Source organism: Rutidosis leptorrhynchoides, chromosome 10 (genome assembly GCF_046630445.1).
Source record: "Rutidosis leptorrhynchoides isolate AG116_Rl617_1_P2 chromosome 10, CSIRO_AGI_Rlap_v1, whole genome shotgun sequence".
In the NCBI taxonomy this organism is placed as follows: domain Eukaryota; kingdom Viridiplantae; phylum Streptophyta; class Magnoliopsida; order Asterales; family Asteraceae; genus Rutidosis; species Rutidosis leptorrhynchoides.
Window position 1 is genome coordinate 65434893 of NC_092342.1, and position 65254 is coordinate 65500146.

At 35.6% G+C, this 65254-nt stretch overlaps 1 pseudogene; it reads right to left on the reverse strand.

The window, feature by feature from the left end:
- Positions 1–11383: 11383 nt before the first annotated feature.
- Positions 11384–59899, reverse strand: LOC139873450 (uncharacterized oxidoreductase At4g09670-like; annotated as a pseudogene).
- Positions 59900–65254: the final 5355 nt, after the last annotated feature.

Genomic DNA, 65254 nt, shown 5'->3' on the forward strand with positions numbered 1-65254 from the left:
GTGTTATCCTTCTAAAAAAATCACTACATTCATGAATTATATTCATTCGTATTCTATGATGAATTATCACATCAAACCACCGAAATTATCGTTCATTTCTTTTGAAATCAACAACGCCTATTCATCAACCATTAGATCCGTTGACGATTACAATCAGCGTTTAATCATCTAAAAACGAAATTTCTTGAAACCATCTCGGATTGATAACCAATGATTCAAATATGGCTGCATTAAATGCAAAGGAAACAGCAAAATTGTAGATGGTCTCAATGGCCAAAAGTTTTATAATAAAGAATGGTACGTTGGAAAAGCTCAAAAGAAAATTTGAAACTGAAAAACGGATTGAGCTAACCATGGAGGAGACCAAGGACAAATACAGGGACCAAACCCTATATTCAAAGAATCTAGGTAATTCTGGATCCGATGAATTCTTTAGAGAATATCTTGCTCCGAAGTCATGTTAAAAGCTTGCGGAAAATTTTTCTTCATCAACTTTCGAACTTAGAAATTCCAAAATATCATCATAAATATCCTTTATATTTCTGATGATATCATCATAACGATTCTTGTCTGCAATTAATTATCTCTTTACGATATCTTTATCACATCATAAAGGAAAATGTATTAGTTTCTATATTCTGTAAAATTCAAGTTTAAATTATGAATGATTTGAAGAAGTGTTGGGAATTGAAGCATGAGTTAGTATAATATAATGACGTCAGGCCAACGTGATTATATTACAGTAAGTCATGCTAAATTTTTAATGGAAGATGATGATTCATAGACTGTATAAATCACCATTCGCCATGTTACATGACTTTTACATTCTATTTAACCTCTAAACATATCAAGAAAATATTTTTCTTGATGATTCGGTCTTTTCCGAATATTCTGGTAATTTGACAAATCAAATCGTGCTATTACCTTTCCTTTCTACTTTATAAATTATGATCATTCGAAACTTCATACCTACGAGTTCTGGACCATTATTCGCTTGACTTGAAGTCGGGAAGAAGAAACAAAAGCATAAAGCTCCAACATATAAGGAAAAATATAAAGCCCGATAACAACACAGAAATTACAAACCGTGTATATCAATGCGTATAGCAACATAAAGACACGGGAGAATTAAAAATACTATAACCCCAAGGTAATTGTAGAAGTAAACAGATTTCTCTGGGGGTAAATGAAAAAGAAGAATGACAGAAATGATAGTCAGAAAAATATTCAGGATAAGAACTGGATGGAGCATTTTCACAATCTTTGGAAGTATGAATCGAGAAAGAAAGTATAGAAGTGGTGAAGATAATGAAACAGAAGAAGCTAATTTATAGCAAAATTCTAGACACAACAATCAAGGCAATTTTAATTTCCTTAATTACCGGAGAATCAAATCTTATACAGATTATAAAGATTTCCTTTAAATCCCTTGAATTCTGGAAATCACCTTTAATTATGTCAAAAGTTAAGGCAAACTGATATTTCCTTATTTCAAACTTTTAAGATAACTTCATTTATACTCTTCCTATAATCGAATCGTTTTATCCATATTACCCAATGTTGATAAAACAATATTTTCAACTCATATTCATCATTCTTGTTGTAAAGAATGACAATCTCTATCAAATTTCACAACTATGATTTTCATGAACTCCTCTCTATTTTGTCTACCCTAGCGTGGTGGCATAAACGCTCAAGGTTTAAATGAGCTCGATATTATTCATAACACATTTTATATATCCAATTTACTGAAATGACTTGTATAACATCATCATTTTGAATGATCTTCGCATTAATAATAAAATGCACTTCGTAGAAGAACTTGTAGAAATTATGATTTGTATGATTTTAATTCTTGAAACAGAACAATATTCTATCCGTTGGAATTCACACAAGGCCCCGAGCATACCTGGGAACGTGAAAACCAAATAAAACGTAAATATCCTCGTCTATGTACGAACAACACCGATTAATGGCAATAACTAAATTTCGGGACGAAATTTCTTTTAACGGGTAGGTACTGTAACAACCCTTATATTTCCATACCTGAATTGACTAATTTGACTATAGGGTTGTTATCCATACGTAATATATAATTAAATTTTACATTGATCAAATATTTATTTTTAGTCGACACTTTTTGTTAACTAAAGTTTACACTAATTATATAAAATAACTTTAGTTAATTTTAATATTAATGCGTATTATATTTAAAACTATATGAAACATAATTATTAATTAAATGATAAGTTATTTTAATCATTATATATATATATATATATATATATATATATATATATATATATATATATATATATATATTTATCTTATAAAAAAGAGATTTTTTTTATAAATTAAATAATGAGCCCATAAATTTTGACTAAATATTTTCAAAAACAAAAACTTATTAAAAACATTTTTAACATGTTTTTATTTTTTGTCAAAATTGGCACCTTTATTTTATTTATATTTTTTCTTTTCACCAACCATTTTTTTTCCTATAAATACCCACTTCCATTTCATAAAAACTTGTATCAAATCTTTGGAAAAACTCTCTCACAAACTTGGGAAAGTACTTGAGGTATTTTCTATATTTTTTATCGAATTGCTTTTATTTTTTGTATATTCTTTAAAAATTTGAATTTAATATATATAAATTATTTTTACATGTTATAATTAGTATTATAAGCATTATGATGTATAAAAATAATTTTGATAATTTATGAAATATTATTTATAATTAAATACGAATTATGTAGTATTTAAACATAAAAACAATATAAAATTCGTAATAAAATATTAAACAGTAATAAAAATAATTATAAATTTTTTTTTAGATTATTATACTTTTATAAACAATCAAAAATTATAAAAATTAAATAAATGGGACGATTAGTATTTAAAAAGAATTTACTATTGCATTATTCTAAACCGAGAGAAATAATAAATAAAATACAAAATAAATACAAACATGTATTAAATATTTTCATAAAATTTTAATATAATTAGTAGCATCACTAGATACTTTAAAAAAATATAAAAATTAATTTTAAATTATGTTTTCTATTTATTTAATTATAGGCCGATTACAATGGTTAAATAATTAGAAAACATTAAATAAATAATATTTTGATATAAAATTTCATTTAATAATTTTTATAACATTTTTACATAATATAGAACCTGTAAAAAATATAAAATTATTTATTTAGGTCAATTTAATATTTATTACCTAATTATATTGATTAATATAAACCGAGTATATATATAAAGAAAAGTGGGAAATAAATACAAAAACTTGATAAAATTATTTTTATAAAATATCCTACTGAATTGTATAATTAACTAAGTTTATAAAAATTATAAATATAATATTTAATGAATTAATATTCGAATTAACATATATTAGTATGATTTTCGATTAACATAAGTATATTACATATACTAAATTAATATTATTATTATAACTTACGGTTAATAACTAAGTATACTATATAATAAAGTATAATGCTTATAATGTAAGTTAATAACAATACATTATTAATAAACACTTATTTTATAACTATACTAATTTAATAATAATAACTTATAGTATATAATATAAGATAATCAAATTGTTAATACATTAATAAATATAATATAACATATATAATAACATATAAACCTAAAGTGAAGGTTAATCAAAGATAATGTATAATTCATGTGAACTTCATCGCTACTCACGGTCGTAAGTGAATGATGTCTAGGTTGCCATTTATGGGTAAGCTTGTGGATCTCGAATGCCATGACTTAGATTCTGGTCAAGAGTCCTGAGCCCCCGGTTACATCTGGTCATTCCTGACTTATTTGATAGCAACGAAGTTTTAGTAAAGTTATACAACGTCTTGCTAAAGATTAACCCGAACTTTCTAAAATTGGAAAATTACTATAAGTTGAAACTTTCCATAAATAGTAACCTTCCGAAAATGGAAATTCTTTAGTGAACCATTACTATCAATATAGTACTATATACTATTATCTGTTAGGCAATGTCTGATCATACGTTCTATCTCTAGGTTGAGATCTCGGTCACGTCCTTCCGTTCAATTCTTTCGTGGAATACTCTTTTGTGCTACTAAGGTGATTTTCATAGCCCCACTTTTACTGTTTACTTAACTATTTATAACTTTTGGGGTGAGACACATGCTTGCTTTATAATTGTTTTACACTTAGACACAAGTACTAAATTGTTAACTATGCTGTCATGCTTTGATTCATGCTAAATCTCTACCGTAATATCGTCAATTGCTACGTTTAAATGCAAACTTAATTATTGTGAGTAGGCCTATTGAGAGTAACGTCTCTAACCATTCAACCGTTGGTCTTTGGTTACATAATAATGATTCCACGACACTGACAGTACAAGGTGTCATAGGGTAAACTTGTTTAGTAGCGATATTACAAAATGCAGCAACACTTTTAGATTGATATTTCTATATCAATCAACTTTAAACTAAATCTTGTGGTCTAAAACTTTGGATATTATTTATAAACCTGTGAATTTCACTCAACCTTTTTGGTTGACACTTTAAGCATGTTTTGTCTCAGGTGATGATTGAGCTAGCTGTTTACAACTTTGTGATGATAGATTTGATGCTTGCATGGAGTCTACATCGCATATTATATTTTAGTTCATAAACATTTATTTTACGTTTTAATAATAATGTAAACATGTATTACTGCTTCCGCTGTTTTATTAACAAAGGTTTTATTTAAAAAGTCTCATATAGAGTCGTTCTCGTTTATACAACTGTGTTATGATATGATTGGTCACAATTACTCCTGGTCCATTTTGGCGGGTGTGACAAAAGCGTTTAGCCTAAAAGTGTCGGGAAGTGTGAGATCTTTTAACGAAAATCGGATATTTTGGACAGCGGGCTGCCAGACCCTGTGCGCGCCGCGCACACAAGGGGCTGTGCGCCGCGCACCCTACCTGTAATAAAAAAAAATTATTTCGCGTATTTCGGTAGGATAATGGGTTGGGTTGTTACAAGTGGTATCAGAGCATGGTCTAAGGGATTTAGGTGACTTGAGATAGGTGCCTAGACTTAGACTTTGGTGTGTGCTATTATGCGGGACTTGTAGGATTACGGGTCGACTCGGGTTTTAGCTAGTGCCTTAGGTTGTAGGCGAACTAGCTATGTATTGATTATTTTGTTATAAATCATGTTGTTTGTGTTGAATATCTAGCGAGGTGGTTGTTGTATTCATGAGCTCGGCATGGCGTGTGAGCGTAATAATGCTTCGCGACCATTATTACGGTTGCAAGCCAAGTCATGCAAGTGATGTACAACAAGTATTGGACTAGATGGGATGTACGAACATTGGCATATGTATATGATTGTGAATATTGTTCGTGGCGGTGTATGTAAATTATTCGTGTTGCGTTCCTAACCGAGTTCATTTCTTAGAAAAAAGACAAGGAACAAACAAGGTAACGAAGATCAAGGCGAAGACTTCGAGTTCACGGCTAAGGTTGAGGCCATCATTAAACGTTAAAGAGCGGAGTTTCTCGAGGATGTTAGAAAGGTTTTCCAAGAATCAGTGGATGGGCAAGTAACCGAGTTAATCAACGAGCGAATGGATGTCGCGATCGAAAAGGCATTCGAAGCTAGAAACATTTATCCTCGTGGTGAAGGGTTGATGGTAACGGTGGACATGGAAGGTGGGACTTCCTTTACAAGAACTTCAAGGATGCTCAACCTCCTATGTTTAATGGGGTGAGGGATCCGTTGAAGAGTACATGTTGGGTTTCCGATATCGAGGGGGCTTTCCGTACTAGTGAATGTCCTCTCGAGAAGAAAATGAGATACGGTTCTAGTATGTTATGTGAAGAAGCCAAGATGTGGTGGAATGACAAGATTCAATTGTATGGTGAAGAATAATGTATGAGCTTATCATGGGAAGAGTTTAAAAAGGAGTTCTTTGATGAATACCGAACTCAATCCGACCTTAATAAAATTCGGGACGAGTTGCGCGATTTGCGACAAGGTTCGATGGACTTGGTTACTCTCAAGTCTACTTTCTTGTCAAAAACTCGTTTTTGTCCGGAGTATGTCGGTGATGACCGAATGTTGATGCAAGATTTTTATCATACTTTAAGCGATGAGTTGAAGAGTAAGATTAGTCGGGGAATGGCTAAGTCTTTTGAAGAATTATTTGAGTTGGCTCGGGGTTTCGAACCGGAAGCCCCTAAGACAAGTGTTTCCGATGTTAGTACGCGGAAGTTCGAAGCGACGATATTTTCGATCAAGAAAAGTAAAATTGCTACCGAAGGTGTCGGAAGGTGAAGGTGAGTGGCGTGGGTGGTTCTAAATTCGCGAGTTATAATTGTGGACAAACGGGACATAAGTCTCGTGAATGTCCGTCGGGTAAGGTCACATGTTTTAAGTGTCGAAAAGAGGGACACCGGAAGTCGGAGTGTCCTGAGTGGAATAATGACGGAGTGCGAAAGTCTAACGACGCTTGATTCAGGTACTATTCGATTTTAGTACTATCTTTATGCGGGTGACTTTTGGGTAACATTTGAGTTTATCCATGTGATGTAGTGACTAGCTAGGTTGAGTTAGTCCATTGCGGTTTGATTAGCCATGTCGGGTTAATCAACAAGTTGTTAGGAGTGTTGACCAAGTCGGTTTGACCGACTGCGTTTGACTAACTAAGTTGGGTTAATCATTTGTAGGGGTTTGACCGAGTCGGGTTGACCAAGTGAGTTTGACTAACTAAGTCGGGTTAATCAATTGTTGTTAGGTGTTGACCGAGGCGGGTTGACATAGTGTATTTGACTTAACCGAGTCGGGTTAATCAATTAGATGTTAGGTGTTGACCGAGTCGGGTTGACCAAGGGTGTTTGACTTAACCGAGTCGGGTTAATTATTTGCTGTTAGGGTCGTTTGACTAACTGGGATGGGTTAATCAATTAGACGTCAGGTGTTGACCAGGTCGGGTTGACCAAGAGAGTTTGACTAACCAAGTCGGGTTAATCAATTGTTGTTAGGGGTTGGACCAAGTAGGGTTGACCTAGTGTATTTGACTTAACCGAGTTAGGTTAATCAATTTTCGTTAGGAGTAGACCGAGGTAGGTTGACCGGGCGTGTTTGACTAACCAGGTCGGGTTAATCGTTTTGGTGTTGGAGGCTTAACCAAGTCGGGTGTAACCGTGATATGATTAGAGGGTTACTTGTATTGCTCTCCTTTAATTGTTAGCGTAGAAAGGTTATGCCGATCGAGAAGGCGTTCTATGTTGACCATGTACGTTTGAGAGTAGAGTCACGGTTGTTGACTATCTTTGATTGTGTGTGAGTAACCGTGTTAACGGTTGAGACGGTGTAAGTCTTGGTGTTCCAAGCGTCTCCTTAGCGATGGGTAATAGGAAAATAGGCCAATTATGCGGCCTAAGTGGATAGTGACTAGCGGGTGTCACTAGAAAGTTGTGGGCGTTGAGCCGTAATGATCGTTGGAATTGTGTGACTTCGAATAGTCAAATGACATATGACTCCGAGGATGGACCCAGTAAGGGTCGAGTTATTGAGACTCAGTGGTAGTAATGGGAGTTGCATAACACCGCGTCAGGTGCCTCCGTATACCTGCTAGTGGGATGCTTCACTCCGGTGGTGTGATTACTTTGTACTTGGGTACCGATGAGAAAACCCAAAGGTATGATAATGGTTTATTGTGACGATTAGCGGGCATTGACGTTTAATCGATTCGAAAGGACGGAGTTCGAGTACCTTGTAGTAAGTCCGCTTAAGATTTTTGGGTATGACCAACGTTGATACCGGTCATGTGTGTTGTGGAGTGTTGAAATTCCGCAGGATATTATCATCTTGACGGTGACAGTGTGGGGTTAAAACCCCAAGTGGGGGAGTGAGTACCCGGAGGGTACAATAGTGCCTCGTTTTGGTAAGTGTGTTTGAGCAATTTGTCGGAAGTCGTCCCGTTTTGTGAACAAACTAGGGACGTAGAGTGTTGATTTCGACTATCTCTTGTAGATGTATGTCAGTATAGAGCACGTTCGAGGGTGAGGTCCTTAGAGTACTAAGAACTTGTACTTGCAAAAGGTGTTAAGATCATCGTTGATGGGCGATCGAATTGATGTTCACCTTGTAATGGTGGACGAGTTTTGGAAATTATGAGGTTACGTGTCGGTTGGAGTTACCGAAAAGTTGCGAGAAATTCCATCACCGTGTGCGTGGTGCGGATGACCCAAACTAGTTACGGTTGCAAGGATACTCTGAGTTGTAAATTAGAGTGTGCCAAGGGATCATGGAGGATTATTGTGTGGATAGGACGTTACGTTCTAAAGAACTAGGACTTATAGGATGCAATGGCGGCATCAAAGGATCCGAAATTGTGTGAGAACTCGAAAACTTGAGGAAGTGGGTGGTCCTTGCTCGTGATGAGGGTTAGATCGCGAGGACGCGATCCAATTTAAGTGGGGGAGAGTTGTAAGACCCAAATATTTATTGCACATGATGTAGATATGGTGTACATAAAGTGTATGAAGCTTTGTATAATTGAAAAGTGGACAGAACCTGCTCAGACCATAGTGCGCGCCGCGCATGGTTAGGAGTGCACGCCGCGCACAGCTCTTGCGACAGAATTCTGCTTTTTCTAATTAAGTTAAATGAAGAGCATATTGGTCTTTTCAATTGGGGGACGGTTTTAGCCCACAAAAGGCAGATTGGTGGACTCAATCAAGTCCACAATCTTATCCCCATTCTTTCATCTTCAACCTCAAACCCTAGAGTGAGAAAAAGAGTTTAGAGAGAGAGAGAGCGAGCTTCATTTGGAGAAGAAGAAGCTTGAACCGATCGAAGTCGCAAGTGTTAAAGTTGTTCATCTCTTTCACGGCTACATTGTGGTAGTATTCATAAGTTCTAACTCTGAGTTTTCATAGTATGATTAGTGTTCATAATTGGGGTTTTGATTTGGGTGTTCTTGAGTAAACCCACTAGTTGATAGTTGGGTGTTTGAGCTAGTAAATGGTGTAAATGGCCATTGTTGGTTGGTTTGGGTTGGTTAGTGAAATTGATTGGTTGATAATCATGTTTGATTATTGAAATCACTAGTTAATTAAGGTTATAAGTGATTAAAGGTATGAGCTTGCAAAATTGGTGTTTTGACTTGAGATTAGGTCAAAAGGGGTTTTGTGTCAAAATGATGCAAGTAAGTGTTTTGATGTTGAAACCATGAGTATAATGGGGTATTTGAACATAATCATTAGTTAATGGTGATTATGGTTGTTTTGGGCGAGATTTGACTTAGTCAAAGTGGAAGTAAGTGCAAAAGGGTCGAAATTGCACTTATGGTGTTTTGGGGCATAAGCTAGAGTGTTTAGCTTATTTGTCTGTGAATTATCTAGGTGATTCACATTTGGACGATTAGGAGCTCAAGCGGGAGTTTCCTTTCTTGCAATCGAGGTGAGTGGGTTATTTATACATGTATATATGTAGTTTATTTACTCGTACGCGATGTGGGCCTTAGGTGCCACATCGTGAATGTTGGGCGTTATGTCACAAGATGATGACTTATTAAGGTTATGGGTGAAGAGAACTACGGGCCGGTAGTGTCTCGTTAGGTGCGTCACATGTCAGTGACACCTCATGGTGGTTCACGAGGCGGTGACCCCTTAGTAGTTGGTTGGTGAATCACAAGTCGGTGATACCATAAGTCGGGGAAGTGCTTCACAAGTCGGTGCCACTTCATAGTGTTCACGAGTCGGTGACGCTAGATGGTAATTCACAAGTCAATGATACCATAAGTCGGGAAAGTGATTCACAAGTCAGTGACACTTCATAGTGTTCACAAGTCGGTGACACTAGGTGGTGCTTCACGAGTCGGTGATGCCACATGGCGTTCAGAAGTCGGTGACCCATAACTCCATAAGTATAGAGGGTGATTCGCAAGTCGGTGACACCCTTTGGTGATTCACAAGTCGGTGACACCTTATGATGAGTCACGAGTCGGTGACATCATACGAGTGAGACTCGACGTTATTGGTCATCTACAAGTCGATAGTGCCATAGCGGGTATTGAATTGTTATGTTTATGCATTGTTATGATGTAGTATATTATTGTGGCAGTTTATATACTAACGTTGTTGCTAGTTGTATGTTTGGTGATGCTAGCTCATTTATACGTTTGTTTGCATGGTATTTATAAGTGGATGCGTGTAGGTAAATTACATATGTATATGTATAAGTATTGCATTCACTAAGCATTAGCTTACCCTCTCGTTGTTTACATTTTTAGGTACGGAAGCGGATTTGGCAAGGGTATGCTTGGGATTTAGATGATTTCCCCTTTTGATGCTTGCATGGATTATTTTTGGCTTCGACTTAGGATTGGGTAGTTTATCCCCAAACATCATGCTCGTAGTTGTGTTTGGAACTTAAACTCATGTAGTCGAAAACTTGTATTTTGTACGAAAGTCGTAAAACGGCCGATGTGGGCCCGGTTTCGTAAAACTTGTTTTATTATTGAAACGTGTTAGTTTTACATATTATAAAATGTTGGGAAAAGCGTTTAGCCTAAAAGTGTCTGGAAGTGTGAGATCTTTTAACGAAAATCGGATATTTTGGACAGCGAGCTGCCAGACCCTGTGTACGCCGCGCACACAAGGGGCTGCGCGCCGCGCACCCTACCTATAATACAAAAAAAAAATATTTCGCGTATTTCGGTTGGATAACGGGTTGGGTTGTTACAAAGTTGTACACGAAATTTGTGCCTACACATCTCCAGCTTGCTGATATCTTCACAAAGAGTTTGCTGAGACCTTTGTTTGAGTCTTTTCGTTCCAAGCTTCAAGTTGGCCCGCCACCTATTCGCTTGAGGGGGGTATTAAAGGTGATCTTGGTCACCAAGTCACACCGAGACTTAGGCAACAAGAATGTGTATTTATGTATTAAATTTATTTCCTTTTGTATTTATTTGTATCCATATTTCATTCCTTGTAATATCAATAAATAGTGGAATACAAAACTCTAAAGGGTGTGGGATTTTAACCCTAATAATAGGTATTGTTTGATTATGAATTAGTGATAGGTGTGGTGCTGATGTGACGCTATTGTACTGTTTAAAAACATATTCGTGCTAAATAAGACATAAAACATGGGATTCTTAGACTTGATACAGCTTGATTCCAAAATTAACGATGGTTCGGTCCGTAATCCACTCTTTAACAACTCTCTAAAGTAGACCACATGTACACCATTGCATTTGCATATACTATATGTATATTAGGATAGTTTCATTGCACCATTATTCCACACAATCCACTTAATCATATTATTACATATTACCATGGAATTGTAAGGTTAACTACCCACTTATTTTAAACAAATCAGCCCAAACTCACAGGCTCACAACTTTTGTCAATCGACGTCTTAACAGCATCCAACACAAACTGTGTCATTCGACTCAGAGACGGCCACTTTTTCTCAGTCAAAGAACCATCATTCTTGATACTTATAACCAACCTTGAGAATTCAGTAACCATAAGAGCTTCCTGTGGAAGATCATTCACAACAGTATGCTGACTAGGCAAAGGGCCCCATCCGGTTACCAAATCATTGGACCCAGTTTTTGTTGCAGTAGTAAACGAACCTTGCTTCTCTTCGATAGGGATAACAAAGCCATTTATATGCAAACTACCTTTTGTCCCGGAAGCTGTTGTAGTCATGCTCAAGTTTTCAAGAAACGAGCAACGAAAAGTTGCCGTTATCCCGCCTTCTCATTGTAAAGCGGCCCCACAGGATACAATAACTCCGGCCTTGTTAAAAATGGTTCCTAGTAGAGCAGTAACCAATTTGGGGAGATGGAAATCGTTTGCCATAAAATTGCCCTAACGCATTACCATCCTACGTTTCCAAGTGCACCAAGAGCATCAAGGTCGGGCTTTATACGGATATTATTTTCGAGGAAGTCGGTATCATCAGTAAAGGTAAAGACGGCATGAACCTGCAACATATTCAAAGTTTCACATTAGTTTATCTGATGATGTGTCATTTTAACAAAAACGTTGTGTTACCCCGAAGGGCTGATGCCAAGCTTTTATCTCAACCAGAAACCCAACCATGTGTCAGGCTCGAGATTCGAACCTGTGACCATCTTTACAAAATCTTCCACATGGTGCGGCCACAAGTATTAAAGGCACGGGTACATGTACGATAGAGCTACAAGCTCGTCGGTTCCCATTTATTTAAGAATGGGTCAAACTAGAACACGTTTCATTTCAAACATGTAAAACAAAAGGCTTAACAGGAACATGTCAAACCATTACAAGATAGCCTAGTGGTTGGGTCTTGATATCTTCACAAGCGGTCGCGGAATCAAATTCAATAGTAGCATATTTAGGGGTGGCCAGCATGGGATAACCCGTTTTAGGCCGCGTACATCTTAACAAGGAAAACTTTATCCGTTCACATGTTTACCCATTTTCCTTGACAACAAGTCAAAGAAATTAAACTAGTTAAGCTACGAATAAAAAATGGATAAAAAAAAAAATTGTTGTACAACCCATCCCGAACGACCCATTTTGATCCAATCAGCAATGTAACCCTTTTTATCATCACTTTTTTGGCCCGTTAGGCAACTTGGCCATTTTGCTATCTTTAAGTTTAATATAGCAATTGCGATATAAAAACTGAGAAGTAAGTTCTTTTGCGATATAAGCACGGACTCATAAAACTAGTTTTAAATAAAATAAAACATCACACGCAATTAATTTTTAATCACCCAGAAAATTGTTAGAAATCGGGCATGAATTGACTGCCGGATTCGTTCTTGAATCGTGTAATCACTATCTCTATAAATTATTTCGACCCTACGATTGCCACGGTTGCACGAAATCTTTACAGGGATCAAACAAGAATGCAATCGGTGTTTTGGGCAACGAAATCACTGATCAAATTGTTAGAGAATATGTGTGTGTTTCTGTTGGTTTGATGAATGTAGAATGAATAAACAAAAAACGTCCATAAACTGATATAGGATAATAGTTAAACCGAAAGGGTGTAACCCTTCAATTTTGGCGGGAAAGTCGGTTATACCAAAAGGCATACCTGTTCGCTGACACTTATTCGAGCCCCGCGAGGGGCGCTGCCCCCTCGACCCCTTCCCTCTCACCTGGGAGCGGGACCCCAGCCAGGGGCGCTGCCCCTTGGACCCCGCCAGGGGCGCTGCCTCTTGGACGCCGGAAGGGGGCGCAGCCCCCTTGACCCTCGCATTTTGCGCGACAGTTAGCAGCCAACTCTTATGGGCGTGTACTCCACACTCTCCGAACCCATTGGTAAGTATAGCTAGCTAACACCTGCATTCAAGTAAATCATAAAAAACTAAAATGTACGTTGGATGACACTAAAATCACCAACAAATCCCCCCCATTTTAGTGTAATCCTTGATTTACTAAAATAACTAAACAAACAGAACAAACTAATGCATAAATGGAAATGTTCGTGAAGAATTGAATTTCCATTTAGTATAATATTTACGAGAATTCGAAAATCAGGGTGTTCACGAGGAATTGAACCCTTCAATTCATATGAAAACTATAAAATAATATACACATCAGTTTCTTACGAATCCCTAAGACAATCTTGACACTACTATAAGCCATGTGTCCCAATCCTTTAGTGAACATATTGGCAGCTAAGTCCAAAGCTCCATTGAAGCGGCAAAACTTCATGCTCACATAGATAGTCCTTTTACATCTTGCACCTGCATATGCAATTTTTCAAAAGAACTATTAAGAAGAATAACTTCAACCTAACTCAACTTGCAGGTCTAAACACATATTTTGGGATCAGAATTTTATGTGTTTCAATCTTCAGAAAGTAAGCTTACCTCATTGAATTCAGCTTCTAGCATTGTACTAGAAGGGAATTGGGCGTCTCACTTTGGAAGATCTATGTGGACTTCAATCCCACTCCAATAGCCGACTTGTGCACTAAGTCTCGGGCTAACGCTTTTTTCAAGTGATCCGCTAAGTTTTGTTGTGATCTAACGAAACTTACGGATATCACTCCATGTGAAATAAGCTCGCGAACCATACTGTGTCTAACACCTAAGTGTCTAGACTTTCCATTGTACATTTGGCTATAAGCCTTAGCCAAAGTAGCTTCACTATCACAACGAATGGAAATAGGAGATATTGGCTTTGGCTACAAAGGAATTTCATGAATCAGATTCCTCAACCAATCAGCTTCCTTACCAGCTGCAGCTAAAGCTACAAATTCAGACTCCATGGTTGAATTTGTAATGCATGTTTGCTTCTTAGAAGCACATGATATAACACCTCCTCCAAGTAGGAATATCCAACCAGTCGTAGATGAATGATCTTCAACGTTGGTTATCCAACTTGCATCTGAATATCCTTCTAATACTGAAGGGAACCCATTATAAGTGATACCATAATCCATAGTACCCTTTAAATACTTCAATACTCTAACCACAGCACGCCAATGAGTAGCATTCGGATTACTAGTAAACCTACTCAGTTTTCCCACTATGAAAGCAATATCGGGGCGTGTGCTTGTCATAACATACATCAAACATCCAATTGCTCGAGAGTATTCAAACTGTGATACACCTTTACCCGAATGGGGCATAAGCTTCAAAGTTGTATCAACGGGAGTATTCAAGGGAGAACATTGATCACACTTGAAACGTTTCAGAATCTTCTCAATATAATGAGATTGTGTGATCGTGATACCTCTATTATCCCTTTTAATCCTTATGCCTAGGATTACATCCGCCACTCCCATGTCCTTCATGAAGAACTTCGAAGATAAAAACTCCTTTGTTCTATCAACTTGATCTTGGTCAGTACCAAAGATCAACATGTCATCCACGTATAAGCAAATGATCACACCTTTTCCGGAGTGATCGAATTTGCTATATACACATTTTTCAGATTGATTTAGTACAAAACCATTAGACAACACCACATCATCAAACTTTTGATGCCACTGCTTGGGAGCTTGTTTCAGCCCGTACAATGATTTAACCAACTTGCACACCTTATGCTCTTGTCCTGGCATAACAAACCCTTCTGGTTGTCTCATATACACTTCCTCTTCCAAATCACCATTCAGAATGCTGTTTTGACATCCATTTGATGGATCACTAGATCATACATAGCTGCAAGTGCTATTAACAATCTAATAGTAGTGATACGAGCAACAGGAGCATATGTATCGAAATAATCAATACCCTCCTTTTGTTTAAAGCCTTGGATGACCAATCTAGCTTTAAACTTATCAATTGTGCCATCAACTTTCATCTTCTTCTTAAAGATCCACTTGTTTCCTAAAGGTTTGCATCCCGGTGGTAAATCTGTTAATACCCAAGTATTATTCTCCAAAATAGAACTCATCTCGTCGTCAATTGATTCTTTCCAAAAAGCAATGTCACGAGATTTCATAGCCTCATCAAAGGTTCTAGGATCATCATCTATACTATAACAGTAAGACAATTGTGATTTAACACAATCTCTCGATCCTTCAACTAAGTAAAGTTGAAAATCAGTGTAGTGACCCGAACTTTTCCATGTTTATATATATATTAAATGAAATTGTTATTTACATGATTAAGTGTTTCCAACATGTTAAGCAATCAAACTTGTTAAGACTTGATTAATTGAAATAGGTTTCATATAGACAATTGACCACCCATGTTGACCGGTGATTCACGAACGTTAAAACTTGTAAAAACTATACGATGACATATATATGGTTATATATATAGTTAACATGATTTTATTATAAGTATGTATCTCATTAGGTATTTTAACAATGAGTTATATACATAAAAATGAGACTATTAATTTAAGAAACTCGAAAACGATATATATAACGATTATCGTTATAACAACGTCTTACTAGGTACATATGAATCATAATAAGATATTGATACACTTGGTTAATTATGTTAAATGATAAGTAAATATATTATTAAGTGTATTAACAATGAAATATATATGTAAAAATAAGACTACTAACTTAATGATTTCGAAACGAGACATATATGTAACGATTATCGTTGTAACGACATTTAACTGTATATATATCATACTAAGATATATTATATATCATAATATAATGATAATATAACAATTTAACATCTCATTTGTTATAATAAACAACGGGTTAACAACATTCAACAAGATCGTTAACCTAAAGGTTTCAAAACAACATTTACATGTAACGACTAACGATGACTTAACGACTCAGTTAAAATGTATATACATGTAGTGTTTTAATATGTATTCATACACTTTTGAAAGACTTCAAGACACTTATCAAAATACTTCTACTTAACAAAAATGCTTACAATTACATCCTCGTTCAGTTTCATCAACAATTCTACTCGTATGCACCCGTATTCGTACTCGTACAATACACAGCTTTTAGATGTATGTACTATTGGTATATACACTCCAATGATCAGCTCTTAGCAGCCCATGTGAGTCACCTAACACATGTGGGAACCATCATTTGGCAACTAGCATGAAATATCTCATAAAATTACAAAAATATGAGTAATCATTCATGACTTATTTACATGAAAACAAAATTACATATCCTTTATATCTAATCCATACACCAACAACCAAAAACACCTACAAACACTTTCATTCTTCAATTTTCTTCATCTAATTGATCTCTTTCAAGTTCTATCTTCAAGTTCTAAGTGTTCTTCATAAATTCCAAAAGTTCTAGTTTCATAAAATCAAGAATACTTCCATGATTGCAAGTTTACTTCCAAGTTTTCTAAATTCATTCCAAGTAATCATCCAAGATCAAGAAACCTTTGTTACTTACAGTAGGTTATCTTTCTAATACAAGGTAATAATCATATTCAAACTTTAATTCAATTTCTATAACTATAACAATCTTATTTCGAGTGAAAATCTTACTTGAAATTGTTTTCGTGTCATGATTCTGCTTCAAGAACTTTCAAGCCATCCAAGGATCCTTTGAAGCTAGATCTATTTTTCTCATTTCCAGTAGGTTTATCCAAGGAACTTGAGGTAGTAATGATGTTCATAACATCATTCGATTCATACATATAAAGCTATCTTATTCGAAGGTTTAAACTTGTAATCACTAGAACATAGTTTAGTTAATTCTAAACTTGTTCGCAAATAAAAGTTAATCCTTCTAAATTGACTTTTAAAATCAACTAAACACATGTTATATATCTATATGATATGCTAACTTAATGATTTAAAACCTGGAAACACAAAAAACACCGTAAAACCGGATTTACGCCGTCGTAGTAACACCGCGGGCTGTTTTGGGTTAGTTAATTAAAAACTATGATAAACTTTGATTTAAAAGTTGTTATTCTGGGAAAATGATTTTTATTATGAACATGAAACTATATCCAAAAATTATGGTTAAACTCAAAGTGGAAGTATGTTTTCTAAAATGGTCATCTAGACGTCGTTCTTTCGACTGAAATGACTACCTTTACAAAAACGACTTGTAACTTATTTTTCCGACTATAAACCTATACTTTTTCTATTTAGATTCATAAAATAGAGTTCAATATGAAACCATAGCAATTTGATTCACTCAAAACGGATTTAAAATGAAGAAGTTATGGGTAAAACAAGATTGGATAATTTTTCTCATTTTAGCTACGTGAAAATTGGTAACAAATCTATTCCAACCATAACTTAATCAACTTGTATTGTATATTATGTAATCTTTGAAATGTCCCGTTCTTATTGATTAAAAACGTTCCATATTAATTGATTTCGTTGCGAGGTTTTGACCTCTATATGAGACGTTTTTCAAAGACTGCATTCATTTTAAAACAAACCATAACCTTTATTTCATCAATAAAGGTTTAAAAACCTTTACGTAGATTATCAAATAATGATAATCTAAAATATCCTGTTTACACACGACCATTACATAATGGTTTACAATACAAATATGTTACAACAAAATAAGTTTCTTGAATGCAGTTTTTACACAATATCATACAAGCATGGACTCCAAATCTCGTCCTTATTTAAGTATGCGACAGCGGAAGCTCTTAATAATCACCTGAGAATAAACATGCTTAAAACGTCAACAAAAATGTTGGTGAGTTATAGGTTTAACCTATATATATTAAATCATAATAATAGACCACAAGATTTCATATTTCAATACACATCCCATACATAGAGATAAAAATCATTCATATGGTGAACACCTGGTAACCAACATTAAAAAGATGCATATATAAGAATATCCCCATCATTCCGGGACACCCTTCGGATATGATATAAATTTCGAAGTACTAAAGCATCCGGTACTTTGGATGGGGCTTGTTGGGCCCGATAGATCTATCTTTAGGATTCGCGTCAATTAGGGTGTCTGTTCCCTAATTCTTAGATTACCAGACTTAATAAAAAGGGGCATATTCGATTTCGATAATTCAACCATAGAATGTAGTTTCACGTACTTGTGTCTATTTTGTAAATCATTTATAAAACCTGCATGTATTCTCATCCCAAAAATATTAGATTTTAAAAGTGGGACTATAACTCACTTTCACAGATTTTTACTTCGTCGGGAAGTAAGACTTGGCCACTGGTTGATTCACGAACCTATAACAATATATACATATATATCAAAGTATGTTCAAAATATATTTACAACACTTTTAATATATTTTGATGTTTTAAGTTTATTAAGTCAGCTGTCCTCGTTAGTAACCTACAACTAGTTGTCCACAGTTAGATGTACAGAAATAAATCGATAAATATTATCTTGAATCAATCCACGACCCAGTGTATACGTATCTCAGTATTGATCACAACTCAAACTATATATATTTTGGAATCAACCTCAACCCTGTATAGCTAACTCCAACATTCACATATAGAGTGTCTATGGTTGTTCTGAAATATATATAGATGTGTCGACATGATAGGTCGAAACATTGTATACGTGTCTATGGTATCTCAAGATTACATAATATACAATACAAGTTGATTAAGTTATGGTTGGAATAGATTTGTTACCAATTTTCACGTAGCTAAAATGAGAAAAATTATCCAATCTTGTTTTACCCATAACTTCTTCATTTTAAATCCGTTTTGAGTGAATCAAATTGCTATGGTTTCATATTGAACCCTATTTTATGAATCTAAACAGAAAAAGTATAGGTTTATAGTCGGAAAAATAAGTTACAAGTCGTTTTTGTAAAGGTAGTCATTTCAGTCGAAAGAACGACGTCTAGATGACCATTTTAGAAAACATACTTCCACTTTGAGTTTAACCATAATTTTTGGATATAGTTTCATGTTCATAATAAAAATCATTTTCTCAGAATAACAACTTTTAAATCAAAGTTTATCATAGTTTTTAATTAACTAACCCAAAACAGCCCGCGGTGTTACTACGACGGCGTAAATCCGGTTTTACGGTGTTTTTCGTGTTTCCAGGTTTTAAATCATTAAGTTAGCATATCATATAGATATAGAACATGTGTTTAGTTTATTTTAAAAGTCAAGTTAGAAGGATTAACTTTTGTTTGCGAACAAGTTTAGAATTAACTAAACTATGTTCTAGTGATTACAAGTTTAAACCTTCGAATAAGATAGCTTTATATGTATGAATCGAATGATGTTATGAACATCATTACTACCTTAAGTTCCTTGGATAAACCTACTGGAAAAGAGAAAAATGGATCTAGCTTCAATGGATCCTTGGATGGCTCGAAGTTCTTGAAGCAGAATCATGACACGAAAACAAGTTCAAGTAAGATCATCACTTGAAATAAGATTGTTATAGTTATAGAAATTGAACCAAAGTTTGAATATGATTATTACCTTGTATTAGAATGATAACCTACTGTAAGAAACAAAGATTTCTTGAGGTTGGATGATCACCTTACAAGATTGGAAGTGAGCTAGCAAACTTGAAAGTATTCTTGATTTTATGAAACTAGAACTTTTGGAATTTATGAAGAACACTTAGAACTTGAAGATAGAACTTGAGAGAGATCAATTAGATGAAGAAAATTGAAGAATGAAAGTGTTTGTAGGTGTTTTTGGTCGTTGGTGTATGGATTAGATATAAAGGATATGTTATTTTGTTTTCATGTAAATAAGTCATGAATGATTACTCATATTTTTGTAATTTTATGAGATATTTCATGCTAGTTGCCAAATGATGGTTCGCACATGTGTTAGGTGACTCACATGGGCTGCTAAGAGCTGATCATTGGAGTGTATATACCAATAGTACATACATCTAAAAGCTGTGTATTGTACGAGTACAAATACGGGTGCATACGAGTAGAATTGTTGATGAAACTGAACGAGGATGTAATTGTAAGCATTTTTGTTAAGTAGAAGTATTTTGATAAGTGTCTTGAAGTCTTTCAAAAGTGTATGAATACATATTAAAACACTACATGTATATACATTTTAACTGAGTCGTTAAGTCATCGTTAGTCGTTACATGTAAATGTTGTTTTGAAACCTTTAGGTTAACGATCTTGTTAAATGTTGTTAACCCAATGTTTATAATATCAAAAGAGATTTTAAATTATTATATTATCATGATATTATGATGTACGAATATCTCTTAATATGATATATATACATTAAATGTCGTTACAACGATAATCGTTACATATATGTCTCGTTTCAAAATCATTAAGTTAGTAGTCTTGTTTTTACATATGTAGTTCATTGTTAATATAATTAATGATATGTTTACTTATCATAATATCATGTTAACATCATATATAACGATATATATTTGTCATCATATAGTTTTTACAAGTTTTAACGTTCGTGAATCACCGGTCAACTTGGGTGGTCAATTGTCTATATGAAACCTATTTCAATTAATCAAGTCTTAACAAGTTTGATTGCTTAACATGTTGGAAACATTTAATCATGTAAATATCAATCTCAATTAATATATATAAACATAGAAAATTTCGGGTCACTACAGTACCTACCCGTTAAATAAATTTCGTCCTGAAATTTTAAGCTGTTGAAGGTGTTGACGAATCTTCTAGAAATAGATGCGGGTATTTCTTCTTCATCTGATCTTCACGCTCCCAGGTGAACTCGGGTCCTCTACGAGCATTCCATCGAACCTTAACAATTGGTATCTTGTTTTGCTTAAGTCTTTTAACCTCACGATCCATTATTTCGACGGGTTCTTCGATGAATTGAAGTTTTTCGTTGATTTGGATTTCATCTAACGAAATAGTGAGATCTTCTTTAGTAAAACATTTCTTCAAATTCGAGACGTGGAAAGTGTTATGTACAGCCACGAGTTGTTGAGGTAACTCAAGTCGGTAAGCTACTGGTCCGACACGATCAATAATCTTGAATGGTCCAATATACCTTGGATTTAATTTCCCTCGTTTACCAAATCGAACAACGCCTTTCCAAGGTGCAACTTTAAGCATGACCATCTCTCCAATTTCAAATTCTATATCTTTTCTTTTAATGTCAGCGTAGCTCTTTTGTCGACTTTGGGCGGTTTTCAACCGTTGTTGAATTTGGATGATCTTCTCGGTAGTTTCTTGTATAATCTCCGGACCCGTAATCTGTCTATCCCCCACTTCACTCCAACAAATCGGAGACCTGCACTTTCTACCATAAAGTGCTTCAAACGGCGCCATCTCAATGCTTGAATGGTAGCTGTTGTTGTAGGAAAATTCTACTAACGGTAGATGTCGATCCCAACTGTTTCCGAAATCAATAACACATGCTCGTAGCATGTCTTCAAGCGTTTGTATCGTCCTTTCGCTCTGCCCATCAGTTTGTGGATGATAGGCAGTACTCATGTCTAGACGAGTTCCTAATGCTTGCTGTAATGTCTGCCAGAATCTTGAAATAAATCTGCCATCCCTATCAGAGATAATAGAGATTGGTATTCCATGTCTGGAGATGACTTCCTTCAAATACATTCGTGCTAACTTCTCCATCTTGTCATCTTCTCTTATTGGCAGGAAGTGTGCTGATTTGGTGAGACGATCAACTATTACCCAAATAGTATCAAAACCACTTGCAGTCCTTGGCAATTTAGTGATGAAATCCATGGTAATGTTTTCCCATTTCCATTCCGGGATTTTGGGTTGTTGAAGTAGACCTGATGGTTTCTGATACTCAGCTTTGACCTTAGAACACGTCAAACATTCTCCTACGTATTTAGCAACATCGGCTTTCATACCGGCCACCAAAAATGTTTCTTGAGATCCTTGTACATCTTCCCCGTTCTATGATGTATTGAGTATCTGGTTTTATGAGCTTCTCTAAGTACCATTTCTCTCATATCTCCAAATTTTGGTACCCAAATCCTTTCAGCCCTATACCGGGTTCCGTCTTCCCGAATATTAAGATGCTTCTCCGATCCTTTGGGTATTTCATCCTTTAAATTTCCCTCTTTTAAAACTCCTTGTTGCGCCTCCTTTATTTGAGTAGTAAGGTTATTATGAATCATTATATTCATAGATTTTACTCGAATGGGTTCTCTGTCCTTCCTGCTCAAGGCATCGGCTACCACATTTGCCTTCCCCGGGTGGTAACGAATCTCAAAGTCGTAATCATTCAATAATTCAATCCACCTACGCTGCCTCATATTCAGTTGTTTCTGATTAAATATGTGTTGAAGACTTTTGTGGTCGGTATATATAATACTTTTAACCCCATATAAGTAGTGCCTCCAAGTCTTTAATGCAAAAACAACTGCGCCTAATTCCAAATCATGCGTCGTATAATTTTGTTCATGAATCTTCAATTGTCTAGACGCATAAGCAATCACCTTCGTTCATTGCATTAATACACAACCGAGACCTTGCTTTGATGCGTCACAATAAATCACAAAATCATCATTCCCTTTAGGCAATGACAATATAGGTGCCGTAGTTAGCTTTTTCTTCAATAACTGAAACGCTTTCTCTTGTTCATCATTCCATTCAAATTTCTTCCCTTTATGCATTAATGCAGTCAAGGGTTTTGCTATTCTGGAAAAGTCTTGGATGAACCTTCTGTAGTAACCAGCTAGTCCTAAAAACTGGCGTATGTGTTTCGGAGTTTTCGGGGTTTCCCACTTTTCAACAGTTTCTATCTTTGCCGGATCCACCTTAATACCTTCTTTGTTCACTATGTGACCGAGGAATTGAACTTCTTCCAACCAAAATGCACACTTTAAAAACTTAGCGTACAATTCTTCCTTCCTCAATACTTCTAACACCTTTCTCAAATGTTCACCGTGTTCTTGGTCATTCTTTGAGTAAATAAGTATGTCATCAATGAAAACAATGACAAACTTGTCAAGGTATGGTCCACACACTCGGTTCATAAGGTCCATGAACACAGCTGGTGCATTAGTTAAACCAAATGGCATGACCATAAACTCGTAATGACCGTAACGTGTTCTGAAAGCAGTCTTTGGAATATCATCTTCTTTCACCCGCATTTGATGATACCCGGAACGTAAGTCAATCTTTGAATAAACAGACGAGCCTTGTAGTTGATCAAATAAGTCGTCAATTCTCGGTAGTGGGTAGCGGTTCTTGATGGTAAGTTTGTTCAACTCTCGGTAGTTGATACACAACCTGAATGTACCATCTTTCTTCTTGACAAACAAAAAGGAGCTCCCCACGGTGATGTGCTTGGTCGAATGAAACCACGCTCTAAAAGTTCTTGTAATTGGCTTTGCAGTTCTTTCATCTCGCTGGGTGCGAGTCTGTAAGGAGCACGAGCTATTGGTGCAGCTCCTGGTACAAGATCTATTTGAAATTCAACGGATCGATGTGGGGGTAATCCCGGTAATTCTTTCGGAAATACATCGGGAAATTCTTTTGCAATGGGAACATCATTGATGCTCTTTTCTTCAGTTTGTACTTTCTCGACGTGTGCTAGAACAGCATAGCAACCTTTTCTTATTAGTTTTTGTGCCTTCAAATTACTAATAAGATGTAGCTTCGTGTTGCCCATTTCTCCGAACACCATTAAGGGTTTTCCTTTTTCTCGTATAATGCGAATTGCATTTTTGTAACAAACGATCTCTGCTTTCACTTCTTTCAACCAGTCCATACCGATTATCACATCAAAACTCCCTAACTCTACTGGTATCAAATCAATCTTAAATGTTTCGCTAACCAGTTTAATTTCTCGATTCCGACATATATTATCTGCTGAAATTAATTTACCATTTGCTAATTCGAGTAAAAATTTACTATCCAAAGGCGTCAATGGACAACTTAATTTAGCACAAAAATCTCTACTCATATAGCTTCTATCCGCACCCGAATCAAATAAAACGTAAGCAGATTTATTGTCAATAAGAAACGTACCCGTAACAAGCACCGGGTCTTCTTGTGCCTCTGCCGCATTAATATTGAAAACTCTTCCGCGGCCTTGTCCATTCGTGTTCTCCTGGTTCGGGCAATTTCTAATAATGTGGCCCGGTTTTCCACATTTATAACAAACTACATTGGCATAACTTGCTCCGACACTACTTGCTCCACCATTACTCGTTCCGACACCATTTGTTCCTTTCGTTCTATTAACCCCTGGTCCGTAGACCTCACACTTCACCGCGCTATGACCATTTCTTTTACACTTGTTGCAAAATTTGGTGCAGAACCCCGAGTGATACTTTTCACACCTTTGGCATAGCTGCTTCTGATTGTTGTTGTTATTGCGGTTATTATTGTTGTTGGGATGATTGTTGTAGTTGATGTTGTTGTTGTTGTTGTTGTTGTTGGGCCGTTTGTTGTAGTTGCGATTGATGTTGTGATTGTTGGGATAATTGTTGCGATTATTGTTGTAATTGCTGTTGTTGTTGTTTTGGTGATTCTTATCACCGTTTTCCTCCCACTTTCTTTTGACTTGCTTTACATTGGCCTCTTCAGCAGTCTGTTCTTTAATTCTTTCTTCAATCTGGTTCACTAGTTTATGAGCCATTCTACATGCCTGTTGTATGGAGGCGGGCTCGTGTGAACTTATATCTTCTTGGATTCTTTCCGGTAATCCTTTCACAAACGCGTCGATCTTCTCTTCCTCATCTTCGAATGCTCCCGGACACAATAGGCACAATTCTGTGAATCGTCTTTCGTACGTGGTAATATCAAATCCTTGGGTTCGTAACCCTCTAAGTTCTGTCTTGAGCTTATTGACCTCGGTTCTAGGACGGTACTTCTCGTTCATCAAGTGCTTGAATGCTGACCACGGTAGTGCGTACGCATCGTCTTGTCCCACTTGCTCTAGATAGGTATTCCACCATGTTAACGCAGAACCTGTGAAGGTATGCGTAGCGTACTTCACTTTGTCCTCTTCAGTACACTTACTTATGGCAAACACCGATTCGACCTTCTCGGTCCACCGTTTCAATCCGATCGGTCCTTCGGTTCCATCAAATTCCAAAGGTTTGTAGGCAGTAAATTCTTTGTAGGTGCATCCTACACGATTTCCTGTACTACTAGATCCAAGGTTATTGTTGGTATGTAGCGCTGCCTGTACTGCGGCTATGTTTGAAGCTAGAAAAGTACGGAATTCCTCTTCATTCATATTCACGGTGTGTCGAGTAGTCGGTGCCATTTCCTTCAAAATAGTCAAATGGAACAAGTTAATCATACAGAATATTAAGAGTAGTTAATAGTATTTCGTAGCATAATATGAACTCATTTATAAAAGCTTTTTCTTCATATTAGCGTTTTATAAGTTTAAATTCGGGTAGTACCTACCCGTTAAGTTCATACTTAGTAGCTAATATACAATTCAACTACTACAATTCTATATGAAAAACTGATTATAATAATATTTCGCGTTCAAACTTTTACACAATATTTTACAAACTTACAATACAGCTTATTTTACATATAGCATGAAATATAGCACACAATAAATTTGATACAAGATGGTTATGAAGATAATTCTAGCTAGTACACAAGTCGTTCAGCAAAGGCAATAAAGACACGTAATTCATACGTCCAGAAACAAGTCATGCATTCTGGTTTTACTAGGATTACTTCCCATCCTTGGTCTTGTGGAACATAACCGTTATGGCTGTTGATAAGACAGCGTGTTGTAACGTCGTCAAAGGGGCGAGGGTTACGTAATGTCCAACAGTCCCGTAACAATCTAAAAACCTCATTTCTTACCCCAATTACCGACTCCGTCACTTGTGGGAACGTTTTGTTTAATAGTTGTAGCTCGATGTTCTTGTTCTCACTTTGGTGAGAAGCGAACATTACTAATCCGTAAGCATAACATGTTTCTTTATATTGCATGTTAGCCGCTTTTTCTAAATCACGAAGTCCAATATTCGGATATATTGAGTCAAAATAATTTCTTAACCCATTGCGTAAAATAGCATTTGGGTTCCCCGCAATATATGCGTCAAAGTAAACACATCGTAACTTATGGATTTCCCAATGTGATATCCCCCATCTTTCGAACGAAAGCCTTTTATAAACCAAGGCATTCTTGGAACGTTCTTCGAATGTCTTACAAACTGATCTCGCCTTAAATAGTTGTGCCGAAGAATTCTGACCGACTCTAGACAAGATTTCGTCAATCATGTCTCCGGGTAGGTCTCTTAAAATATTGGGTTGTCTATCCATTTTGTGTTTTTATACTGTAAAATAGACAAGAGTTAGATTCATAAAAAAAATACTTATTAATACAAGCAATTTTTACATATATCATAAAGCATAAGCACACTATATTACGTATATTACACCACACGAATACAACTATCTTATTCCGACTCGCTTGTTTCTTCTTCTTCGGTTTTGGTTCGTTTTGCCAAGTTTCTAGGGATATATGATGTTCCCCTAATACGAGCCATCGTAATCCACATTGGTTTAGAAAAACCTGGTGGTTTAGAGGTTCCCGGGTCATTGTTACAACTTAAGGACTTCGGGGGTTGACGATACATATAAAGTTCATCGGGGTTGGAATTAGATTTCTCTATTTTTATGCCCTTTCCCTTATTATTTTCTTTTGCCTTTTTAAATTCAGTTGGGGTAATTTCTATAACATCATCGGAATTCTCGTCGGAATCCGATTCATCGGAGAATTGGTAATCCTCCCAATATTTTGCTTTCTTGGCGGAAACACCATTGACCATAATTAACCTTGGTCGGTTGGTTTAGGATTTTCTTTTACTTAACCGTTTTATTATTTCCCCCACCGGTTCTATTTCTTCATCCGGTTCCGATTCTTCTTCTGGTTCCGATTCTTCTTCCGGTTCCGATTCTTCTTCCGGTTCCTCTTCGGGAACTTGTGAATCAGTCCACGAATCATTCAAATTACATTTGACTCTTCATTATTATTAGGTGAGTCAATGGGACTTGTTCTAGAGGTAGACATCTATCACATAATATCAAACGCGTTAAGAGATTAATATATCACATAATATTCACATGTTAAAAATATATAGTTTCCAACAAAATTTGTTAAGCAATCATTTTTCAAGTAAACACGGTCGAAGTCCAGACTCACTAATGCATCCTAACAAACTCGATAAGACACACTAATGCAAAATTCTGGTTCTCTAAGACCAACGCTCGGATACCAACTGAAATGTCCCGTTCTTATTGATTAAAAACGTTCCATATTAATTGATTTCGTTGCGAGGTTTTGACCTCTATATGAGACGTTTTTCAAAGACTGCATTCATTTTAAAACAAACCATAACCTTTATTTCATCAATAAAGGTTTAAAAAGCTTTGCGTAGATTATCAAATAATGATAATCTAAAATATCCTGTTTACACACGACCATTACATAATGGTTTACAATACAAATATGTTACAACAAAATAAGTTTCTTGAATGCAGTTTTTACACAATATCATACAAGCATGGACTCCAAATCTCGTCCTTATTTAAGTATGTGACAGCGGAAGCTCTTAATAATCACCTGAGAATAAACATGCTTAAAACGTCAACAAAAATGTTGGTGAGTTATAGGTTTAACCTATATATATCAAATCATAATAATAGACCACAAGATTTCATATTTCAATACACATCCCATACATAGAGATAAAAATCATTCATATGGTGAACACCTGGTAACCGACATTAACAAGATGCATATATAAGAATATCCCCATCATTCCGGGACACCCTTCGGATATGATATAAATTTCGAAGTACTAAAGCATCTGGTACTTTGGATGGGGCTTGTTGGGCCCGATAGATCTATCTTTAGGATTCGCGTCAATTAGGGTGTCTGTTCCCTAATTCTTAGATTACCAGACTTAATAAAAAGGGGCATATTCGATTTCGATAATTCAATCATAGAATGTAGTTTCACGTACTTGTGTCTATTTTGTAAATCATTTATAAAACCTGCATGTATTCTCATCCCAAAAATATTAGATTTTAAAAGTGGGACTATAACTCACTTTCACAGATTTTTACTTCGTCGGGAAGTAAGACTTGGCCACTGGTTGATTCACGAACCTATAACAATATATACATATATATCAAAGTATGTTCAAAATATATTTACAACACTTTTAATATATTTTGATGTTTTAAGTTTATTAAGTCAGCTGTCCTCGTTAGTAACCTACAACTAGTTGTCCACAGTTAGATGTACAGAAATAAATCGATAAATATTATCTTGAATCAATCCACGACCCAGTGTATACGTATCTCAGTATTGATCACAACTCAAACTATATATATTTTGGAATCAACCTCAACCCTGTATAGCTAACTCCAACATTCACATATAGAGTGTCTATGGTTGTTCCGAAATATATATAGATGTGTCGACATGATAGGTCGAAACATTGTATACGTGTCTATGGTATCTCAAGATTACATAATATACAATACAAGTTGATTAAGTTATGGTTGGAATAGATTTGTTACCAATTTTCACGTAGCTAAAATGAGAAAAATTATCCAATCTTGTTTTACCCATAACTTCTTCATTTTAAATACGTTTTGAGTGAATCAAATTGCTATGGTTTCATATTGAACCCTATTTTATGAATCTAAACAGAAAAAGTATAGGTTTATTGTCGGAAAAATAAGTTACAAGTCATTTTTGTAAAGGTAGTCATTTCAGTCGAAAGAACGACGTCTAGATGACCATTTTAGAAAACATACTTCCACTTTGAGTTTAACCATAATTTTTGGATATAGTTTCATGTTCATAATAAAAATCATTTTCTCAGAATAACAACTTTTAAATCAAAGTTTATCATAGTTTTTAATTAACTAACCCAAAACAGCCCGCGGTGTTACTACGACGGCGTAAATCCGGTTTTACGGTGTTTTTCGTGTTTCCAGGTTTTAAATCATTAAGTTAGCATATCATATATATATAGAACATGTGTTTAGTTTATTTTAAAAGTCAAGTTAGAAGGATTAACTTTTGTTTGCGAACAAGTTTAGAATTAACTAAACTATGTTCTAGTGATTACAAGTTTAAACCTTCGAATAAGATAGCTTTATATGTATGAATCGAATGATGTTATGAACATCATTACTACCTTAAGTTCCTTGGATAAACCTACTGGAAAAGAGAAAAATGGATCTAGCTTCAATGGATCCTTGGATGGCTCGAAGTTCTTGAAGCAGAATCATGACACGAAAACAAGTTCAAGTAAGATCATCACTTGAAATAAGATTGTTATAGTTATAGAAATTGAACCAAAGTTTAAATATGATTATTAACTTGTATTAGAATGATAACCTACTATAAGAAACAAAGATTTCTTAAGGTTGGATGATCACCTTACAAGATTGGAAGTGAGCTAGCAAACTTGAAAGTATTCTTGATTTTATGAAACTAGAACTTTTGGAATTTATGAAGAACACTTAGAACTTGAAGATGGAACTTGAGAGAGATCAATTAGATGAAGAAAATTGAAGAATGAAAGTTTTTGTAGGTGTTTTTGGTCGTTGGTGTATGGATTAGATATAAAGGATATGTTATTTTGTTTTCATGTAAATAAGTCATGAATGATTACTCATATTTTTGTAATTTTATGAGATATTTCATGCTAGTTGCCAAATGATGGTTCCCACATGTGTTAGGTGACTCACATGGGCTGCTAAGAGCTGATCATTGGAGTGTATATACCAATAGTACATACATCTAAAAGCTGTGTATTGTACGAGTACGAATACGGGTGCATACGAGTAGAATTGTTGATGAAACTGAACGAGGATGTAATTGTAAGCATTTTTGTTAAGTAGAAGTATTTTGATAAGTGTCCTGAAGTCTTTCAAAAGTGTATGAATACATATTAAAACACTACATGTATATACATTTTAACTGAGTCGTTAAGTCATCGTTAGTCGTTACATGTAAATGTTGTTTTGAAACCTTTAGGTTAACGATCTTGTTAAATGTTGTTAACCCAATGTTTATAATATCAAAAGAGATTTTAAATTATTATATTATCATGATATTATGATGTACGAATATCTCTTAATATGATATATATACATTAAATGTCGTTACAACGATAATCGTTACATATATGTCTCGTTTCAAAATCATTAAGTTAGTAGTCTTGTTTTTACATATGTAGTTCATTGTTAATATAATTAATGATATGTTTACTTATCATAATATCATGTTAACTATATATATAACCATATATATGTCATCATATAGTTTTTACAAGTTTTAACGTTCGTGAATCACCGGTCAACTTGGGTGGTCAATTGTCTATATGAAACCTATTTCAATTAATCAAGTCTTAACAAGTTTGATTGCTTAACATGTTGGAAACATTTAATCATGTAAATATCAATCTCAATTAATATATATAAATATGGAAAAGTTCGGGTCACTACAATCTTGAGATACCATAGACACGTATACAATGTTTCGACCTATCATGTCGACACATCTATATATATTTCGGAACAACCATAGACACTCTATATGTGAATGTTGGAGTTAGCTATACAGGGTTGAGGTTGATTCCAAAATATATATAGTTTGAGTTGTGATCAATACTGAGATACGTATACACTGGGTCGTGGATAGATTCAAGATAATATTTATCGATTTATTTCTGTACATCTAACTGTGGACAACTAGTTGTAGGTTACTAACGATGACAGCTGACTTAATAAACTTAAAACATCAAAATATATTAAAAGTGTTGTAAATATATTTTGAACATACTTTGATATATATGTATATATTGTTATAGGTTCGTGAATCAACCAGTGGCCAAGTCTTACTTCCCGACGAAGTAAAAATCTGTGAAAGTGAGTTATAGTCCCACTTTTAAAATCTAATATTTTTGGGATGAGAATACATGCAGGTTTTATAAACGATTTACAAAATAGACACAAGTACGTGAAACTACATTCTATGGTTGAATTATCGAAATCGAATATGCCCCTTTTTATTAAGTCTGGTAATCTAAGAATTAGGGAACAGACACCTTAATTGACGCGAATCCTAAAGATAGATCTATTGGTCCTAACAAACCCCATCCAAAGTACCGGATGCTTTAGTACTTCGAAATTTATATCATAACCGAAGGGTGTCCCGGAATGATGGGGATATTCTTATATATGCATCTTCTTAATGTCGGTTACCAGGTGTTCACCATATGAATGATTTTTATCTCTATGTATGGGATGTGTATTGAAATATGAAATCTTGTGGTCTATTGTTACGATTTGATATATATATAGGTTAAACCTATAACTCACCAACATTTTTGTTGACGTTTAAAGCATGTTTATTCTCAGGTGAATACTAAGAGCTTCCGCTGTTGCATACTAAAATAAGGACAAGATTTGGAGTCCATGTTTGTATGATATTGTGTAAAAACTGCATTCAAGAAACTGATTTCGATGTAACATATTTGTATTGTAAACCATTATGTAATGGTCTTGTGTAAACAGGATATTTTAGATTATCATTATTTGATAATCTACGTAAAGCTTTTTAAACCTTTATTTATGAAATAAAGGTTATGGTTTGTTTTAAAAATGAATGCAGTCTTTGAAAAACGTCTCATATAGAGGTCAAAACCTCGCAACGAAATCAATTAATATGAAACGTTTTTAATCAATAAGAACGGGACATTTCAGTTGGTATCCGAGCGTTGGTCTTAGAGAACCAGAAAATTTGCATTAGTGTGTCTTATCGAGATTGTTAGGATGCATTAGTGAGTCTGGACTTCGACCGTGTTTTCTTTAAAAATGATTGCTTAACATTTTTGTTGGAAACTATATATTATTAACATGTATATATTATGTGATATATTAATCTCTTAACATGTTTGATATTGTGTGATAGATGTCTACCTCTAGCACAAATCCTATTGACTCACCTAATAATAACGAAGAGTCGAATATATATTGGACTGATTCACAAGTTCCCGAAGAGGAACCGGAAGAAGAATCAGAACCGGAAGAAGAATCAGAACCGGAAGAAGAGGAACCGGAGGAGGAAATAGAACCGGTGGGGGAAATAATAAAACGGTTAAGTAAAAGAAAATCCTCAACCAACCGACCAAGGTTAATTATGGTCAATGGTGTTTCCGCCAAGGAATCAAAATATTGGGAGGATTACCAATTCTCCGATGAATCGGATTCCGACGAGAATTTCGATGATGTTATAGAAATTACCCCAACTGAATTTAAAAAGGCAAAAGAAAATAATAAGGGAAAGGGCATAAAAATAGAGAAATCTAATTCCAACCCCGATGAACTTTATATGTATCGTCAACCCCCGAAGTCCTTAAGTTGTAACAATGACCCGGGAACCTCTAAACCACCAGGTTTTTCTAAACCAATGTGGAAAACGACGGCTCGTATTAGGGGAACATCATATATCCCTAGAAACTTGGCAAAATGAACTAAAACCGAAGAAGAAGAAACGAGCGAGTGGGAATAAGATAGTTGTATTCGTGTGGTGTAATATATGTAATATAGTGTGCTTATGCTTTATGATATATGTAAAAATTGTTTGTATTAATAAGTATTTTTTATGAATCTAACTCTTGTCTATTTTACAGTTTAAAAACACAAAATGGATAGACAACCCAATATTTTAAGAGACCTACCCGGAGACATGATTGATGAAATCTTGTCTAGAGTCGGTCAGAATTCCTCGGCACAACTATTTAAGGCGAGATCAGTTTGTAAGACATTCGAAGAACGTTCCAAGAATGTCTTGGTTTATAAGAGACTTTCGTTTGAAAGATGGGGGATATCACATTGGGAAACCCATAAGTTACGATGTGTTTACTTTGACGCATATATTGTGGGGAACCCAAATGCTATTTTACGCAACGGGTTAAGAAATTATTTTGACTCAATGTATCCGAATATAGGACTTCATGATTTAGAAAAAGCGGCTAACATACAACATAAAGAAGCATGCTATGCTTACGGGTTAGTAATGTTCGCTTCTCACCAAAGTGAGAAAAAGAACATCGGGCTACAACTATTAAACAAAACATTCCCACAAGTGACGGAGTCGGTAATTGGGGTAAGAAATGAGGTTTTTAAGTTATTACGAGACTGTTGGTCATTACGTAACCCTCGTCCCTTTGACGACGTTACAACAGCTGTCTTATCAACGACCATAATGGTTATGTTCCACAAGACCAAGGATGGGAAGTAGTCCTAGTAAAACCAGAATGCATGACTTGTTTCTGGACGTATGAATTACGTGTCTTTATTGCCTTTGCTGAACGACTTGTGTACTAGCTAGAATTATCTTCACAGCTATCTTGTATCAAAGTTATTGTGTGTTATATTTCATGCTTTATGTAAAATAAGCGGTATTGTAAGTTTGTAAAATATTGTATAAAAGTTTGAACGCGAAATATTATTATAATCAGTTTTTCATATAGAATTGTAGTAGTTGAATTGTATATTAGGTACTAAGTATGAACTTAACGGGTAGGTACTACCCGAATTTAAACTTATAAAACGCTAATATGAAGAAAAAGCTTTTATAAATGAGTTCATATTATGCTACGAAATACTATTAACTACTCTTAATATTCTGTATGATTAACTTGTTCCATTTGACTATTTTGAAGGAAATGGCACCGACTACTCGACACACTGTGAATATGAATGAAGAGGAATTCCGTACTTTTCTAGTTTCAAACATAGCCGCAGTACAGGCTGCGCTACATACCAACAATAACCTTGGATCTAGCAGTACAGGAAATCGTGTAGGATGCACCTACAAAGAATTCACCGCCTGCAAACCTTTGGAATTTGATGGAACCGAAGGACCGATCGGATTGAAATGGTGGACCGAGAAGGTCGAATCGGTGTTTGCCATAAGTAAGTGTACTAAAGAGGACAAAGTGAAGTACGCTACGCATACCTTCACAAGTTCTGTGTTAACATGGTGGAATACCTATCTAGAGCAAGTGGGACAAGATGATGCGTACGCACTACCGTGGTCAGCATTCAAGCACTTGATGACGAGAAGTACCGTCCCAGAACCGAGGTCAATAAGCTCAAGACAGAACTTAGAAGGTTACGAACCCAAGGATTTGATATTACCACGTACGAAAGACGATTCACAGAATTGTGCCTATTATGTCCGGGAGCGTTCGAAGATGAGGAAGAGAAGATCGACGCATTTGTGAAAGGATTACCGGAAAGAATCCAAGAAGATATATGTTCACACGAGCCCGCCTCCATACAACAGGCATGTAGAATGGCTCACAAACTAGTGAACCAGATTGAGGAAAGAATTAAAGAACAAACGGCTGAAGAGGCCAATGTGAAGCAAGTCAAAAGAAAGTGGGAGGAAAACGGTGATAAGAATCACCAATACAACAACAACAGCAATTACAATAATAATCGCAACAATTATCCCAACAATCGCAACATCAATCGCAACTACAACAAACGGCCCAACAACAACAACAACAACAACAACAACAACAACTACAACAATCGTCCCAACAACAATAACAACCGCAATAACAACAACAATCAGAAGCAGCTATGCCAAAGGTGTGAAAAGTATCACTCGGGGTTCTGCACCAAATTTTGCAACAAGTGTAAAAGAAATGGTCATAGCGTGGCAAAGTGTGAGGTCTACGGACCAAGGGTTAACAGAACGAAAGGAACAAATGGTGTCAGAACGAGTAATGGCGGAGAAAGTAGTGTCGGAGCAAGTTATGCCAATGTAGTTTGTTATAAATGTGGAAAACCGGGCCACATTATTAGAAATTGCCCGAACCAGGAGAGCACGAATGGACAAGGCCGCGAAAGAGTTTTCAATATTAATGCGGCAGAGGCACAGGAAGACCCAGAGCTTGTTACGGGTACGTTTCTTATTGACAATAAATCTGCTTACGTTTTATTTGATTCGGGTGCGGATATAAGCTATATGAGTTGAGATTTTTGTGCTAAATTAAGTTGTCCATTGACGCCGTTGGATAGTAAATTTTTACTCGAATTAGCAAATGCTAAATTAATTTCAGCAGATAATATATGTCGGAATCGAGAAATTAAACTGGTTAGCGAAACATTTAAGATTGACTTGATACCAGTAGAGTTAGGGAGTTTTGATGTGATAATCGATATGGACTGGTTGAAAGAAGTGAAAGCAGAGATCGTTTGTTACAAAAATGCAATTCGCATTATACGAGAAAAAGGAAAACCCTTAATGGTGTACGGAGAAAAGGGCAACACAAAGCTACATCTTATTAGTAATTTGTGAAATGTCCCGTTCTTATTGATTAAAAACGTTCCATATTAATTGATTTCGTTGCGAGGTTTTGACCTCTATATGAGACGTTTTTCAAAGACTGCATTCATTTTTAAAACAAACCATAACCTTTATTTCATAGATAAAGGTTTTAAAAAGCTTTACGTAGATTATCAAATAATGATAATCTAAAATATCCTGTTTACACACGACCATTACATAATGGTTTACAATACAAATATGTTACAACAAAATAAGTTTCTTGAATGCAGTTTTTACACAATATCATACAAGCATGGACTCCAAATCTTGTCCTTATTTAAGTATGCGACAGCGGAAGCTCTTAATAATCACCTGAGAATAAACATGCTTAAAACGTCAACAAAAATGTTGGTGAGTTATAGGTTTAACCTATATATATCAAATCATAATAATAGACCACAAGATTTCATATTTCAATACACATCCCATACATAGAGATAAAAATCATTCATATGGTGAACACCTGATAACCGACATTAACAAGATGCATATATAAGAATATCCCCATCATTCCGGGACACCCTTCGGATATGATATAAATTTCGAAGTACTAAAGCATCCGGTACTTTGGATGGGGTTTGTTAGGCCCAATAGATCTATCTTTAGGATTCGCGTCAATTAGGGTGTCTGTTCCCTAATTCTTAGATTACCAGACTTAATAAAAAGGGGCATATTCGATTTCGATAATTCAACCATAGAATGTAGTTTCACGTACTTGTGTCTATTTTTTAAATCATTTATAAAACCTGCATGTATTCTCATCCCAAAAATATTAGATTTTAAAAGTGGGACTATAACTCACTTTCACAGATTTTTACTTCGTCGGGAAGTAAGACTTGGCCACTGGTTGATTCACGAACCTATAACAATATATACATATATATCAAAGTATGTTCAAAATATATTTACAACACTTTTAATATATTTTGATGTTTTAAGTTTATTAAGTCAGCTGTCCTCGTTAGTAACCTACAACTAGTTGTCCACAGTTAGATGTACAGAAATAAATCGATAAATATTATCTTGAATCAATCCACGACCCAGTGTATACGTATCTCAGTATTGATCACAACTCAAACTATATATATTTTGGAATCAACCTCAACCCTGTATAGCTAACTCCAACATTCACATATAGAGTGTCTATGGTTGTTCCGAAATATATATAGATGTGTCGACATGATAGGTCGAAACATTGTATACGTGTCTATGGTATCTCAAGATTACATAATATACAATACAAGTTGATTAAGTTATGGTTGGAATAGATTTGTTACCAATTTTCACGTAGCTAAAATGAGAAAAATTATCCAATCTTGTTTTACCCATAACTTCTTCATTTTAAATCCGTTTTGAGTGAATCAAATTGCTATGGTTTCATATTGAACTGTATTTTATGAATCTAAACAGAAAAAGTATAGGTTTATAGTCGGAAAAATAAGTTACAAGTCATTTTTGTAAAGGTAGTCATTTCAGTCGAAAGAACGACGTCTAGATGACCATTTTAGAAAACATACTTCCACTTTGAGTTTAACCATAATTTTTGGATATAGTTTCATGTTCATAATAAAAATCATTTTCTCAGAATAACAACTTTTAAATCAAAGTTTATCATAGTTTTTAATTAACTAACCCAAAACAGTCCTCGGTGTTACTACGACGGCGTAAATCCGGTTTTACGGTGTTTTTCGTGTTTCCAGGTTTTAAATCATTAAGTTAGCATATCATATAGATATATAACATGTGTTTAGTTGATTTTAAAATTCAAGTTAGAAGGATTAACTTTTGTTTGCGAACAAGTTTAGAATTAACTAAACTATGTTCTAGTGATTACAAGTTTAAACCTTCGAATAAGATAGCTTTATATGTATGAATCGAATGATGTTATGAACATCATTACTACCTTAAGTTTCTTGGATAAACCTACTGGAAAAGAGAAAAATGGATCTAGCTTCAACGGATCCTTGGATGGCTCGAAGTTCTTGAAGCAGAATCACGACACGAAACAAGTTCAAGTAAGATCATCACTTGAAATAAGATTGTTATAGTTATAGAAATTGAACCAAAGTTTGAATATGATTATTACCTTGTATTAGAATGATAACCTACTGTAAGAAACAAAGATTTCTTGAGGTTGGATGATCACCTTACAAGATTGGAAGTGAGCTAGCAAACTTGAAAGTATTCTTGATTTTATGTAACTAGAACTTGTAAAATATATGAAGAACACTTAGAACTTGAAGATAGAACTTGAGAGAGATCAATTAGATGAAGAAAATTGAAGAATGAAAGTGTTTATAAGTGTTTTTGGTCATTGGTGTATGGATTAGATATAAAGGATATGTAATTTTGTTTTCATGTAAATAAGTCATGAATGATTACTCATATTTTTGTAATTTTATGAGATATTTCATGCTAGTTGCCAAATGATGGTTCGCACATGTGTTAGGTGACTCACATGGGCTGCTAAGAGCTGATAATTGGAGTGTATATACCAATAGTACATACATCTAAAAGCTGTGTATTGTACGAGTACGAATACGGGTGCATACGAGTAGAATTGTTGATGAAACTGAACGAGGATGTAATTGTAAGCATTTTTGTTAAGTAGAAGTATTTTGATAAGTGTCTTGAAGTCTTTCAAAAGTGTATGAATACATATTAAAACACTACATGTATATACATTTTAACTGAGTCGTTAAGTCATCGTTAGTCGTTACATGTAAATGTTGTTTTGAAACCTTTAGGTTAATGATCTTGTTGAATGTTGTTAACCCATTGTTTATTATAACAAATGAGATGTTAAATTGTTATATTATCATGATATTATGATATATAATATATCTCAGTATGATGTATATACAGTTAAATGTCGTTACAACGATAATCGTTACATATATGTCTCGTTTCGAAATCATTAAGTTAGTAGTCTTATTTTTTACATATGTATTTCATTGTTAATAAACTTAATAATATATTTACTTATCATTTAACATAATTAACCAAGTGTATCAATATCTTAATATGATTCATATGTACCTAGTAAGACGTTGTTATAACGATAATCGTTATATATATCGTTTTCGAGTTTCTTAAATTAATAGTCTCATTTTTATGTATATAACTCATTGTTAAAATACCTAATGAGATACATACTTATAATAAAAACATGTTAACTATATATATAACCATATATATGTCATCGTATAGTTTTTACAAGTTTTAACGTTCGTGAATCACCGGTCAACTTGGGTGGTCAATTGTCTATATGAAACATATTTCAATTAATCAAGTCTTAACAAGTTTGATTGCTTAACATGTTGGAAACATTTAATCATGTAAATATCAATCTCAATTAATATATATAAACATGGAAACGTTCGGGTCACTACAGTACCTACCCGTTAAATAAATTTCGTCCCGAAATTTTAAGCTGTTGAAGGTGTTGACGAATCTTCTGGAAATAGATGCGGGTATTTCTTCTTCATCTGATCTTCACGCTCCCAGGTGAACTCGGGTCCTCTACAAGCATTCCATCGAACCTTAACAATTGGTATCTTGTTTTGCTTAAGTCTTTTAACCTCACGATCCATTATTTCGACGGGTTCTTCGATGAATTGAAGTTTTTCGTTGATTTGGATTTCATCTAACGGAATAGTGAGATCTTCTTTAGCAAAACATTTCTTCAAATTCGAGACGTGGAAAGTGTTATGTACAGCCGCGAGTTGTTGAGGTAAGTCAAGTCGGTAAGCTACTGGTCCGACACGATCAATAATCTTGAATGGTCCAATATACCTTGGATTTAATTTCCCTCGTTTACCAAATCGAACAACGCCTTTCCAAGGTGAAACTTTAAGCATGACCATCTCTCCAATTTCAAATTCTATATCTTTTCTTTTAATGTCAGCGTAGCTCTTTTTTCGACTTTGGGCGGCTTTCAACCGTTGTTTAATTTGGATGATCTTCTCGGTAGTTTCTTGTATAATCTCCGGACCCGTAATCTGTCTATCCCCCACTTCACTCCAATAAATCGGAGACCTGCACTTTCTACCATAAAGTGCTTCAAACGGCGCCATCTCAATGCTTGAATGGTAGCTGTTGTTGTAGGAAAATTCTGCTAACGGTAGATGTCGATCCCAACTGTTTCTGAAATCAATAACACATGCTCGTAGCATGTCTTCAAGCGTTTGTATCGTCCTTTTGCTCTGCCCATTAGTTTGTGGATGATAGGCAGTACTCATGTCTAGACGAGTTCCTAATGCTTGCTGTAATGTCTGCCAGAATCTTGAAATAAATCTACCATCCCTATCAGAGATAATAGAGATTGGTATTCCATGTCTGGAGACGACTTCCTTCAAATACAGTCGTGCTAACTTCTAAATCTTGTCATCTTCTCTTATTGGCAGGAAGTGTGCTGATTTGGTGAGACGATCAACTATTACCCAAATAGTATCAAAACCACTTGCAGTCCTTGGCAATTTAGTGATGAAATCCATGGTAATGTTTTCCCATTTCCATTCTGGGATTTCGGGTTGTTGAAGTAGACCTGATGGTTTCTGATGCTCAGCTTTGACCTTAGAACACGTCAAACATTCTCCTACGTATTTAGCAACATCGGCTTTCATACCCGGCCACCAAAAATGTTTCTTGAGATCCTTGTACATCTTCCCCGTTCCAGGATGTATTGAGTATCTGGTTTTATGAGCTTCTCTAAGTACCATTTCTCTCATATCTCCAAATTTTGGTACCCAAATCCTTTCAGCCCTATACCGAGTTCCGTCTTTCCGAATATTAAGATGCTTCTCCGATCCTTTGGGTATTTCATCCTCTAAATTTCCCTCTTTTAAAACTCCTTGTTGCGCCTCCTTTATTTGAGTAGTAAGGTTATTATGAATCATTATATTCATAGATTTTACTCGAATGGGTTCTCTGTCCTTCCTGCTCAAGGCATCGGCTACCACATTTGCCTTCCCCGGGTGGTAACGAATCTCAAAGTCGTAATCATTCAACAATTCAATCCACCTACGCTGCCTCATATTCAGTTGTTTCTGATTAAATATGTGTTGAAGACTTTTGTGGTCGGTATATATAATACTTTTAACCCCATATAAGTAGTGCCTCCAAGTCTTTAATGCAAAAACAACCGCGCCTAATTCCAAATCATGCGTCGTATAATTTTGCTCGTGAATCTTCAATTGTCTAGAGGCATAAGCAATCACCTTCGTTCGTTGCATTAATACACAACCGAGACCTTGCTTTGATGCGTCACAATAAATCACAAAATCATCATTCCCTTCAGGCAATGACAATATAGGTGCCGTAGTTAGCTTTTTCTTCAATAACTGAAACGCTTTCTCTTGTTCATCCTTCCATTCAAATTTCTTCCCTTTATGCGTTAATGCAGTCAAGGGTTTTGCTATTCTGGAAAAGTCTTGGATGAACCTTCTGTAGTAACCAGCTAGTCCTAAAAACTGGCGTATATGTTTCGGAGTTTTTGGGGTTTCCCACTTTTCAACAGTTTCTATCTTTGCCGAATCCACCTTTATACCTTCTTTGTTCACTATGTGACCGAGGAATTGAACTTCTTCCAACCAAAATGCACACTTTGAAAACTTAGCGTACAATTCTTCCTTCCTCAATACTTCTAACACCTTTCTCAAATGTTCACCGTGTTCTTGGTCATTCTTTGAGTAAATAAGTATGTCATCAATGAAAACAATGACAAACTTGTCAAGGTATGGTCCACACACTCGGTTCATAAGGTCCATGAACACAGCTGGTGCATTAGTTAAACCAAACGGCATGACCATAAACTCGTAATGACCGTAACGTGTTCTGAAAGCAGTCTTTGGAATGTCATCTTCTTTCACCCGCATTTGATGATACCCGGAACGCAAGTCAATCTTTGAATAAACAGACGAGCCTTGTAGTTGATCAAATAAGTCGTCGATTCTCGGTAGTGGGTAGCGGTTCTTGATGGTAAGTTTGTTCAACTCTCGGTAGTCGATACACAACCTGAATGTACCATCTTTCTTCTTGACAAACAAAACAGGAGCTCCCCACGGTGATGTGCTTGGTCGAATGAAACCACGCTCTAAAAGTTCTTGTAATTGGCTTTGCAGTTCTTTCATCTCGCTGGGTGCGAGTCTGTAAGGAGCACGAGCTATTGGTGCAGCTCCTGGTACAAGATCTATTTGAAATTCAACGGATCGATGTGGGGGTAATCCCGGTAATTCTTTCGGAAATACGTCGGGAAATTCTTTTGCGACGGGAACATCATTGATGCTCTTTTCTTCAGTTTGTACTTTATCGACGTGTGCTAGAACAGCATAGCAACCTTTTCTTATTAGTTTTTGTGCCTTCAAATTACTAATAAGATGTAGCTTCGTGTTGCCCTTTTCTCCGTACACCATTAAGGGTTTTCCTTTTTCTCGTATAATGCGAATTGCATTTTTGTAACAAACGATCTCTGCTTTCACTTCTTTCAACCAGTCCATACCGATTATCACATCAAAACTCCCTAACTCTACTGGTATCAAATCAATCTTAAATGTTTCGCTAACCAGTTTAATTTCTCGATTCCGACATATATTATCTGCTGAAATTAATTTACCATTTGCTAATTCGAGTAAAAATTTACTATCCAAAGGCGTCAATGGACAACTTAATTTAGCACAAAAATCTCTACTCATATAGCTTCTATCCGCACCCGAATCAAATAAAACGTAAGCAGATTTATTGTCAATAAGAAACGTACCCGTAACAAGCTCCGGGTCTTCCTGTGCCTCTGCCGCATTAATATTGAAAACTCTTCCGCGGCCTTGTCCATTCGTGTTCTCCTGGTTCGGGCAATTTCTAATAATGTGGCCCGGTTTTCCACATTTATAACAAACTACATTGGCATAACTTGCTCCGACACTACTTGCTCCGCCATTACTCGTTCCGACACCATTTGTTCCTTTCGTTCTATTAACCCCTGGTCCGTAAACCTCACACTTCACCGCGCTATGACCATTTCTTTTACACTTGTTGCAAAATTTGGTGCAGAACCCCGAGTGATACTTTTCACACCTTTGGCATAGCTGCTTCTGATTGTTGTTGTTATTGCGGTTATTATTGTTGTTAGGATGATTGTTGTAGTTGCTGTTGTTGTTGTTGTTGTTGTTGTTGTTGTTGTTGTTGGGCCGTTTGTTGTAGTTGCGATTGATGTTGCGATTGTTGGGATAATTGTTGCGATTATTGTTGTAATTGCTGTTGTTGTTGTATTGGTGATTCTTATCACCATTTTCCTCCCACTTTCTTTTGACTTGATTCACATTGGCCTCTTCAGCAGTCTGTTCTTTAATTCTTTCTTCAATCTGGTTCACTAGTTTGTGAGCCATTCTACATGCCTGTTGTATGGAGGCGGGCTCGTGTGAACTTATATCTTCTTGGATTCTTTCCGGTAATCCTTTCACAAACGCGTCGATCTTCTCTTCCTCATCTTCGAATGCTCCCGGACACAATAGGCACAATTCTGTGAATCGTCTTTCATACGTGGTAATATCAAATCCTTGGGTTCGTAACCCTCTAAGTTTTGTCTTGAGCTTATTGACCTCGGTTCTGGGACGGTACTTCTCGTTCATCAAGTGCTTGAATGCTGACCACGGTAGTGCGTACGCATCGTCTTGTCCCACTTGCTCTAGATAGGTATTCCACCATGTTAACGCAGAACCTGTGAAGGTATGCGTAGCGTACTTCACTTTGTCCTCTTCAGTACACTTACTTATGGCAAACACCGATTCGACCTTCTCGGTCCACCGTTTCAATCCGATCGGTCCTTCGGTTCCATCAAATTCCAAAGGTTTGCAGCAGTGAATTCTTTGTAGGTGCATCCTACACGATTTCCTGTACTGCCAGATCCAAGGTTATTGTTGGTATGTAGCGCAGCCTGTACTGCGGCTATGTTTGAAGCTAGAAAAGTACGGAATTCCTCTTCATTCATATTCACGGTGTGTCGAGTAGTCGGTGCCATTTCCTTCAAAATAGTCAAATGGAACAAGTTAATCATACAGAATATTAAGAGTAGTTAATAGTATTTCGTAGCATAATATGAACTCATTTATAAAAGCTTTTTCTTCATATTAGCGTTTTATAAGTTTAAATTCGGGTAGTACCTACCCGTTAAGTTCATACTTAGTAGCTAATATACAATTCAACTACTACAATTCTATATGAAAAACTGATTATAATAATATTTCGCGTTCAAACTTTTATACAATATTTTACAAACTTACAATACCGCTTATTTTACATAAAGCATGAAATATAGCACACAATAACTTTGATACAAGATAGTTGTGAAGATAATTCTATCTAGTACACAAGTCGTTCAGCAAAGGCAATAAAGACACGTAATTCATACGTCCAGAAACAAGTCATGCATTCTGGTTTTACTAGGACTACTTCCCATCCTTGGTCTTGTGGAACATAACCGTTATGGCCGTTGATAAGACAGCGTGTTGTAACATCGTCAAAGGGACGAGGGTTACGTAATGTCCAACAATCCCGTAATAATCTAAAAACCTCATTTCTTACCCCAATTACCGACTCCGTCACTTGTGGAAACGTTTTGTTTAATAGTTGTAGCCCGATGTTCTTGTTCTCACTTTGGTGAGAAGCGAACATTACTAATCCGTAAGTATAACATGCTTCTTTATGTTGCATGTTAGCCGCTTTTTCTAAATCACGAAATCCAATATTCGGATATATTGAGTCAAAATAATTTCTTAACCCGTTGCGTAAAATAGCATTTGGGTTCCCCGCAATATATGCGTCAAAGTAAACACATCGTAACTTATGGGTTTCCCAATGTGATATCCCCCATCTTTCAAACGAAAGTCTCTTATAAACCAAGACATTCTTGGAACGTTCTTCGAATGTCTTACAAACTGATCTCGCCTTAAATAGTTGTGCCGAGGAATTCTGGCCGACTCTAGACAAGATTTCATCAATCATGTCTCCGGGTAGGTCTCTTAAAATATTGGGTTGTCTATCCATTTTGTGTTTTTAAACTGTAAAATAGACAAGAGTTAGATTCATAAAAAAAATACTTATTAATACAAGCAATTTTTACATATATCATAAAGCATAAGAACACTATATTACATATATTACACCACACGAATACAACTATCTTATTCCGACTCGCTCGTTTCTTCTTCTTCGGTTTTGGTTCGTTTTGTCAAGTTTCTAGGGATATATGATGTTTCCCTAATACTAACTGTCATTTTCCACAACGGTTTAGAAAAACCTGGTGGTTTAGAGGTTCCCGGGTCATTGTTACAACTTAAGGACTTCGGGGGTTGACGATACATATAAAGTTCATCGGGGTTGGAATTAGATTTCTCTATTTTTATGCCCTTTCCCTTATTATTTTCTTTTGCCTTTTTAAATTCAGTTGGGGTAATTTCTATAACATCATCGGAATTCTCGTCGGAATCCGATTCATCGGAGAATTGGTAATCCTCCCAATATTTTGCTTCCTTGGCGGAAACACCATTGACCATAATTAACCTTGGTCGGTTGGTTGAGGATTTTCTTTTACTTAACCATTTTATTATTTCCCCCACCGGTTCTACTTCTTCATCTGGTTCCGATTCTTCTTCCGGTTCCGATTCTTCTTCCGGTTCCGACTCTTCTTCCGGTTCCTCTTCGGGAACTTGTGAATCAGTCCACGAATCATTCCAATTTACATTTGACTCTTCATTATTATTAGGTGAGTCAATGGGACTTGTTCTAGAGGTAGACATCTATCACATAATATCAAACGCGTTAAGAGATTAATATATCACATAATATTCACATGTTAAAAATATATAGTTTCCAACAAAATTTGTTAAGTAATCATTTTTCAAGTAAACACGGTCGAAGTCCAGACTCACTAATGCATCCTAATAAACTCGATAAGACACACTAATGCAAAATTCTGGTTCTCTAAGACCAACGCTCGGATACCAACTGAAATGTCCCGTTCTTATTGATTAAAAACGTTCCATATTAATTGATTTCGTTGCGAGGTTTTGACCTCTATATGAGACGTTTTTCAAAGACTGCATTCATTTTTAAAACAAACCATAACCTTTATTTCATAGATAAAGGTTTTAAAAAGCTTTACGTAGATTATCAAATAATGATAATCTAAAATATCCTGTTTACACACGACCATTACATAATGGTTTACAATACAAATATGTTACAACAAAATAAGTTTCTTGAATGTAGTTTTTACACAATATCATACAAGCATGGACTCCAAATCTCGTCCTTATTTAAGTATGCGACAGCGGAAGCTCTTAATAATCACCTGAGAATAAACATGCTTAAAACGTCAACAAAAATGTTGGTGAGTTATAGGTTTAACCTATATATATCAAATCATAATAATAGACCACAAGATTGCATATTTCAATACACATCCCATACATAGAGATAAAAATCATTCATATGGTGAACACCTGATAACCGACATTAACAAGATGCATATATAAGAATATCCCCATCATTTCGGGACACCCTTCGGATATGATATAAATTTCGAAGTACTAAAGCATCCGGTACTTTGGATGGGGTTTGTTAGGCCCAATAGATCTATCTTTAGGATTCGCGTCAATTAGGGTGTCTGTTCCCTAATTCTTAGATTACCAGACTTAATAAAAAGGGGTATATTCGATTTCGATAATTCAACCATAGAATGTAGTTTCACGTACTTGTGTCTATTTTATAAATCATTTATAAAACCTGCATGTATTCTCATCCCAAAAATATTAGATTTTAAAAGTGGGACTATAACTCACTTTCACAGATTTTTACTTCGTCGGGAAGTAAGACTTGGCCACTGGTTGATTCACGAACCTATAACAATATATACATATATATCAAAGTATGTTCAAAATATATTTACAACACTTTTAATATATTTTGATGTTTTAAGTTTATTAAGTCAGCTGTCCTCGTTAGTAACCTACAACTAGTTGTCCACAGTTAGATGTACAGAAATAAATCGATAAATATTATCTTGAATCAATCCACGACCCAGTGTATACGTATCTCAGTATTGATCACAACTCAAACTATATATATTTTGGAATCAACCTCAACCCTGTATAGCTAACTCCAACATTCACATATAGAGTGTCTATGGTTGTTCCGAAATATATATAGATGTGTCGACATGATAGGTCGAAACATTGTATACGTGTCTATGGTATCTCAAGATTACATAATATACAATACAAGTTGATTAAGTTATGGTTGGAATAGATTTGTTACCAATTTTCACGTAGCTAAAATGAGAAAAATTATCCAATCTTGTTTTACCCATAACTTCTTCATTTTAAATCCGTTTTGAGTGAATCAAATTGCTATGGTTTCATATTGAACTGTATTTTATGAATCTAAACAGAAAAAGTATAGGTTTATAGTCGGAAAAATAAGTTACAAGTCGTTTTTGTAAAGGTAGTCATTTCAGTCGAAAGAACGACGTCTAGATGACCATTTTAGAAAACATACTTCCACTTTGAGTTTAACCATAATTTTTGGATATAGTTTCATGTTCATAATAAAAATCATTTTCTCAGAATAAAAACTTTTAAATCAAAGTTTATCATAGTTTTTAATTAACTAACCCAAAACAGCCCGCGGTGTTACTACGACGGCGTAAATCCGGTTTTACGGTGTTTTTCGTGTTTCCAGGTTTTAAATCATTAAGTTAGCATATCATATAGATATATAACATGTGTTTAGTTGATTTTAAAATTCAAGTTAGAAGGATTAACTTTTGTTTGCGAACAAGTTTAGAATTAACTAAACTATGTTCTAGTGATTACAAGTTTAAACCTTCGAATAAGATAGCTTTATATGTATGAATCGAATGATGTTATGAACATCATTACTACCTTAAGTTCCTTGGATAAACCTACTGGAAAAAAGAAAAATGGATCTAGCTTCAACGGATCCTTGGATGGCTCGAAGTTCTTGAAGCAGAATCATGACACGAAACAAGTTCAAGTAAGATCATCACTTGAAATAAGATTGTTATAGTTATAGAAATTGAACCAAAGTTTGAATATGATTATTACCTTGTATTAGAATGATAACCTACTGTAAGAAACAAAGATTTCTTGAGGTTGGATGATCACCTTACAAGATTGGAAGTGAGCTAGCAAACTTGAAAGTATTCTTGATTTTATGTAACTAGAACTTGTAAAATATATGAAGAACACTTAGAACTTGAAGATAGAACTTGAGAGAGATCAATTAGATGAAGAAAATTGAAGAATGAAAGTGTTTGTAAGTGTTTTTGGTCGTTGGTGTATGGATTAGATATAAAGGATATGTAATTTTGTTTTCATGTAAATAAGTCATGAATGATTACTCATATTTTTGTAATTTTATGAGATATTTCATGCTAGTTGCCAAATGATGGTTCCCACATGTGTTAGGTGACTCACATGGGCTGCTAATAGCTGATCATTGGAGTGTATATACCAATAGTACATACATCTAAAAGCTGTGTATTGTACGAGTACGAATACGGGTGCATACGAGTAGAATTGTTGATGAAACTGAACGAGGATGTAATTGTAAGCATTTTTGTTAAGTAGAAGTATTTTGATAAGTGTCTTGAAGTCTTTCAAAAGTGTATGAATACATATTAAAACACTACATGTATATACATTTTAACTGAGTCGTTAAGTCATCGTTAGTCGTTACATGTAAATGTTGTTTTGAAACCTTTAGGTTAATGATCTTGTTGAATGTTGTTAACCCATTGTTTATTATAACAAATGAGATGTTAAATTGTTATATTATCATGATATTATGATATATAATATATCTCAGTATGATGTATATACAGTTAAATGTCGTTACAACGATAATCGTTACATATATGTCTTGTTTCGAAATCATTAAGTTAGTAGTCTTATTTTTTACATATGTATTTCATTGTTAATAAACTTAATAATATATTTACTTATCATTTAACATAATTAACCAAGTGTATCAATATCTTAATATGATTCATATGTACCTAGTAAGACATTGTTATAACGATAATCGTTATATATATCGTTTTCGAGTTTCTTAAATTAATAGTCTCATTTTTATGTATATAACTCATTGTTAAAATACCTAATGAGATACATACTTATAATAAAAACATGTTAACTATATATATAACCATATATATGTCATCGTATAGTTTTTACAAGTTTTAACGTTCGTGAATCACCGGTCAACTTGGGTGGTCAATTGTCTATATGAAACATATTTCAATTAATCAAGTCTTAACAAGTTTGATTGCTTAACATGTTGGAAACATTTAATCATGTAAATATCAATCTCAATTAATATATATAAACATGGAAAAGTTCGGGTCACTACAATTTGAAGGCACAAAAACTAATAAGAAAAGGTTGATATGCTGTTCTAGCACACGTCGAGAAAGTACAAACTGAAGAAAAGAGCATCAATGATGTTCCCGTCGCAAAAGAATTTCCCGATGTATTTCCGAAAGAATTACCGGGACTACCTCCACATCGATCTGTTGAATTTCAAATAGATCTTGTACCAGGAGCTGCACCAATAGCTCGTGCTCCTTATAGACTCGCACCCAGCGAGATGAAAGAACTGCAAAGCTAATTACAAGAACTTTTAGAGTGTGGTTTTATTCGACCAAGCACATCACCGTGGGGAGCTCCTGTTTTGTTTGTCAAGAAGAAAGATGGTACATTCAGGTTGTGTATCAACTACCGAGAGTTGAACAAACTTACCATCAAGAACCGCTACCTACTACCGAGAATCGACGACTTATTTGATCAACTACAAGGCTCGTCTGTTTATTCAAAGATTGACTTACGTTCCGGGTATCATCAAATGCGGGTGAAAGAAGATGATATTCCAAAGACTGCTTTCAGAATACGTTACGGTCATTACGAGTTTATGGTCATGCCGTTTGGTTTAACTAATGCACCAGCTGTGTTCATGGACCTTATGAACCGAGTGTGTGGACCATACCTTGACAAGTTTGTCATTGTTTTCATTGATGACATACTTATTTACTCAAAGAATGACCAAGAACACGGTGAACATTTGAGAAAGGTGTTAGAAGTATTGAGGAAGGAAGAATTGTACGCTAAATTTTCAAAGTGTGCATTTTGGTTGGAAGAAGTTCAATTCCTCGGTCACATAGTGAACAAAAAAGGTATTAAGGTGGATCCGGCAAAGATAGAAACTGTTGAAAAGTGGGAAACCCCGAAAACTCCGAAACACATATGCCAGTTTTTAGGACTAGCTGGTTACTACAGAAGATTCATCCAAGATTTCTCCAAAATAGCAAAACCCTGGACTGCATTAACGCATAAAGGGAAGAAATTTGAATGGAAGGATGAACAAGAGAAGGCGTTTCAATTATTGAAGAAAAAGCTAACTACGGCACCTATATTGTCATTGCCTGAAGGGAATGATGATTTTGTGATTTATTGTGACGCATTAAAGCAAGGTCTCGGTTGTGTATTAATGCAACGGACGAAGGTGATTGCTTATGCGTCTAGACAATTGAAGATTCACGAGCAAAATTATACGACGCATGATTTGGAATTAGGCGCGGTTGTTTTTGCATTAAAGACTTAGAGGCACTACTTATATGGGGTCAAAAGTATTATATATACCGACCACAAAAGTCTTCAACACATATTTAATCAGAAACAACTGAATATGAGGCAGCGTAGGTGGATTGAATTGTTGAATGATTACGACTTTGAGATTCGTTACCACCCGGGGAAGGCAAATGTGGTAGCCGACGCCTTGAGCAGAAAGGACAGAGAACCCATTCGAGTAAAATCTATGAATATAATGATTCACACTAACCTTACTACTCAAATAAAGGAGGAGCAACAAGGATTTTTAAAAGAGGGAAATTTAAAGGATGAAATACCCAAAGGATCGGAGAAGCATCTTAATATTCGGGAAGACGGAACCCGGTATAGGGCTGAACGAATTTGGGTACCAAAATTTGGAGATATGAGAGAAATGGTACTTAGAGAAGCTCATAAAACCAGATACTCAATACATCCTGGAACGGGGAAGATGTACAAGGATCTTAAGAAACATTTTTGGTAGCCAGGTATGAAAGCTGATATTACTAAATATGTAGGAGAATGTTTGACGTGTTCTAAGGTCAAAGCTGAACATCAGAAACCATTAGGTCTACTACAACAACCTGAAATCCCGGAATGGAAATGGGAAAACATTACCATGGATTTCATCACTAAATTGCCAAGGACTGCAAGTGGTTATGATACTATTTGGGTAATAGTTGATCGTCTCACCAAGTCAACACACTTCCTGCCAATAAGAGAAGATAACAAGATGGAGAAGTTAGCACGACTGTATTTGAAGGAAGTCGTCTCCAGATATGGAATACCAATCTCTATTATCTCTGATAGGGATGGCAGATTTATTTCAAAATTCTGGCAGACATTACAGCAAGCATTGGGAACTCGTCTAGACATGAGTACTGCCTATCATCCACAAATTGATGGGCAGAGCAAAAGGACGATACAAATGCTTGAAGACATGCTACGAGCTTGTGTTATTGATTTCGAAAACAGTTGGGATCGACATCTACCGTTAGCAGAATTTTCCTACAACAACAGATACCATTCAAGCATTGAGATGGCGCCGTTTGAAGCACTTTATGGTAGAAAGTGCAGGTCTCCGATTTGTTGGAGTGAAGTGGGGGATAGACAGATTACGGGTCCGGAGATAATACAAGAAACTACCGAGAAAATCATCCAAATTCAATAAAGATTGAAAATCGCCCAGAGTCGACAAAAGAGCTACGCGGACAGTAAAAGAAAAGATATAGAGTTTGAAATTGGAGAAATGGTCATGCTTAAGGTTTCACCTTGGAAAGGCGTTGTTAGATTTGGTAAACGGGGGAAACTAAATCCAAGGTACATTGGACCATTCAAGATTATAGATCGTGTCGGACCAGTAGCTTACCAACTGGAGCTACCTCAACAACTCGCAGCTGTACATAACAATTTCCACGTCTCAAATTTGAAGAAATGTTTTGCTAAAGAAGATCTCACTATTCTGTTGGACGAAATCCAAATCAATGAAAAACTTCAATTCATTGAAGAACCCGTTGAAATAATGGATCGTGAGGTTAAGAGACTTAAACAAAACAAGATACCGATTGTTAAGGTTCGATGGAATGCTCGAAGAGGACCCGAGTTCACCTGGGAGCGTGAAGATCAGACGAAGAAGAAATACCCGCATTTATTTCCAGAAGATACGTCAACACCTCTAACTGCTTAAAATTTCGGGACGAAATTTATTTAACGGGTAGGTACTGTAGTGACCCGAACTTTTCCATGTTTATATATATATATATATATATTAAATGAAATTTTTATTTACATGATTAAGTGTTTCCAACATGTTAAGCAATCAAACTTGTTAAGACTTGATTAATTGAAATAGGTTTCATATAGACAATTGACCACCCATGTTGACCGGTGATTCACGAACGTTAAAATTTGTAAAAACTATACGATGACATATATATGGTTATATATAGTTAACATGATTTTATTATAAGTATGTATCTCATTAGGTATTTTAACAATGAGTTATATACATAAAAATGAGACTATTAATTTAAGAAACTCGAAAACGATATATATAACGATTATCGTTATAACAACGTCTTACTAGGTACATATGAATCATATTAAGATATTGATACACTTGGTTAATTATGTTAAATGATAAGTAAATATATTATTAAGTGTATATAAAAATAAGACTACTAACTTAATGATTTCGAAACGAGACATATATGTAACGATTATCGTTGTAACGACATTTAACTGTATATATATCATACTATGATATATTATATATCATAATATCATGATAATATAACAATTTAACATCTCATTTGTTATAATAAATAACGGGTTAACAACATTCAACAAGATCGTTAACCTAAAGGTTTCAAAACAACATTTACATGTAACGACTAACGATGACTTAACGACTCAGTTAAAATGTATATACATGTATTGTTTTAATATGTATTCATACACTTTTGAAAGACTTCAAGACACTTATCAAAAAACTTCTACTTAACAAAAATGCTTACAATTACATCCTCGTTCAGTTTCATCAACAATTCTACTCGTATGCACCCGTATTCGTACTCGTACAATACACAGCTTTTAGATGTATATACTATTGGTATATACACTCCAATGATCAGCTCTTAGCATCTCATGTGAGTCACCTAACACATGTGGGAACCATCATTTGGCAACTAGCATGAAATATCTCATAAAATTACAAAAATATGAGTAATCATTCATGACTTATTTACATGAAAACAAAATTACATATCCTTTATATCTAATCCAACGACCAAAAACACCTACAAACACTTTCATTCTTCAATTTTCTTCATCTAATTGATCTCTCTCAAGTTCTATCTTCAAGTTCTAAGTGTTCTTCATAAATTCCAAAAGTTCTAGTTTCATAAAATCAAGAATACTTCCATGATTACAAGTTTACTTCCAAGTTTTCTAAATTCATTCCAAGTAATCATCCAAGATCAAGAAACCTTTATTACTTACAGTAGGTTATCTTTCTAATACAAGGTAATAATCATATTCAAACTTTAATTCAATTTCTATAACTATAACAATCTTATTTCGAGTGGAAATCTTACTTGAAATTGTTTTCGTGTCATGATTCTGCTTCAAGAACTTTCAAGCCATCCAAGGATCCTTTGAAGCTAGATCTATTTTTCTCATTTCCAGTAGGTTTATCCAAGGAAATTGAGGTAGTAATGATGTTCATAACATCATTCAATTCATACATATAAAGCTATCTTATTCGAAGGTTTAAACTTGTAATCACTAGAACATAGTTTAGTTAATTCTAAACTTGTTCGCAAATAAAAGTTAATCCTTCTAACTTGACTTTTAAAATCAACTAAACACATGTTATATATCTATATGATATGCTAACTTAATGATTTAAAACCTGGAAACACGAAAAACACCGTAAAACCGGATTTACGCCGTCGTAGTAACACCGCGGGCTGTTTTGGGTTAGTTAATTAACTATGATAAACTTTGATTTAAAAGTTGTTATTCTGGGAAAATGATTTTTATTATGAACATGAAACTATATCCAAAAATTATAGTTAAACTCAAAGTGGAAGTATGTTTTCTAAAATGGTCATCTAGACGTCGTTCTTTCGACTGAAATGACTACCTTTACAAAAACGACTTGTAACTTATTTTTCCGACTATAAACCTATACTTTTTCTATTTAGATTCATAAAATAGAGTTCAATATGAAACCATAGCAATTTGATTCACTCAAAACGGATTTAAAATGAAGAAGTTATGGGTAAAACAAGATTGGATAATTTTTCTCATTTTAGCTACGTGAAAATTGGTAACAAATCTATTCCAACCATAACTTAATCAACTTGTATTGTATATTATGTAATCTTGAGATACCATAGACACGTATACAATGTTTCGACCTATCATGTCGACACATCTATATATATTTCGGAACAACCATAGACACTCTATATGTGAATGTGGGAGTTAGCTATACAGGGTTGAGGTTGATTCCAAAATATATATAGTTTGAGTTGTGATCAATACTGAGATACGTATACACTGGGTCGTGGATTGATTCAAGATAATATTTATCGATTTATTTCTGTACATCTAACTGTGGACAACTAGTTGTAGGTTACTAACGATGACAGCTGACTTAATAAACTTAAAACATCAAAATATATTAAAAGTGTTGTAAATATATTTTGAACATACTTTGATATATATGTATATATTGTTATAGGTTCGTGAATCAACCAGTGGCCAAGTCTTACTTCCCGACGAAGTAAAAATCTGTGAAAGTGAGTTATAGTCCCACTTTTAAAATCTAATATTTTTGGGATGAGAATACATGTAGGTTTTATAAATGATTTACAAAATAGACACAAGTACGTGAAACTACATTCTATGGTTGAATTATCGAAATCGAATATGCCCCTTTTTATTAAGTCTGGTAATCTAAGAATTAGGGAACAGACACCCTAATTGACGCGAATCCTAAAGATAGATCTATTGGGCCTAACAAACCCCATCCAAAGTACCGGATGCTTTAGTACTTCGAAATTTATATCATATCCGAAGGGTGTCCCGGAATGATGGGGATATTCTTATATATGCATCTTGTTAATGTCGGTTACCAGGTGTTTACCATATGAATGATTTTTATCTCTATGTATGGGATGTGTATTGAAATATGAAATCTTGTGGTCTATTGTTACGATTTGATATATATAGGTTAAACCTATAACTCACCAAAATTTTTGTTGACGTTTAAAGCATGTTTATTCTCAGGTGAATACTAAGAGCTTCCGCTGTTGCATACTAAAATAAGGACAAGATTTGGAGTCCATGTTTGTATGATATTGTGTAAAAACTGCATTCAAGAAACTGATTTCGATGTAACATATTTGTATTGTAAACCATTATGTAATGGTCTTGTGTAAACAGGATATTTTAGATTATCATTATTTGATAATCTACGTAAAGCTTTTTAAACCTTTATTTATGAAATAAAGGTTATGGTTTGTTTTAAAAATGAATGCAGTATTTGAAAAACGTCTCATATAGAGGTCAAAACCTCGCAACGAAATCAATTAATATGGAACGTTTTTAATCAATAAGAACGGGACATTTCAATCAGAACCATACGATTTGGGTGTCCTAGTTCTAGTACCCCCTACGAGGTTTTAGTGACTGACTTGGAATTTCTTCTAGGTTAACTCCTTGTGTAGTCTCATTTGAATGAGAAATCACGTCCCTTGGTCTTGGTATTGATGTAAAACGGGATTCATCAAATATTGCATCTCTTGATTCTATAACGGTGTTAATCGAAGTAGAATTATTAGGTTCTATCACATAAAACCTATAGGCTTTGGAATGCTCAGCATATCCAATAAATATGCAATCAATACCTCTTTCACCCAAAGTTTTCCTTTTGGGTTCGGTTAATCTTACAATTGCCCGACAACCCCAAACTCGCAAATAATGCAAGTTTGGTTGCTTCTTGTACCAAAGTTCGTAAGGAGTCGTGATTCCTTTGTTATTGGGAACTCTATTCAAAATGTAGCAAGCCGTTAACATGGCTTCTCCCCAAAAACCGTCACTCAAACCAGAATAGGACATCCTGGAATTAACCATTTCCTTGAGAGATCTATTTTTCCTCTCTGCTACACTATTTTGTTGTGGTGTATAAGGAGCTGTAGTTTGATGGATTATCCCTACAGACTGGAAATAGATCGGATCATAATACTCACCACCTCTATCAGTGCGTAAAGTTTTAATTAAACCATTTTGTTGTAATTCCACTTCAGTCTTATAGATTTTAAACTTGTCTAATGCCTCATCTTTAGTATGCAAAAGATAAACATAACAGAACCTAGACGCATCATCTATAAACGTGATTACATACTTCTTATTACCTAAAGAAGGTGTAGCATGAAAATCACAAAGATCACTATGAATTAGTTCTAAATTCCAAGATTTCCTATTTATGGTATTAAAAGGATGTCTCGTAATTTTATTCAACACACATGTATTACATTTGTCAATACACTTTTCAAAAGTCGGTACTAAATTCACTTTAGACATGTTTTTCATTCTTCTTTGATGTACATGTCCTAGTCGAGCATGCCATAAACTATAATCATTTGAATTAGAACTAATCATGCAAGCAGAATTATCAACAACAGGAACATTCTTCTGATTCAACATAAACATACCATTATTATAGTATCCAAATCCAATAAACATGCCACCCTTCGACAAGATATACTTGTCGGATTCAAATACTTGTTTATAACCACACTTATTTAATATAGGATTGGAAATCAGATTCTTTCTCAACCCAGGAACATACATAACATTATTTAAAGTAATTGTCTTATCAAAACTAAATTGTAAAACAACATCCCCACGACCAAGGACAGGAGTGACTGATTCGTTCCCCATGTGAAGCACATCATCATCAGGTTGAAATGTCTTAAACCAACAGCGATCTTTACATGCATGACATGTGGCCCCGAAATCAATCCACCACGCTATGTTATCATCCTGCACATAAAATGCTTCAGAAATATGTGATACATAATTCTGAACAGAATTTATAATACAATCAAAATTCTGACCTTGGTTAGGAACTTGGTCCTTAGACCCGTTTCCTGAACCCGAACCGCTTGCTCCATCCTTGTTCTTTTCAACACGACATTCTTTCTTAAAGTGACCAGGTTTGCCATAAATCTAACAAGATAGAGATTTCTTATCCTTCTTGTTGGAACCATCGTTGTTCCCTTGAAACTTACATTTCTTTCCATTGAACTTTTTGTTGTTTTTGTTCCCACGTTTACCATCCTCAATCATGATAACAGAGGATGATGCAATGTCCTTTTCTTTAGTCTTACCACCCTCTTGATCCCGTATTGATTCCTCAATACGTAGGGTGCCTCCCAATTCAGTCAAGGACAATTATTCTTTCTTATGTTTCAACATGTGTTTGAAAGTCTGCCATGATGGTGGCAATTTGTCTATAATTGAAGACACTGAAATGGATTCATCCATTTTCAGATTGTGTTGTGTAAACTGTCCCAAAATTCGAAGAATTTCGTGGAACTGTTCCATAACAGGCCTTGAATCCACCATTTTGTAATTATTGAAATTACTCACAAGAAACTTCTTACTCGAAGCATCTTCGGCCATGTATTTGGATTCAAGCGAATCCCATAGTTCCTTAGCAGTTTCTACAGATTGGTAAACATCAAAAAGAGCATCAGACATACCATTTAGAATGTGGCCACGATAGATGAAATCATCATTATCCCACTTGTTTCTTCTCCTGAATTGATCCAGAGTTGCATCCTCAGGAAGTTCTGGCATGGGGGTGGATAGAACATGAACAACCTTCAACGTTGTTAACAGAAATCGCATCTTCTATTGCCATCTACGAAAATTAACCCCTTCAAATTTCTCCAGTTTTGCAAACTGCCATGTCATCTCTTTCACTGTTTCCCCAGACATGATTACAGACTAAATACTTTATAGATTTGTTAGAAATCGGGTATGAATTGACTGCCGAATTCGTTCTTGAATCGTGTAATCACTATCTCTATAAAGTATTTCGACCCTACGATTGCCATGGTTGCACGAAATCTTTACAGGGATCAAACAAGAACGCAAACAGTGTTCTGGGCAACGAAATCACTGATCAAATTGTTAGAGAATATATGTGTGTTTCTGTTGGTTTAATGAATGCAGAATGAATAAACAAAAAACGTCCATAAACTGATATAGGATAACAGTTAAACCGAAAGGGTGTAACCCTTCAATTTTGGCGGGAAAGTCGGTTATACCAAAAGGCATACCTGTTCGCTGACACTTATTCGAGCCCCGCGAGGGGCGCTGCCCCCTCGACCCCTGCCCGCTCACCTGGGAGCGGGACCCTAGCCAGGGGCGCTGCCCCTTGGACCCCGCAAGGGGCACAGCCCCCTTGACCCCCGCATTTTGCGCGACAGTTAGCAGCCAACTCTTACGGGCGTGTACTCCACACTCTCCGAACCCGTTGGTAAGTATAGCTAGCTAACACCTGCATTCAAGTAAATCGCAACTAACTAAAATGTACGTTGGATGACACTAAAATCACCAACAAATCCCCCCCCCCCCCCCCCCATTTTAGTGTAATCCTTGATTTACTAAAATAACTAAACAAACAGAACAAACTAATGCATAAATGGAAATGTTCGTGAAGAATTGAATTTCCACTTAGTATAATATTTACGAGAATTCCAAAATCAGGGTGTTCACGAGGAATTGAACCCTTCAATTCATATGAAAACTATAAAATAATATACACATCAGTTTCTTACATATCCCTAAGACAATCTTGACACTATTATAAGCCATGTGTCCCAATCCTTCAGTGAACATATTGGCAGCTAAGTTCAAAGCTCCATTGAAGCGGCAAAACTTCATGCTCACATAGGTAGTCCTTTTACATATTGCACCTGCATATGCAATTTTTCAAAAGAACTATTAAGAAGAATAACTTCAACCTAACTCAACTTGCAGGTCTAAACACATATTTTGGGATCATAATTTTATGTGTTTCAATCTTCAGAAAGTAAGCTTACCTCATTGAATTCAGCTTCTAGCGTTGTACTAGAAGGGAATTGGGCGTCTCACTTTGGAAGATCTATGTGAACTTCAATCCCACTCCAATAGCTGACTTGTGCACTAAGTCTCGGGCTAACGCTTTTGTCAATTGATCCGCTAAGTTTTGTTGTGATCTAATGAAACTTACGGATATCACTCCATGTGAAATAAGCTCGCGACCCCCACATTTTGCGCGACAGTTAGCAGCCAACTCTTACGGGTGTGTACTCCACACTCTCCGAACCCGTTGGTAAGTATAGCAAGCTAACACCTGCATTCAAGTAAATCTCAACTAACTAAAATGTACGTTGGATGACACTAAAATCACCAACAAAAATAAAATAAAAAATTAAGAAATTACCGATCGCAACACACCAAACTTCTCACGATCCAAAATAAATTCCTTCATCTGAGCAGTTCTAGGATTATGCATCCACATAGTAGAATCCATCAACTGCACACCATTTAATTCACACGCTTCCACAATTTGATCATAATCACCAACATTTAAAGCAACAGGTTTCTCAAGTAAAACATGTTTCTTTTTCTGGGCAGCAACAACAGCCCATTTGATGTGAAGACTAGTAGGTAACGGTATGTAAATAGCATCAACATTAGGATCATCCAAAACGGCGTCGTAACTGCCATAGATTTTGGCACTTTCAGGGAAGTTGTTGAAAGCTGCAAATTTGGTTGCTTTTTCATGTGATCGGCTACCAATGGCGTAAATGGTTGCGTTTGGTGCAAGTATGATTGCACGTGAGAGTTTTCTGGCGATATCAGTGCAGCCTAAAATTCCGAATTTGATTTGGGGTTGTGACATTTTGGATTTGTGTTTGAGGTACGTTTGTGAGAACTAAATAAGTATGTTTATGTGTTTATATTGAATGCTAAAAGATTATAAAATTTGTTAAGACAGTAATGTGTTTGTTTTAAGTCATTCTATTAAGAAGTGTTGTGATTGTGATTGTAATCAAAGATTCCTAGAATTCATCAATCATGTAAGCAAAAGCCATTTATATACTAATACATTACTAACTATAAAAAGACCAGCCGCGCGTTGCCGCGGCGCATTTGGTACTACCTTTTTGAAAGTGTGAATGTAGTTGTTGGCATTACCATATGGAATTACATTTATATTAGCAAAGTTAACAAAAGAGTAGCTTGCAGAAGAGGGGCATTACATACATTGTAGCTGTAAATATGAACTGCCATATATTAGTAGGCTAAGCTGTCATATGACCCACCATATGAAAAACGAACTTACAAAAACAGTTGATGCTGTCTTCAATTCAAATAGATCGTCATAAGATATTGAGTTAAATCGGTGACATTCCATTCGTGAGATACTAACTTATATTTCTCAACATACTTCTGAATACCAATGTTGGGGATTACTAAGTAATTACCCTCCAACTCAATTTTCTCAAAATCATGTCTGAGAATTTTATTGAAACCTACAGCTATTTTGTTGCTCTATATAATTTTTCCTAATTGAGAAATTATTAATATGCTTTCTCACCTCCATTCCTGAAGTGCAGCATACAAAGATTATATAGTATATGACTGATAATTATGAGTAATTTTAAAAATTTAACATTGTGGAAGACCTTGCATACATTCATTGCATATCGTAATAAGTAATTAAGCCAAAATTATAAAGATTAAATATGCAGTACTTGTAGATGGCCAGAACACTTATTTTGACACTTTAACTGAGTCTTGTATGCAATCTACTCTCCAACCGCTTATACTAATTGTCATTAGTTTTTTGGTCGTTTTGGGTTTTAATAATTGTCGCTTCAGCTTATACGATGTCATCTTAATTTTTCTTAAAAAATCACCTTCTCTCTGTTGGAGATATGGAGAACTTTAAACAATTAGAGGGAAGATTCCAGGAAACTCACACGAAGCTTCCACGAAGTTGTTAGGAAACTCACATGTAGCTTCCACGAAGTTGTTAGGAAACTCACATGTAGCTTCCACGAAGCTGTGAGGAAATTCACATGTAGCTTCCACGGAGCTGTCAGGAAACTCACATGAAGCTTCAAGGAATTGTTTTTAGCTTACTCCTTAAACCATTCTATAAATAGACCCTCTTGTAACTCATTGTAAACACACCACAAATATTCAATAAATACATTCTCTAGTTGGTCCGTGGACTAAAGCAATCACAACGATTGCATATAACCACGTTATCTCTTGTGTCGATTTACATTTCTTGCATTTATAATCTTTCGTTCATTAAGTGGGTTAGTAATCTTGTAGAATTATTATCAGTGAGTGATCTTGTTGAATCACTTGCGTTGTTTTGGGTCTTAATATCCTTACTACTGGTATCAGAGCACAAGGTTTCGTTAAGGGAACGATGGCGGAAGACGAAAAGTTTAGAATCGACCGATTCGATGGGAGAGACTTTGGCTTCTGGAAGATGCAAATTGAAGATTACTTGTATCAAAAGAAGCTACATCAACCTCTGTTAGAGACCAAGCCCGAAAGCATGAGCGATGCCGATTGGACGCTTTTGGATCGTCAAGCTTTGGGTGCGATTCGTCTTTCACTTGCTAAGAACGTTGCATACAATGTTGTGAATGAGAAGACGACGTTTGCTTGCTTAAAAGCACTCTCTAACATGTATGAGAAACCTACCGCTTCTAATAAGGTTTTTCTCATGCGACAATTGTTTAATACGAAGATGAAGGAAGGTACGAGTGCAACGGATCATATCAACGAGTTCAACAACATCATATCGAGGTTAGCATCGGTAGATATTGTGTTTGATGATGAGTTAAAGGCACTAATCTTGCTTTCATCATTACTGAAAAGTTGGTCGGGTACGGTTATCGCAGTTAGTAGCTCTGCGAGAACTACTAAGCTAGCTTTTGAAGGAATAAGGGATTTGATTCTTGGTGAAGATACTCGTAGGAGAAACTCGGGGGAATCGACATCCGGCTCCTTATTAAGTACCGACAACCGTGGTACGAAATTTGATCGCGGTGAGAAGAAGGGTAGAAAGAAGTCTAAGAAGAGGTATACATCGAAAGATAGAAGTGAAGCTGTTTGTTGGGGTTGCAATCAAAAAGGGCACTTTCAAAGGAATTGTAAAAATGGTCCAGCGAAAGGTGTGAACTTGACCGCGGAAGAAAGTGATGATGCACTTTTATGTAGTGTTGAAAATTCTATGGAGTCTTGCATTTTGGATTCGGGAGCTTCGTTTCATGCTACTCATGTTAAAAACATGATGAAGAATTTCCGTTCATATCAAGGCAAGGTGAGATTGGTGGACGACAAACAACTCAATATAGAGGGCATTGGAGATGTTGTATTGAAGACTACTCTTGGCTCTAATTGGACCTTGAAAAACGCAAGGTACATTCCTAAATTAAAAAGGAAACTTATTTCGGTTGGACAATTAGATGATGAAGGTAATGCGGTTACTTTTGAAAACCGCCAATGAAAGGTGGTTAAGGGTAGTTGTGTAGTGGCTCGTGGACATAAAAGGGGAACTCTTTATATGGTTGAAGTGTTTGATGAAGACACGGTGGTTGCTACAGTTAATGTTGAGTCCGAATCAACTCTATGGCAACGAAGACTCGGGCATATGAGTGAGAAGGGTATGAAGATGCTTGTTTCGAGTGGGAGAATTCCGGATTTGAAAAAGGTAGAACTTGGATTTTGCGAACCATGTGTATATGGGAAGCAAAAGAAGGTGACTTTTGGGAAATCGGGGAATGCACCTAAGTTGGAGAAATTAGAGCTCGTTCATACGGATGTGTTTGGTCCAACCAATGTAGAATCACATGGAGGTTCTCGCTATTATGTCACCTTCATTGACGACTCCACTCGAAAGGTATGGGTTTATTTTCTTAAAGCTAAATCCGATGTATTTAATACTTTTGTGAAGTGGAAAGCTATGGTAGAAAATGAGACTAATTTGAAAGTCAAGTGCTTGAAGTCGGATAATGGAGGGGAATATGGTAGTCTTGAGTTTAAAGACCATTGTGCAAAGCTCGGTATTAGAATGTTGAAAACAGTACTGGAAACACCGCAACACAATGGGGTCGTCGAACGTATGAATCGTACGTTAAATGAAAGGGCTAAGAGTATGAGACTACATGCCGGTTTGCCTAAGATGTTTTGGGCAGATGCGGTTAATACGGCTGCTTATTTGATAAATAGGGGACCCTCAACACCGTTGGGTTTCCGAATTCCAGAGGAAGAATGGCAAGGTAAGAAGGTGAGTTATAATCACCTTAGGATCTTTGGGTGTAATGCTTATGTGAAGACCAAAGATGCGGATAGAGACAAGCTTGAAGCTAAGTCAAAGAAGTGTACTTTCATAGGTTACGGGTCGGATGAAATGGGTTATCGTTGTTGGGATAACGAGGCTAGAAAAGTGATTCGTTCTCGTGATGTTACCTTTGATGAAGATTCGGTTTATGGCAAACCGGAAATGGGGAGTCCTAAACCGGGTCATGTTACTTTTGACGATGTTTCTATTGATGATCTTGCAGGTTCTAGTGGGAGCACGGGTAACAATGAATTGCCAATTAACGGTGAGGCGTCAGAAAATGCTAATGATGGAAATGATTCGGAAAGCGGTGATGATTCCGAACATAGTGCGAGTTCTAGTGATGAGGAGGACACAAATGAAACCAGTCCAACCATTTCAGTTGCTCCTACACTAAGACGCTCGACTAGAGTGCCCAAACCTAATCCTAGGTATTCTCCATCAGCAAACTACTTGCTCTATACCGAGAATGGTGAACTCGAAAGTTACTTTGAGGCAAGGAAGACAAAAGAATCCATACAATGGGAGCTTGCCATGAAAGAAGAGATGGGGTCACTTGAGAAGAATAAAACTTGGTCACTAGTGAAATTACCTCATGATAAAAGGGCGTTGCAAAGTAAATGGGTGTATCGAATCAAGAATGAGTTGGATGGCAAGAAAAGGTACAAGGCTCGTTTGGTGGTTAAAGGCTTTCAACAAAAGAAAGGAGTTGACTACCGAGAGATATTTTCACCGGTGGTGAAGATGACTACTATTCGTTTTGTACTTTCTATGGTTGCATCCGAGGACTTACATCTAGAGCAACTAGATGTGAAGACCGCATTCTTACATGGTAACCTTGATGAAGAGATCTATATGAGGCAACCTGAGGGCTTTGAGGTAAAGGGTAAAGAGAAGTGGGTTTGTAAGCTAAAGAAAAGTTTGTATGGATTGAAGCAAGCACCTCGGCAATGGTACTTGAAGTTTGATGATTTTATGAATAAGATTGGTTTCTTATGATGTGAAGCGGATCACTGTTGCTACTTGAAGAAACTCAAGTCTTCTTATATAATCTTATTGTTGTATGTTGATGACATGTTACTTGCAGGTTCCAACATGTCCGAAATTAACAAGTTGAAGGGATTACTTTTTCGTGAATTCGAGATGAAAGATCTTAGTGGTGCTAGGCAAATACTTGGCATGAGTATTGTGCGTGATCGTGTGAAAGGCACTCTATACTTGTCTCAATCCAAATATATTGAGAAAGTAGTAGAGAGGTTTAATATCGAGAATTCAAAGGCTTGTTCTATGCCTTTGGGTAGCACGATTAAGTTATCAAAAAGTCAATTACCAAAGACGGTAAAAGACAAAACGGATATGGAAAAGGTTCCATATGCATCGGCCGTGGGTAGTATTATGTATGCCATAGTTTGTACAAGACCCGATATTGCTCAAGCAGTGGGAGTTGTAAGTCGTTATATGTCTAATTCGGGGAAAGAGCATTGGGAAGCGGTCAAATGGTTGCTTCGTTATTTGAAAGGTACTTCTAATATGGGATTGTGTTTCTCCAAAAACAATCTCATACTTAGGGGTTATGCGGATGCTGATTTGGGTGGATGTGATGATTCGGGGAAAAGCACTACGGGTTATGTTTTCACAATAAGGAAGACAACGGTTAGTTGGATGTCTCGACTACAAAAGAGTGTTGCTTTATCAACCACCAAAGCTGAATATATGGCTATTGCAGAAGCTTCTAAAGAGCTTGTTTGGTTGAAAAACTTCTTAGGTGAGTTGGGTAAAAGACAAGACTATTGCGTCTTGAATTGTGATAATCAAAGTGCGGTTCATCTTGGGAAGAATCCGGTGTTTCATAGTCGTACGAAACACATCAAGATAAGGTATCATTTT